At 39.1% G+C, this 72089-nt stretch overlaps 1 protein-coding gene across 1 annotated transcript; it reads left to right on the top strand.

Moving 5' to 3' along the window:
• Positions 1 to 42784: 42784 nt before the first annotated feature.
• FST (follistatin) lies at positions 42785 to 49651 on the top strand. The gene is made up of 6 exons (XM_008932079.3): positions 42785 to 43080; positions 45136 to 45327; positions 45739 to 45957; positions 46327 to 46551; positions 47585 to 47815; positions 48533 to 49651. Exons 1-6 carry the CDS (start codon positions 42999 to 43001, stop codon positions 48613 to 48615), a joined length of 1032 nt encoding a protein of 343 aa, XP_008930327.1. The 5' UTR covers positions 42785 to 42998; the 3' UTR covers positions 48616 to 49651.
• Positions 49652 to 72089: the final 22438 nt, after the last annotated feature.

The following is a 72089-nucleotide window of genomic DNA, read 5'->3' as shown; positions in this document are numbered from 1 at the left end:
AAGTGACTGTCTCTCATCAGTGACATATAGGACTCTTCAGTGAATAGCCCACCTTTGGACTATTTTTCTTCAGCTCACTTTCTCTTTTCCAATTCTGAAAAAAGGTGGATATTTCACAGAAGATAGCAGAAAGAACCCCGGGAATTAATAGGTAATTTGGAAATTTACTTTATAGTGAGGGAGTGTAGGAGCCCTGGTTAACTCTTCAGACTAACCAAAAGAAAATTAAGAAATAATTCTAATCATATTTTATAAATCCATAACATACTAACAACCATAAGATCTTCAGTTTAATAGACATTATTGTAAAATGTTGCATTAGAAGACAGAAGAAAATTGGAATAAAAGTAAGTAACGTAGACTTAACAGTGATCATAATTAAATTGGTAACAGTTGCGCAAAATTAATCAAATATTAACGTCACGTCTTTCTACATCACATAAAACAGAAAAAAATACATGAACTAAGTAAGACCCAAGTACTGGTCAGGAAAAAATTGTGTTGGTAAATACCTCCACGTGGGAAATTCTAAATCAAATCTCAATGAACTCAACTCACAGTTTGGAAGTTTACCTACTGGATTTCTTTCCTAACACAGGAAGAGGAATTTTATTGTTCTGGAAAGAAAAGCCTTGTCTAGAGGTGTTAACCTAGGTCAGTGAGCCTTCTGTTGCCTTGGGCAAGTCACTTAAACCCTAAAGTAAGAACATTAAAATTTAAGAGCTACATTAATGCAAAGTATTTTTATTTTCAAAAGCCTAATATGTCAAAACCCATCAGTACAAGCAGTAAAGAGAAGAAGTCTAACCTTGCAAGACTCATAAGGAATTTTGAGAAGTCACAAGCAATGTCGAAGCCAGAATGAATGAACTGGAAAAGTGGGGTTTGAATCAACCTGAGCAGGTTGGGACTTATACTTTAACTCATTAAGTTTTACTCATCTGATACAAGACCATCTAGATATTTGCTCAGCAAAGTACACAGTGAAGGTTTTTGTAATGAGGGGAAAAATGCTACAGCATGTGGCTGTCATTCCAATTTGATGAAACATAAAAATTATAAACCTGCCATGGGTACACAACAAACTGAACAAAGATCAACTCTTGAAATCTTTAATGTCCTCCCACCAGGAAAGAATTAGAAGTAATTGAGCTAGATTAAACATAACAGTCTAAATTCTGTTCCTGACTACATGCATGCAAATCTAAAATAACATAACTTAAAGACTTATTTTGGGCTTAAATTGGTGCCTCTGTAAGCCTGAATTTTGGCCAGATTTTATTTCAGCTGGGAAGAAGAAAACATGTTTGTAAAATCTGAGCAGCCTACAGTTTATCTGCCTTTAAAAAGACACACACTGTGTGCAAGCCAGTAATAGACTTACAGCTGTACTGAGATATTGAACTGTACTGGTTAACATATATGAACAACAACATATAGTCTGCTAGCTGGAGAACAGCTTATTGTCTGCTAACTCTTTAACAGTGCCAATTCAGAGAGCTCTGGGAAAGTTGGTAAACACACAGATTGTCCTGAGCTTTATAGAAGGGCATATTTCTCTCACAAAACAGCTAGCAGAAGCAGCCTGGTCAGCAATACAGGACTAAGAGGGTGCATGTTTTCATGGTTTACTTCAAGCCATCGTGAGCAAATCTCAGAGACTGACTTTCATTTCACCAACTCGTAGCACTTAGAGCCCTCCTGGAGGGTGATAAAACTCAGGTACATCTCAAGCACCTTCTGGTAATGGCTGGCATTCTCCCGTAAGTACAGGCATTCCTCACAAGGTCTGAGTGTCTGTCTTAGGTGCTGTAACTGGCATAAAAGCAGGGTAAATCCTCCCCGGGTTGCTGGCTGATTTGATTGCTCAGTTGCACAATGGAAATAATAGGATCTGACAAGGGAAATGTGAAGATAACAACAGAGACTGTGAGACACTCAAATGTTATGATAATAGATTTTGTACATGACCTTAAAGTAGATAAATAAGAAATGAATTATTCACATATCTTTCATTAGTCCATCACAGAACCATTCTGATTCCAACACAGCTGCAATGACCTACACTGTTTTCAGCTGTTCCCTCTCTCTTTTTTTTAATATCTTGCTTGTATTTAATGTGTTTTCAGGACTAACCTTTTGCTGAATATGCTTTATAAAAGAGTAATAAATAAAAACTGTAATAACCTTTTGTTTCCAATGAACACCAGGAAATGTTCAGTTTTTCCTCTCCCCATTTTAAAACCTCCACCCTAGGAGTATATGCAGCACATGTGAAGAACGCCTGGATAATGAGCAATTCTGAGTCATGAATAATGCTTCCAGATTTGCAGTTTTGGCAGCTGAGAGTAGGATTCCCTGTTTGTACTATGTCCAGTCCTTTCCTTTAGCTATTCCCTTTCAGAGGCCCTAATTCTGCAGACACATTTAGTAAGAAGGTCCTTTCATTTACATGAAGCTTTACTGTTATCTGAGAATCCCCCCCAGGAAGCCAGGCAACCTGCTCATCACTGCAGGATGAGAAGGTTTTGCCTTCTTTTTCAATATTTCAGCTGCTAACAGATGTCTAAACACCTAATTTCTCCTGAAACCAATGACAGAGAAGTGCTTAGGCAAGTAGGTAGGTGCCCAAATAGTGTTAAAAATGAACCTTTTCTACCCCGGTATGTGGCCAAAAATGAACCTTTTCTACCCCGGTATGTGGCCCTTTGCACCTTTCCATGCCCCACCAAGGCTGCCTCTGTCTTACACAAGCTGTGGGGCACCAGCTGCTATCAAGTGGTTTGCAGAGGCCTGTAAAGTGGTTCAGTCAGCCACAGGGGCTGATTGGAGATTGGCAGCAGCATTTTCATCAACACATTTCACTTAGGCTTCTGTAGACTTTGGATGATGAAGATAAATCATTGCTACTTTTTATGAAATAAATTGGCCATCTCAGCCTACTTTACATATGACCATGCTACAAGACCACCCATAGCATTTGCTGATATGGTGAGGATACAACTTTTTCAGTCACGTTGTTATGATTCATACAGCTAGCTGTGTTTTTATTCACAGTTTCAAGGAAGAGGTCACACCACAGGCTCGTGGAGGGCATAGGGTGAATGAAGTAACCCCTAAGTCTGGCTCCTTCAAGTCAAGGCTCTGGTGAGGAAAGTATGGAAAGATTTGCAGTCCTACAGTTTGTAAGTCTGTGAATACAGAGAAAATGTATTTTCTATCAATAGCAGCAGCCATAAGCCCTTTAGCAGTAAGTCTTTAGCTAAAGACTTCTTAGATGCAAATATTGCCATTGGTTTTGGTGAGTTAGATCTTTACTCAGGGAAAGGTAGCTTCACTGCCTTTCAGGGTAACTGTGTATTTGGTCTGTAAATCCTACAGGTCTGCGGGGGGGAGGGGGGGGTAAAGGGGTCTGTAATCCTACAGGTGTGGGCAGTTCATGCTTCAGGAGATGTTATCACAAAACCACAGAATGGATAAAGTTGGAAATTACCACAGTGGGTCATCTGGTCCAACCTCCCTGCCCAAGTAGGGCCATCCTAGAGCACATTGAACAGAACCATGTCCAGACTGTTCTTGAATATGTCCAGTCAGGGAGGCTCCACAACTTCTCTGGGCAGCCTATTCAAGTGCATGATCACACATAGAGTAAAGAAGCTCTTCCTCATATTCCAGTGGAACTCCTTGTGCATGAGTTTCTGCCCATTGTCTCTTGTCCTATTGCTAGGTATCACTGAGAAGAGCCTGGCTCCACCCTCTTGACACCCCCCCTTCAGATACTCAGTCATCTCTTCTTGAGGCTGAACAGGCCAAATTCCCTCAGCTTTTCCTTGTAAGAGAGATGTTCCAGTTCCTTAATCATCTCCATCACCTTCTGCTGGACCTGCTCCAGGAGCAGCATGTCTCTCTTATACTGAGGAGACCAGAACTGGACTCCAGATGCGGCCTCACCAGGGCAGAGTAGAGGGGCAGAATCACCTCCTCAACCTGCTGGCAGTGCTCCTGCTAATGCACCCCTGGATACCACTGGCCTTCTTGGACACAAGAGCACACTGCTGGATCAAGAACAGCTTGTCGTCCACCAGGACCCCCAGGTCTTTCTCCACAGCAGGTTGGCTGCCAGGCTGTAGGGGTGTTTGGGGTTATTCCTTCCCAGGTGCAGGACCCTGAAATTGCCTTTGTTGAATTTCAGACAGTTCTTCTCTGCCCATCTCTCCAATCTGTTGAGCTCCTTCTGAAGGACTGCACAGCCCTCTGGGGTACCGGTGGCTCCTGCTGCCTTTGTTTCACCAGCAAACTTACTGCAGAGGCATCTGCCCCTTCAACCAAATCATAAGTAAGTTAAACAATACTGGACCCAATATTACACCTTGGGGGACACCACTAGTGACAGGCCTGTGCCCTGTGCCATTGCTTATGACCCTCTGGAATCAGCCATTCAGCCAGTTCTCAACACACCTCACTATCCACTCATCCAGTCCATACTTTACTACATATGAGGATGTTGTGAGAGACAGTGTTAAAAGCCTTGCTGAAGTCAAGGTAGACAATATCCACCTTAACTTCATCAAGGCTTTCAACACTTTACTTGGTCTCCTGGGTCAGAGATCCCTGAGGGCTGGGCTTGTTAGCGAAGACCAGTGCAAAGAAGCTGTTCAGTAACTCTGCCTTCTTTGCATCCAGGGTCCTTCCTCCATTTAGTAGAGTGCCCATATTATCCTTTTTTTTTCCTTTTTTATTGACATATTTGAAGAAGTCCTTGCTGTTCTCCTTGACATCCTTGGATAGATTTATTTCAGATGGGCTTTGGCCTTCCTTGTCTCATTTCTACTTATTCTGACAATGTCTCCATATTCATTCCAAGTGAATTGACCCTGTTTCCATGTCCTCTTTATTTCTTGCTTACACTGGAGTGTAGGAGTAGTGTTTTCAGAAGAATTTGTAATGGGAAAGCTAGAAACTCTTTTTGCTTAGGAAGGCTTTCTGTCTAAAATGTAACTCATTGACAGTTTCAATGCTTTATCCCCCCATGCATAGCAAGAGAAGGCCTCACTTTCTCTCTCTGATACGTGAGAAGAGAGAGATAATGTACAGAAATACTACAGGGCCATGGTGGCCTGGGGAGAATCAGAGGAGAGCCAGCGATGATAAAGCCCAGGAGCAAACAGGTTTGCCTTTTTTTCCCTGGGGCCCAGTGCTTAAACAGCACTTTCAGGTATTTGTAAGTTTCTCATGTTCTGGCCTTCCAAATAAACTTTTGAATTCTTTCCACTGCATTGGCATTTCTGGAGATACCTGTCTATCTTACTTTACATAGAGTAATGACAGGAGTTCTTTATTCATCCATGGGAGATTTCTTGCCTCCTTTGCCCACTTTCTTGCTCTTGAGCCTGGAGAAAGTGCTCCTTGAGTATTGACCAAGTCTCTTGGACTCCTCTTCCCTGCAGGGACCTGTTGCCGTGGGATTCTTCCAAGAAGATCCCTGAAGAGGATAAAATTAGCCCTCCTGAAGTCCATGGTTACAATCCTATTCACTGCCTTCCTTCCTCCTTGCCCAACACAGATCTCCACAATCTCATGTTCACTATGCCAAGGCTGACATCAACCTTCACATCTCCAACAAGGCCTTCCCTTGTTTGTTAGTATAAGGTCAAACAGCACACCATTCCTTGTGCTCCACTACTTGTGACAGGAAGTTGTCATCAATGCTTTCCAGGAGCCTCCTGGATTCTGTGTGCTTCACTCTGTTGCTTCTGCAGATGTCACAGAATCACAGAATATTCTGAGTTAAAAGGGACCCACAAGGATCATAGAAGTCCCGCTCCTGCCAGGATAGTTAAAGTCCCTCACAAGAACAAGTGCCTGTGATTTGGAGGCTGTAGAAGGCCTCATCCACTTCCTTCTCCTGATTAGATGACTTGTAGCAAACACAACAATTTCACCCTTACTAATCTGCCCTATCTCTCCCTTGATATATTCCAAGTGTTGTCTCACAGACAGGGCAACTCCACCATTGCACCTTCCGGGTCTGTCTCTCCTAAACAGCGTATAGGCCTTCCTGACAACATTCCAATCATGTGAGCTATCCCACCATGTCTCCCTAATCACAGTGAGATCAAAGCCCTGTGACCGCACACAGATCTCTAGTTCATCCTGTTTGTTCCCCATAGTGCCTGTGTTGGTGTACAAGTACTTTACAGAGATACTTGATTGTGTCAATATCCCAGCAGGGGTGCAGAGGGGTGCTCTGTAGCCCTGTGTTGTGGTTACACATTTGGCTGCTTGTGCTAGCTTGAGGTATTCCCTCCTAAGTCTCCTTTTACTACCAAGGTGATTACTACAGCTCTCCCCTTCCCACACCCTATCTCTGTTGAGCCTGGCTATATCCCAATTCCCCTTAAATTCTAGTTTGAAGCTCGCTCAATGAGCCCTAATAATTCCTGAGCTAAGATACTTTTTCCCCGTTGAGACAGGCGGGCCCTGTTAGATGCTACTCATTGATACTAAAAGTATATGATTTTCCTCATATAATAATTACCCTCTTGTCTAGTTGTCTGACAAGACCAGTTCCCCCATTCCTATTCATGTGCTGACTGATGATGTGGGATGCTCTTGCCTGCTTCTTTGGTTCCCATGTAACCAAAAGAGCAGGCATCTGATGCCCTTGGTCTCCCCATCCAATGTGCCTGATTTGAACAGGAAGATAAACTACAAAAATTGACAGAAAAACTGCAGCCAAGCAACGACTATTTCTCTGGTCTCAATTTGAGTCAACAGCAGGGAAAATACATGTACAGGTTGTGAAACAAGGATCTCTCACTACTAGTTTTAATAATATAATTGTATACCTCTGTTTAAGTAAAATACTTGATGGCTTTCAAGTACTGTAAATTTAGGCAAAATAATAGTTAGCAAACACACTGCATCTGTGTTTTAGTTATTACTTAACTATTTCTTTCAGACTGAGAGCTCCAGGGTCCATACAAGGTCAACCTATAGCTGAGTCTGTTCATTTGTGTGACATAGCAGCCTATGCATCCACTGAAGAAAGCAGCCAGGAAAAAGGAGTTCTGCCTTTATTCCTGACTGACTGGATACAGGCATTTAAAATATGCAATACCTATCTACGTCAGTGAGTGATGCATCAGACGGGGTGGAAGCAAAGAAATATTTTGTCCTAATTAAGAACTTTACAGATCCAAATCTCGAGGTTGGATGATATATCTGTTTGTTCTCCATAGGGTATTTCATGTTCCAGGGCAGATCAAAGGCAGCAGACAGCATGACAACACAGCACATTGCGTGCTGCACTGCACAGGGAAGGGCTCCTGCCATTAGACAGCTTGTAGTGTTGTGCCCATCGTCCAGTCACCACCTTGATCTCCAAGAGAGGGGTTGGAAAAGCTGTCATTTGAAGCACATACACTGTATATTCTAAGTTTGTCAGCTCATAAAGTCTCACTGCTGAACTCGGCTGAGGGATTTCCACCTCTACTTTCTTCATTAAGAAAATAAAGCAATAAAAAATAAAATAAATAATTTGTAAAATTATCATAAACCTGTACTAAACTGGAAAGCAGGTTTTTGAAAGGCACAATTAAACATTTGCCATTTGTGACTCAATGATAATGATGCAATGTGTCACACTGAAATACCACAAAATCAGTGTTTTCTCCCTATTCTATTAATGTTGTTAGCACTGGTTGGGACTTAGTGATAAATGCCTGGCTTAGGAACTGCCTGCATCTGAGTAACTTAGTTCCAGGAGGGGTGATCCTGTTCTTCTAGAATAACTGCACACATTCCCATAAAATCAGCTGAGAAAAGTTGGGGCCTTGAAGCTATCTCGTAAGAGACTCAGTCCAGCCACATAATCTGCATCTCCACTGATCCTGTAGAGACCATAAGCATGTAGAGCTCTCACATGAGCTGTTTCCAGACAGAGAAAGGACTATAAGGAAGGTTCTGGACCCATGCCAGTCTGAGAGGTCTGCATGACCGCTCCCATGCCTCAGTCAAGTCACTTACCCAGCAGGTTAAAGCATGCACTCCCCACCTTTCAAAAAATGCAAAAGTAAATGGGCTAAAAGAAAAAAGGTCTCTCCCCTCAGAGGGGAGAATAGGTATGCACAAAAAAAAAAAAACCACCAACCAAAAAAACTGCAACAAAACAAAGCTTTCGTCCATTCTTAAATTTGAATTAGAGCCATGTAGGCTGATCTTCTTCAGGTCCCATACGTGTTCATTTTCAACTTTGACAAAAGGGCATCACCCAAATTATTCCGTGTTTTAATGGTTCATATCTTCTCAGGGTCAGGAGAGTATGAGAACAAAGCAAGAGGTCACCTTATAAAGATACTTTTTGAAATCAACCACAAACCCATGAAAAATTACCAGACTTCTTCAATTATTCAGGAAAAGTGTAGGCAGCCTCTCCATTGGAGGCAATACAGCAGTGGAGTTAGAGCAAGCCATAGGCACTTATGTCCTTAGTATATCTGTGAACAGATGTGGACAAATGAAGTCAGGCACCTGGGAAACTTGCAGGCCAGTTAGGAAGTAGTTTATTAAATTAATGCCCCTCAACAGTGATGGAAAAACACACAGACAGCAACATAGACAGATTTTTTTATCTAAGCCCCAGTTACAACAGGGACTGCTTGTTAGTTTTTATACTTATTTAAAAAATTAATTAATTTATATATTGCTATTAATTAATTGCATTTCCAACCATATCAGAGATGAAGACAGTGTCTTGGTAAACTCTCTACGAACCTCAGTGCCTACCTTGGGGTAAGATTTTTGTTTAATTTTAGAGCGAATTATTCTTAAATTCTTTTCAAATTTTAAACATTTTACTTATCTATCTACAGATAATATCTTCAACATGAGCTCCTTAACTGGGACACATTGGAGGTTTATAGTATTTCATAGTTCTTACTCTCTCTTGAATATAATGGCACTCTTTTTCTTCCCAATGGTATCTAGTATTGTGTCCATATATCTCTAGCATTCCATTAATTAGGTCTGTATTACTGTTTTCAATGCTCCGGGTTGATTCTTTTGCCATTTCTGATGTTGAAAATCACCCTCCTCCACGATCAATAGAGATGTTTTAGGAGTGATGTACAACTCAATATGACAAATGAAAAAATTCTACCCTAAAATGTTTAAATTAACATGAAAATTACACAGTTACCATTAAATTACCTGAGGACCCTACAACAGTACTAAGCAAGAATAGATCAGACTATATTCAAAGATCGCGCTTGTTACAAAAGTGGGTAGGGCCCTCCCCAGATCTTCGTTTGCGAAAACTAGCCGTGATATTCAAAGATATTGACACCTCCTGGCGTCATGTAGATTGAAGCTATGTTTAAAATTATCTCACTGAATCAAGTTGTGTGGTTGTAATTTCCTTATTAAAACCTATAAAACCTGTAAAATATTCACAAAACCTGCAGGCTAAGAGGATATGCTTTTCTGTACCACAAGGGCAAAATTCAAATGAGCTCTAATACAAAAATCACAGAGTCTTTTAGATCAGTTCCCCTGATAATTCTTCATAATTTTTACCTAGAAACTGTCTTTAAATGAGCTGCTCATGTGGATTTTAATTAAGAAATATTAATAAAATACAACATTTATTTCACACTAGGATTCTTCTTTAACTCAAAACTTGTACAATGAAAGTAAAAATATTTAATTCAATTCATCACAAAACTGAAAAACTGGCAGATTTATCACTACTCTAACCACAAGTCTTGAGGATGGAAGATACAGCAGCTTACTTATGTCCCATCACTAAAGTTACTTTCTAAGTTGTCTGCCATTGCACGCTATAAAGACTGAACTGTATTTGATCTAGATAGGTGTACTTAACTGGGTAACCAAAATATTGTGGTATCATGGATACCCAGTGAAACTAAATTTCTGAACATTTATTTGACATGTCTCTTAAATTTAGATAAAACTCTCTACTAATGTTGAGAACACAAAAGGTGAGGTGGGGGAAACAGAGTCAAAAAGCAGCCTAGCAGGAAAAAAAATAGATTGCAAACTTGAACTGCTGTGCCATGCCTTACACTGTGTTATACTCTGTAGAAGTTAGAGATTGCTAAGGTAACACAAACATATTTTCAGTGCTATTCTTTCAGCACTTTTCAGAGAGAAGAAATAGGATAAAGTCTGGGTGAAGGGAGAACAAATGTATGACAAGTTCCTTATTATTATAGACTTCTTAAAGCACTTTGTTTATTTTTGTTTTCTTTGTATAGAAAGACTGGCTAGGTATTTTTAAAAGCAGCACTAATTCTTTTAAATCCCTCAGATCTTCAGGAAGTTTTTGTGTTCTGAGACACTGAGATCCATCTCCTGTATGGGAAGAATCAGGATGAAGTTATAATAACAAACAGATTTTTGGAAAGCCTATTACGAGACCATCAGAAACTGAAACAACAACAACAGAAAAAGTACTGAATGGCGTTGATTTGGTTTTGGCCTGGACAAAACTTCCAGAATAGTTAAGGCAAAAGTAAACAGATTTAAATCAAAAAAAATTGCATAGGCCAGTGTCCCAGCTCAACGATAAAGACATTCTCAGAACTATTCCATCTGCAGGGAGAATTCATTTAGGTTCCCAATGAACTTGTGCAATTGAATTCTTCATAGTAATAGCCAAGTTATATTGGGATTGGAGGTAAGCATCACAAATAAATGTGCATGTGTGTCTGTGTCTCTGTGTGTGTGTGTGTGTGTGTGTCTGCATGTGTCCATGTGTGTTTTCAGGAAGAGAAAGCAGGAAAGCAGTTTCAATAAAGCTTCAAGGATGACCAACACAGATTTCTTGAAAAAATGATGTGTGTATTTTCATAATCAACACTTAATAATATTTTTTTTCAAATAATCAATAAAAATGTCATCTTATTGGGAAGAAGTCTTTGTTTCACATGATTGTTTATCAATAAATAACGTGAATTTATTTTTAACATATCTGTTAAATTCAGTCTATTTTGTGTCATACCTAAGCCTTTTGCATCTGACATTCTGAACTCTTTTTTACTGGTTATAACTACAACATAAGCTAGAAGAAGCTAAATAGATCTAAAGATCTATGTTTCCACAGTCTGAAAGCACATAGATCCTGTGTCCTGACCAGGACCCTCCTACAGAAATCATTTGTCTGCACATACAGGAGAAAATGTGTTTTCTGCACCTATGAAAAATTCTGTCTCTGTAATATACATATAGGTAAAATTTAACTATCTTGTCTTTCACCAGTAAAAATCCAAAAGAACTGCAGCAAGTAAACCATGCAGATCTATAACTGGAGACTAAGTTGTTCCGGTTCTGACCAAAAGCCTTTACCTTTTGTTTCCAAGCATGTGATAGTAAGCAGCTCATCTCTCAGCACCCCAGACATACTTTAATATGGAGATGACTTTCTACCCAACTTTCTACTGGGATGTCCCTAGTACAGGAATATAGATGCAATTTGGTCTTATAAATTTAGGTTCCAGAACATGGGGTGTTCCCTCTGCTGTTTCTCACTCTTTTGTCCCCTCCCCCTCTGATCATACATGAGTTTTGTGTTTCCAGAGGTGCCACCAACTTGGCTGGTGGGCTAAGCCATGTCCTACAATGGGTCCACTGGAACCAGCTGGGCACAGGGCAGCCTCTGGTTTCCTGCTACAGAGGACATCCTGAAGCCCCTCACTGTCAAGACCTTGGCACCTACAGCCAGTACAATACTTTACCGACACAGGAAAGGGATGAAATAACACAGTGTTGAAGCTGCATTTAATGGTAATCTCATGTGTCATTAACAGATCAAGGAGCGGACTGAACAAGAATCAATTCAGCATTAACCGATGCATTGCAGAAAAAGTGAAAGGTGAATTTCAGCTCAGTTGATGCCACAGAATTTCTTTTCTGAGGAGTGCTCTTGAGAAAACCAGTAGGTTGAAAATGCATTAAGACATAAACTAAACTGTGTTTGAGTTTTATGGCAGACTACGAAGCTGTGATCTGTTGCAGAATAAACCAGTCCTCCTTAAGCATAAATTTACTGTTACGGTGAAGGTTGAATGAGACATCATTGATGATGTTTCTCTCACATAAGGGAAACAGAAGAAGCCATTGTAGTCATTTTTAGTGTAAGGGTTACACTAAACCAGCTGAAACGTGAGTCACCACCCAAACATTTAGCCATATGCAAGTTAAATAGGAAGCTGAGCTAGATAATTAAGGACTTTTGCTGAAAAATGTCTATATATTCACTACATACTGCTTAGTAAAAGTTTGCATGTTTATGGTCAGCAGTAGCCAGATGCAAGCAAAGAAGCCAAAGAGCCAGCAAGGCAAGTACTTGGAGATTTGAAAGAAAGCCAACTCATGGAATTCATGGCATCGAGCATTGGCTGAAAAAAATGCTTGTGTCTGTGAACACTGAAAATGCCTCGTCTTGCATGACCTTTATTCAGTTCCTGGAATTCGAATCCTACTTTGTACACCTTGTAAATAAACAGCATTGCATCAAAATTATATGGTTATATTACATAACCACTCTTACAACAGAAATAGTCTGCAAAAATATGAATGTAGGCTACCTATTCTATAAAAACAGTAACAGTGGTGTTAGTAGTGAGATCCTTTTTGAAGAGTAAATCAAAGATTTCCACAGAGGAAGAAATTGTGAGCTGAGATTCCTATTGAGTATGCTAAAGTTCAAGATAGCTAAAGATGCTTTCCAGTCAGAGGCTGAAATTTCACAAAAGGAATTAAAACACCATCTGGAAACTTCCCAGGAAGGATTTGGAGAAAAATTGAAAAGAAGGAGGGGGAAACACCTCAGTCTATCAGTAACAAATTGTCTGGATTGATTAGGAAAACCAATAAAAAATGCTCCCATCATTCAGCAGTAAAGAGAAATTAAAAAGGTAATCAGCAATCTGGGTGTTGTGAATCACATCGTTTCCTGGAAAATAAGGGAGGCTGAGAAAGGTGTAGCCAACTTTGAACTTGCAAAAACAGTTGAGTTGTAGCAAGGACTCTAGGGGCAGATGGTTCACAAGGAGAAGAAAATCAAAAGATCAGAGACCTCACTGGCAGACAGCCACCTCACATGATGCTGAGCCAGCCAGAGAACTGTAATAAGACAGAGTAATCACAATATTCCTCTAGTTCATCTGTAACCCTCTGAGAGAAAAATTTGGATTGTCCGATGCTTCTATTTGCCCTAACTTCCCACACTTCATCACAAAGGGTAGGGGTGATCTTTGAGGACATCACAATTGTCCTCCTGAACTCACTTGAAACGTGCCCAATGAGAAATCAAGAAGATATGAAAGCAGGATTCCTAACAAGTGACCAGGTCTAAGTATTACCCAGAAATCCAAAAAGAATTCTTTTTTCTTGATTCCAACTAACCAGGTTTTTCAAGAGTCATGGGATCAATAAAATGCCCCAAGTCCAACTCTGAGTCTGACTGGACAGTGAATAGGCTCAGCAGCTGGCTAGCTTTTAAAAACATGAGGAGTGGGGCAAGCCCTAGCACATCCCATTACTTGGTGTTTTATTAGCACTAGATTACATCAGAGCACAGAACATACCCTAACCCTTCCAAACACTGGTTACAAGCTAAGGAGCAGCTGCAGTGGAAACTGCTGGAGTGGAAAAATGGCATGAGGACCATTTGTATTGTTCAGAAATGTACAATCTCCAGTTTTAAAAAATTTTACAACATTTCCTTATTACAAAGTAGGTACAGACTAAGAAAATTACTGAGAAGAGAGATACAAGGTCATGTAAAGGAACTATAAAACCAGGCCACCTGGCCTGTTCCCCTGGGGCACTGGAAGCAGTGTAAAAACTCAAGCTGAATAAGTATTAGGTTTGTGTAATCTTGCCCAGAAGAGCAGTAGCATGCATATAGCCAGATCTCATTAGTCCTTCAAGTATTGCATATCCAGGAACTCCAATTGTGCAGAAGTCCATAGGCCAAGCAGACATCAGGATCAAGAGGTGATGGGGGAGCTACAGGTGAACAACCAGGAGCAGACACCATTCTAGACCTCAAACCATAGTTTCACAGTTCAGCCCAAGGATAGACTCTAAAATTACCCACAGAAATGTCCAAGAAAGGAGCAAGGAGATAACAACTCACTGAGACCACAATCAAACTCCAGTGATGAATACAAGATGCAAAAGTCAATGTTCTGTTTGCAAAGTCACTGAAAGCAAACAGATCAATTCCCTTCATAGTTGCTCAGGTAAAAGTCTCAAGCAGTGGCTACACAGAAGTAAAATATGCAAGGCTATGGGAGGAGCATTAAGTCCAGAAGGAACAAGACTGACAAAACTTTCATCACAACATTTCCTTATATTTTTATATTGGAAAAAAGACATAGTAAATAAAAAGTAAACTCTCAATTCCTTACCGCCAGTATTTAGAGTGGAGCAGGATTTTGGTTTTCAGACATCTGGTTGGGTTTTTTCAAGGCAAAGTCCTTTCTAGGTCACAAAACTTCTTATAAAATAGACAATCCAGATAACTTCTAATCTGCCTGTAGAAGTCTGCCCTTGAGGGCAATTTCCTGTTGCATTGTTTAGAAATAGTTTTGGAAACAGACTGTTCTTGAAAGTGGCACAGACAAGTTGAACTACAATTGCCTTCCCATAGTATTGTAACACAATAATTTGAAAAATACTGCATTTTCAAACTATTCACAGCATTTTTACATCCAAAAATATAAATTATTACATTTAAAAGTTAAAATATGAAAAAGTAATTTATGGATCACTTAAGTCTTCGTGAATATTTACCTGCTTCATTCAACACAGTCTTAAATGCTGGAGCACATCAAAGGGAAAGGATACATGAAGTAAGAATGTCAGAACAATCTTGTATCCTGTGGGATATGCTTATTTCAGTTTACCTTTGCCCATGTAAACACTGAGAAAGAGAAAAAGAAAAAAATTACCTGAGAAGAGAAAGAGGTTGAAACATATTAATATAAAAAAAACCTGCTAGTAATTTAATTAAGTTGTGATTTATTTTTGTAATTCTTTTTAGATTTTAAAAGTGCAGATAAACAATTTCCTAAAGCATTAAAGCACATAAGCCCAACCAACATTTATATATGAGCACTACATGAGTCCTAGATACTACAGAAAGAATAAAATAGAGCACTGGAGTAAATATAAGTTTCATTTTTAGTACTCACATCCAGTAGTTGCCACCTTATACACTTGCCCAACATTATCACTAAACATTATGTGATTCTACAGTTCTATACAAGACACAGTCAAAGGGGGAAAGTGGCTTACAGGTATTCTAAGCATGGATAAAATAGACATCTAAAGAGTTTAGGAACAAGAAATTATATAACTCTAAATTTGTGAGCAGAAATAGTGCATGTTAAAATGCAAGTGTAGTTCCGGATTGCCATGAACTCCCACTGGTCATTGATCAGGACCATAGTCACTATTAGCAAGAGGAACTTCTTATCTCACAATCATTTCTCAAATTTGTTTTTTAAAAACTACTTAATTCTCCATGCCTGACTCCTCGTAATGAAAGTTGCAGGACAGCACAAAATGAGAATGCTGGCCAGGTTTCTAGATGTGCTGTGTTCAGTTCTTTCAAGTTAGACAGTCTGCAATGTGTACACTTCCTGCACCTTTGAAATCCAGGACCAAAGGCCAAGGTAAACAAAGAAGCTTTTTCTTCTCTTCACTCTTAGTGGATACACTCCTTCAAATGTAGCAAACCAGTCATTCCACCCCCTCGTACTGTTCCCCCACCACCCCCCCCTTCTTTCACCACAGAACCCAAATATGTAGTTAGTGAAAGGCATCAGATGTACCCCAGATAGTTTGTAAACACAGTTCTCCAATATTTATTAACTAATTTATTAAAATTCCCACCCACTTGTCTGCAGAAATAATAAGAACAACAATCATTTGTCCTAGTTAGAACAGCTGAGACCAGTTCGTCACTGGATGGGTGTAACCCAAAACTGTGTATTCTATAGCCTTCCATGCCATTTTCCCAGAAACTGGCATCAATAGACCATTTACACCCTCTGCCCAAAACAGCCTGACTCCTCAGGCTATACACTAGGTACTAAGAGGCCTGTGAGACAGGAGGGTGCTCTTGTCCTTACACCCATTGTGGAACCCCCCGCCCTGAGGGAGGTACTGGGCATTCCTGCCTGAACTGGAGGATATATAATCTTGGGGTCTCGGGACCTTTTTAACCACTCAGGGGATCCAGAGGAAGACTGCAGATCACCACCCTTGACTGCAACCAGCACTCTCGACTGGACTGCAACCACCACTTTTCAACCAGACTGCAACCACCACTCTCAACCGGACTGCAATCACCACTTTTGACCAGACTGCAACAGCACTCTCACCAACAGATTTTCCCCTCTCCTTTTCCTTTGGACTCAGGGGGCCCAACGAACACCACTCTGTTCATGCCCCAGGGTGCTGGGTTATATATCTGGGCTTTGTGGGTTAAAACCAATTGTTTGTCTGTATAATCGTACTTATTGTATTATTTTATTAAATTGTTATTCTGACTTATAATCTCTCTTTTGAGTTGAGTTCATTTCCCCTGCTGGTTTACCTTTAAACCAGCACACTGTTGTAAAAGTCTTCAAATATACAAAGATGTAAACACCAAATATGCAGTAAATAGGCTGAATTATGTACTGACATTTTTGCATATTAGGTTTTGGAATAGTTCCCCTGGGGAAGTGGTTAGGCTTCTTGGAGATTTTCAAAACTGGAGCAAAATAACCCTACCAAACCCCACTTACTTTAAAGTAGGAAACAACTTGGCAAAGGTAAGAAGTTGGATAGTTTGAGGTAAAAGGCCTTTCTCAAACCTAAACTGTAACATTTTGTGAACATACATTTTCAGGTATGCTATTTCTGTGTTGAGGCGGTATACTGAAATGAGTGGAAAAAACTGTAGAATGTGTGACAACAGTATTTCAACCAGCAAATAAGTGTCACTAAAAATTTCAGTTACAGGGTTTGTGGGTTTTGAAGAGGAAACCTGCCTGGTTTTGGAAAAAAAAATCTCCATTCTACACATTGACTTTTAAAATATGTTCTACATCTGTATTAATGAGTGACAAGGAATTTGAGAAATCTGGTGCACATGTGGCTTGGCAGGTGCTTTATATTGAAAGGCATATGAGGTTTTGTCAAATTGTGTAGAGTTGCTCTAATCATAACGTCTGACCATCAGTCATTGTTTACCTTAATTCTATTATAAGCACATCTGGGTAACTCCTTAAAATAATGGTAAAAGTTAATTAGTCATGAATTGAGTTGGAAATCTGATAAAGTACTTATGACATCCATATTGGTACCAAATTAATTCATCATGGTTAACATTGTTACAAAAACACTGAAGGAATTAATAATAATTTTTGCCAGCATTTGAATGTGTTACTAACATAAGGCCAAGTACAATGAATGCTTTTTAAAAAAAAAAGAAAATAAAAAGGGAATACAGAGGTATCTCAGCAACCCTGCAAAATTTTATGTCTACATTTTGTTATTGATAAAGCACACAACTCTTTTTCATGTATTACCATCTCTGGGGGAAAGGACAGCTGAGTTAATTCTGTGCATCTTATCCAATGAGTTTTCAGGATAGCTCTTTTAGGCTGCATTACAAGAACTGAATACTGTCTGTACAGAACCACAACAAGAGCTCCTAGTTGGAGGTAGCGTACACAGTGGCCCACTACAGAAATCCATAAATGGATAGTTATGGCAGACATGATTCTTTCCTGTTTTGACTTGGCATAGCTGTAGCTAAAGTTGTTGAATCAATAGCTCACAGCAGTAAGAAGCTGTCTCTGTGTGGCTGTGGCTGTGCCACTACCAGGGATCGGCTGACACTGTGAAGTGGGCTGTATGTTCTGAACCAAGTCAGAGGTTTTAATCAGGAATAGTCTGGTTTATTCATGCTAAATGGCTACATATTTCTTTGTTGTCTGCATGAAAAGTATTAGCAAATATTTTCATCATTCTGCCCTACTAAAAGTTGCCTAGCACCAAGGTGGAAAATGTCTGCCACAGAGAAAGAAGCCAAGTTTGTAAAACTACTTATGGAAAGGAGGGAAGAAAGAACCCATTCCCTGGCATGTGTATGTGTGTGTAACATGTGTGCAATGTAAATGTACAGTACTGTCCTGTCACTTCTATTTCCAACTGTGTCAATATTCAGCAGATTTTTAACTTGTTAGTTCAGAACTGTTACCCAAGGGAATTGCAGAAATCAGCACAACAGTAAAAGCACAGGGCAGAAAACAGCACAGACATCAGGCTCTATCCACGGGAGAGTGGCTGGATCCACAGCTCCTCTTCCAGATATTCAGGCACCTCCTTCCCTAGTTTTCCAACATTTCTATTTCTCTTCACTGCCACAATGGTATCTCCCTGATTATTTCCTGGTTATCATCTAAATGCAGCCTGTCTTTGTTTTCCATCCACTGCTTCCTCACTTCTCAGTATTTTTCCTCTTTCTTCGATTCCCAGACAGGATTCCAAGCCTTCAGTAAGTTTATAGCTTTGTTGCTCTGTTTGTATCTGGATAAGAGGTTTCATGTTCTCTATGTGTCTACCTGAATCCTCTTCATAATCAAACTCCTGAAAAAATCCTATGGTTTTTCTTTTGTGTTCTTCCAGCATTTATCCTTTGTTTCTCATTTCTGCCAATAAAAGCCTTACTTGTGCCTTAGTCACTCATCACACCAACTTCCACGATGTTTTATCTTAGCCTCTTTCTCTTAGTTCTCATTTGCCCAGACTCGTTTCCTATTCTCACTATTCAAGAATACAGTACTCATCCCTTCGAATTCCTCACTATCCCTTCTGTGCCAGAGTGCAGTCAGCTCTTCAAAATTTGCATAACAGAGCTGTGGTTACACCCCTGCACTAATATCCCCTGAGTCTCCCTCTGTGCTTCCTGCCCTGCCCAGACTCCTCCAACTGCTTTGCTGCATTCTCCAGCTCCCTAGAAGAACACCCCATGGTCCATTTGCTTGCTCATGCTTATGGAGCAGCTCTGTCTTCATAAATATGAACTCACCCTGGTTTTCCTTAGCTTATCTATTCTTGAAGTGAACAGAAGAACTCTAAGTCCAGGGGCTGTCCAAAAGCTCTTTTGTCTATTTTTTGCCAACCCCTTCTTCCAGCACACCTGCAACAACTATCAGTCTCACAACTGGTTCAAGTCTATATCTCTGACAGGTATATTACAAGTCTCCTCTGTAATACCTCTGTCTGCATCAGGTTGGGAGCTCTGTGAAGTTAAAAAAATGCCTCATTCTGTGTCTGTGTAACATCATCCTTTTGCTCAGCACTTAAGAAGAATGATTTATTTCTCCCATTTATATATTCTTGACTTAAAGAGCCTGTTTTCTCACTTGGAATGTATTTTATCATCTGATTTGAAATTGTCATGTAATCATAACAGTATGTTTGTGATAGCACATTAAATTCCATGCAAAAAATGTGATGTCATAATTATAGGATTTATATCTTTACTGGAAAAATCAAGCTGAAGAAGCAAATGGATGGAAAAGCCCTCATTAAAATACCAACATTTTCTATAATTGCAGTATAAATATCAATAGAAACCCAGACACACATTGTTTAATAGGGTTTTTTTATACATTTCTCCTGACTTTTAAAGCCTGCTTCTTTGAATAAGCCCTTCTTTTGGGGGTGGAAATATATTTTAAAATAGCTGCAAAAAATAAGTGTTTGGATTCAAGGCTCTAAAATTCAGAATGATTGCCTCAGACAAATTAAATAGAATGGAAACAAAAAGGGCCACAATTGTGAGAAAATACATATAAAAATTTCTGGGCTACATTTCTCAAAGCTGAACTGCCTCGGCTGCACTCAATTCATTAGAGTGTATATGACGTATTAAGGATGTACTAACACAGAGTATTTACAAGAACTAAGAAGTGATTAATAAGAGGATGGAGCTGAAAACATCCTCCGTGATGTTCTTGCTAACAAGTGGGCCCAGCTTTGTAATCAGACATCGTCGGGAAAAGCAACACATCCCCAAATGGTATGAATCATTTCTGACTTTCTGCCCTCCCTCACTGAAAACACAGATGAGGAAAAACAAAAACTTCTGAAGATAATACAGCAGTTAAAGAAACACGTTGCAGAAAATAATTGAAATTTAAAGACAAAAGGTGTTTCCAAACAGATGTCCCTAAACAACTGGCATATTTCAATCACAGTATTTTCATAATATCATTATTTATGGATTATATTATTTATAATAGAATTTTTTTGCTGCAGTTTTCAGAAGATTTTGCAACTGTAAGTTAAACAAGTAGAAAAGTTAAATATGTAGAAAATAGTTTCCTGTAGAGAAGTTTTTGTCTCCAAGCTGATTTTAGCAACACTGCTGGGTGGAACATAACCTATATCCTCCCAGCTTGCCTCTTCCTCCCACATATTCTGTTCCAATCAGATAAATGAGGAAGTTACCCTTTCCTCACCTTTAAAGTAGGTTGGGAACAGACCACAAAGAAGGTTGTTTAACATTTGTCATTAGATTCATTTGAGTTTTGGGGAAAATAAAGTGTTTGAAGAAGAAAGGAGAAAGATAGAAGGCAGTACTAATATCTGAACTCAGCAAGGTCTCAGAGCTATTTAATATCACTAAGAAGCACTTGTGACAGTCCTTGACCTGGTTTAGATGGCCCTCCCATTCTTTTGCAACTTGTAATGTACCACCATAGTCCTCCTGCACCAAGCCACACTTGGTACAGAGCCTTTCTGATGGTAATCTACCTGAGACTCCAGAATCAGTCAAGGTTGCCGTCAGAATATTCTTTCTATGAAGATTTTTTTTTTAACATCTTTTTCTTCTCATGTACCCAAACACTTCCTTTGGCTTCCTACCTAAAAACATGGGGTTTTCATCTAAAGTTCCTTATATAATGTGATGTTTAACAGTATGGAGAATCATTGGCTACAATCTCAGAACAACACTTCAGGTTTAGATTATTGATTTTTTGTAAGGATAATCTTAATAGTGCCCAGGGAATGGATGACAAGTAGAAAATAGCTTCACTCTTAAATAAAAAGTGCCTATTCCAGCTATTCATTTCATAGGTTCACTGTGTCTGACCAGAAAGTCAGATATGTGATTTAAAATACAAAAATACTGTTTGCGCTCATAGAAGTCCTCTTTCTGAAACATGAAACAATATACTCAGAACTCCAGGCATGGTTTTCAATGTGAGTCCACATGCAGGCTGTGGATTTAGATGTAATTGTGTCACCCACAATAGCTGTAAGACCCAATTCAAACGCTTTATAAGATGATGTATGGGTGATTGCACAGTTTCCACCAACCACCTCTACAGCACTTCCAATTTCCCCTACAAGCAGTATCATGTGTTTCTGTGGAACTACATTCAGTACTAGACAATGTTGTGTGGGGTGAATTAATTAATTTTTTTAAAAAAAAGTTGACCTGTGATTTGAGATGTTCCAAGGACTGGCATTTTGAAGCTTTGCAAAATTGTGTCTAGCATGCCCTTAACTTTTGATGTTCCCCTCAACACAAATCTGTATTTACTTACCCATTCAGATTAGCACTCTCACAATCCTCTGCTAGATTAACAGAGAATCTACACAATCAGCTAAAGGCCAACCTCAGAAAAGGTTGCCTGTGCTTGTGACAACACCATAAATGATTGCAGTGAGCTGATGACAAGCAGTCCAGATGAGATCCAATTGGTCTGACGATAAAATAATCCTCCATGGCTTTCAGGAGATGGTTTTCCGCAACTCTTAGATGACTCTACAAAGAAATTAACAGCACAGTCAGTCAAACTGAGGTACAATGGGTCTAACATAGTGCTGGCTTAAAACCCATTCAGTAATGTAAAAAGTGGCCATACATCTTTATGTTACAAACATTTCCTACCTACATTTATACAGATATAAAACTGTTAGCAAAATGGAAGCTATTTGAGGCTTGTAAAAGAAAGCAGACCATATTATCTGGCTTATTTCCATTTTGGACATATTTTTTTACTTAGTCCAGTATGAATGGTTTATATTAAAGCATTTAAATATCGAAAGAAGTTTTGGGTTACAGACTGATAGTAGTTCCATAAAAACAAATTATTTTTCCATCTCTACAAAATCTAATTAAATATGTGAAAACAAATGTGTCTCTGTAATTTTAGACTTATTCTTCTTTGCCTTCAACAATAATGCAGGATCCTAGTAATCTGCTATAGACAGATTTTGTTTTTGTGGCTGTATAGCTGGCAGTAGATTTCTTACCCCTTTGCGAATTATTTCTCCATATTTTCTCCCTGCTTCTCCCCTCTATTTCCTGCTAATTTCAACTTAAAATATTTTCTAGCCTTTACAATCTTGGGAAGTGACTTATTAGCTTTTGTTCATTTCTAATCAACTATAGATTCAAAATTTGCAATAGCAAAACATGTAACAATTATTATAGCAAAATTACACTACAAGACACATCTAAACATCCAGATCTCCCTTAAAGTAGGACAGGCAGATGCATGATCCCAAATCTTGTCCATAAATGACAGACAGGTGCACAATCTCAAGTTTGGTCCTTGCCCCTTCCATGCAGAACTGAGACTTTGGCCCTAAACCATTGACATTAACTGTAATCTCCATTTAGTTCGACTGAAAAGAAAATGCAAGATCCCTGACTTAAAACCTCTCTTTGGCATTGTCACAGACACTTCCTACCTTAGGCAAGATGAATCTGGACTGCTTGAGACCCAGCAGCTTGAAAGAAGATAAATTTGTACATGGAAGGAAATGGGTGGCCTCACAGTGTTCTTAGACCCCAACTCACACCATAAACATTTACTTCAGTATTTTCTGTTGTAAGGGCAAAGCTTCATAGTAATTTCTCTCTTCACTATTCCTTTAGAAATATTGTCTTCAGCCGTACCTTGGTCTTTTTGAATCTTTATTCACCTTTGCTCTTTCATGGCTGAGTAAGATGTTCGTAATATTACATCACTGACTCTCCTATCATCTGGTTTTTTGAACTATTACATCTTCATCTCCTCTTTCTCCAACTGTTTCCAAACAGCAATTGTTTTTTAAGCTTTGTTTTATCAATAGTTCGCCTGAAGAAAAAAAATCACTCCCGTTATAAAATCACATCATCCGCAGAGTTGCCTCATTCCTGTCTTACTTCATTTCATCCTATTTGGTTACACACCATTGGCAAACACCAGCCAACATCTCCCACCTCGGCCATAATTACAAGGACTCCAGATAATCCAAGCTCTATCGTACACTCAACTCATGGTTCACAGTCTTATTTGAACATTTAACATGCAGCATCAGGATTTTATATGCCTTCCATTCCCCAAACATATCTTTTCTCCTTCTCCCTTTTCTCCTGATTTTGTGTCAATGCTGACAGCATTTCTTCCTAATTGCCTTTTCTGATTCTTTTTTCAATTTTGCCTGCAGCTTTCCTTCCATGATACTCTTTATATGTGAACTCTATCTGCCTCTCTCCCGTTCTATCAAAACATTCATAACATGCTTATCATCTCTGAGGTCAGATTTCTGCTCTCTGGTTTTACTAATGTTCATTGATTGTTCCAGAATATTCCTTGTATGTCAGGTCATACAAGAGGAGACAGAAAGGTCAGACACATCTGCATCTCTTTTAAAAGCCCATGGGCAAATATCTTAGTACTATTGTAGCTGTTTACTAGATTAGAATCTTACAACCTAGATCTCTGAATTGTCACGAACCCCCTAACAGATCAGTTAGCATTGATTCCACTGTCTGATAAGATATTAAGCTCAATTTCAGATTTTTTTCTTCTTTTTTTTCTTTCTCTTTTTTAGGAAGAGATTATTATAAACAAGGTGATATATAACTTTACTGGACCACATGAAATGCTAATTTCACCTGGATGTTAAATACACCAGGGTACTATTATTGAGAAGTGCCCAAAAATATCTGACAATAAAGTTCAACTTCAATTGAACTTAAATAAACGAATATGTCTAGAAGACAGATACAGGATTGAGGAAAATTCAGAGAGAGGAAATAAGTAAATGGAGTAAGTTCATTTTGCAGGACTGATTTTGCTTTAATGCAATACCCTGAAGACAGCTGCAGGACAACAGTACAGTACAGTTAAATGAACAGATGTGTGCACCAACCATAACTTCATAGTTAGAGGTAGCCTTTTTACACACATGTCTGCTAAAGGTATAAGAGTAGAAAATAACATCTTTCCAGTCCAGGAAAGAGTAAAATATTCAACCCATATAGAATGGCTGGTCTTTAACTCTTCCTCTTTATTAGTGTACTAGTAGAAATGGAAAAGTTCAGTTTATCATCTATGTTAAGATTACCAGTCTGCTGTGGTTTTTACAGGCTTAATAAGTGATATGCTATTATTGTTAACTTTCATTAAGTTACTGTAAGTTATGTGTAAGTGGTGTTATAATTTTACTGTGATGATCTTTTACTAGAAAATACAGGAGATTTGATAAAAGGAATGCCTATTAAATAAACACAATATCATTCTTTCTGATTTGAATAACTAAAAAACTCACTACATTTTTAGAAAGAGTCCAATTTTGTATTTGTCAACCTCTAACCACACTGAACCTGGAATGGGATGATTCATCCCACATACATGGGATGAATCACAAGACAGAAATGGAAGATGGATGTTACCTTCTGTGTGCTGTGATAAGATATTATCACCCTTCTCTAAGATTTATGGAGCCATTTAATGAGAAACATTGTTTAAAGGACAGAGAATACTGTGGCAAAAACCAGTCTCTCAGAGTTTCCGCATTTCAGAACTCTCCTTCGGGAAAAAAATTACTATGCAGCCATTCATACCCACAATAACATGATAGAACTCTAGAAACACTGGGATACCATGAATATCTTGTGAAGTGTGATCACTGAAGGCACAATGTAGATACATGACAAGCAGAATGTGTTAGCAGCATGAACCCTTTCCTAGTCAAAAGAACACCAAGAACAGGAATTCTTCCATCATCTGCACTTTGCAAATCTGTGAGAAGGAATAAAATCTCCAAGCACATGATAATCGGTAGGGACTCTGTAAGCAGTAAGAATTTTCAAGGCCTCTGAAACATGGCAATCTAAGGGGAAGAAATTTTTGACATAGTCCATGTGGGTAAGGCTGTAGGTAATATTCATCTTACCCCACATTAGCAATTCAAATACACTGTATCTAGTTTGAGCTATTAGACTAGGCTGCCTACAAAGGTACCTCCAAAGTGCAGTTTGTTCCATCCTGAAATCATCCCTAAAAGGACTGCCCTCTTCCTGTTTCTCTCCTTCAGGAGATTAGCCAACTAATGGATACTAAAAGTCTGACTTTTAATATAAAAGCCATGTGATATTAATCCAACCATTGGATGAAGTCTGTCAAGAATCACTCTAGGAATAATGAAAAGTATGAACAAGTAGTGTGAATGTTAGAATAGGTAAGCTAATGCTCTTCTTTTGCTTGTGTCTGGTACAAATTGGCATCACTCCACCGTAGTTCCTGCAAAAGGCTAGGCTTCCAGAATGATCGTGAATTTTATATTAAAACTATCCAAAATGTACCCTTCCTGTATGTCACACCAGAATCCCTTACCAAGGGATGTTCCATTCATCCGACTGGGTCTGACTGACTGTTCATTTATACCACTGTGAATAAGGCAATGAATGACACTGAAATCATTATGGACTCATCAAGATTAATTAAACAAACAAACAAACCACAGGCATCAGGAAAATCAGATCAAAGTCAAATTTTTGCTTATGTTACAGAATTTCCACTATTCATTTCATCAGCTTTGTTCCTCATTCCCTTTTTATATTTTGGCCTCTTTTTCCAGCAAAATCAGATTTACTAGCCTGGCTATGGTGTATATTACATACACAGCATTCTGTGTAGGTATGTGTCTGTGCATGTGCATATGCATCTGTGCATGTCTCTCTCATCAACTCTGACCATCTTTCAAAGTTTTTGAAGCCATTATCCAGTTAAATTAACTCACATGGCAGAGCAGAGTTACTTTCAGAGATGTCAAGTTTCTATGAACTTCCTGAAAACAGACGGCCAGAGTGAGAAAAAGCTCCTATCAGTGTCCCTGGAAAAGCTACAGCATGAGTCTCCAACTTATTAGACACTTGGGAACCTAACCACAAAATATGGCTCAGTAAGAAAGTGCATTTCAGTAGCTTCACTGTTCGTAGACCTACTAGGAATAAAGTCTACCACCTGCTGTTATATTTCTCTCAAGTTTTGGAAATGCCTAAATGACTACAGATGCACAACCTCATTTAGGATAAATACACTGCAGAATAACCTACTATCTTCCAGGGAAGTCAACTAGGTAGAGGATCAGACTGCCCACTCAGAGAGGTCTTCCTGAGCCAGCACCCAAAGCAGCACCAGTAGACAGAATGCTCAGAGTACAGACTGCATAAATATCTTTTCCAGCATAGACTGGACTCTCCTGTAGGCAAGGACCATATTATCTGTCTGAAATAAACCTGTTACCCTATATAGAAAGGTCAGATAACAGCAATGTTAATGTCACTGCCTGTTTTGAAACTAATTCAGATCACCAGACGCACACAGTACAATCTCAATAGGTTTGAAACAAGTTCTGTGCAACCCAATCACCTTGTAGTTCAAGATTCCTTTTCCTTTAAAAACACAGAAACAAACTGCAAGCCAGGGACCAAAAGAATAACTTATACTGCCATACTTAAGTGCTGTGGGAGAGATTCAAAACCCCACCTTGGTCTATTGCTCTGCATTTCTGCTGTATCCTTCCTAGCTCGGGGAAACCAAGTGGCACATGAACAAGATCCGCAGGGAGAAGCAGAGGTGTAAGAATATATCTGGCCATTCACTACCCCAGTCTCTTTGTCGTGACACAGTTTTTCCTTCTGGATTTTCTATGAGAAGAGATTAAAATTCGTTAAAAAAAAAGAAGGGGAGGGTAAAGAAGGAGGGGTGGGGGGGGAGAAAGAGCACCACCTTGGTTTAACTAATATTTCCTTTCCTACTTGTTTTATATTACACAACGAAGTGTATTAGCATTAAAACACCACATCATCCATGCTGTATGAGTTAGAACAGCTGTAGCCACAGCGTAAGTGCCCTTGAACATGCTGAAATTTTCCAATGTATCACAATTACAGAAACACCTGTGCCAAACAGCTTTCTTCTGATCCTCTATAAAAGTTCACAAAGCCCTCGAACTTTCTCATTTCATGCAGGTCTGTACTGCCTTGAAGCCAGCTCCATGCATCTCAATATTGGACACTGCAGCATTGTTCCTTTTCGTGCCTCAAAACGTAAAATAAAGGGTATATGCAGGTGCAGAAGTTGACTGGTGACTCTGTTACTTGAAAATAAAGCACAAGACACACCACAACAATACTCATTTTCTTGATAAACCCTGTCCACAAACAAAGTTACCCTCAAAAAAATTAAAAGTACAAATATTGTGACAACAAATGCTATCCGAGCTACACTACTTGGGAAACTGTATTCTTGATCTCTGCAGATAAAACTCTCTCACAAGTACATATGAGCTATTGATTTTTTATGCACTGTTGGGGGAGGGGGGCTTAAATCACAGTAGTACGTCGTGGCAAAAGCTTCAAGACTGAATGCACTTGGCTTCATTGTTATTTTGCAAACACAGTGCTATGGTTGCCTTAGCTTTAGGAACTGCTGGCTTGAGTCTATTAAATTATTTATATTTATACTACCCCAAATGTCTGTTTAAAAAGGGTCGGAAGAAAGTCACCCTTAGCAGTCACCACAGAAAGTGTGGTTGACTGTCCTACAGGCAGAGCTCCAGAAAAGGGAAAGGGAAGCAGCAGAAGTCAGTTAACAACCCTAAGTGTTCAGCTCATGCACAATGGCAGTCTGGAGATAAGCTTGTCTTATGAAAGATGAGGAGTATGTAGTAATTACACAACCTCCCAAGTCTTGGCTCCCTACAGCCATTCTCTGCTATTGGAAACTTCTCCATGTCCAAAAATAAAGCAAAGGAAGCTTTAATAATAATTTAATAAAAAGTATTGCATAATAATAACAATATCTATTTAAATAGTAAGATATTCATAAAAAGGTACAGTCTTAGAGAGGGAAGTCTTCCGCCATCCACTTCTACATAGCCCATTGTGAAAAACATGAGGGTTTTTGGCAGACCATGAGCAGATAATAAATAATATTACTACACTAATTCAGGAAGCAATATACAATGGCAAGCATAATTTGAACCACTTCTATATTGCTTATACACTCAAGAAAAACAGCTAGATGTCATTGTGTACAGCTCATGGGAAACATCTGCTCCAACTGCCTTGGTCAGCAACTGAAAAGGAATATTACTGAATATATCTGAATGCTGTTATGCAAATCATACGGTATGCCCTAACATTGAATATAATGTTCTATTCTGATTACTCCACCTAACTAAGCATTTAACAGAAATAGAAAGTGACTGGAGACAGCTAATAAGAATATTACTGCCATGAGAAGGATTCTATAGTCTTAAAATGTTAGGGCACTTTAGCTTGGAAATAAATAAAACAGCACCCACAGTGCAAGGATATACTATAAAATAAAATAATATAAAGGGTGTAAATTGAATACTACTATTTTGCTTGTGTTTTTTGCAACTTTTCTTACCCTTCATGTGTCTGGTCTATTTAGATGTTGCGATATGAGAATTAGGAGATGCCTATTACTCTAAATTTGAACGATGGTTGCCATAATGAGGCCCACAGATGGTCACTAGGCAATTACATAACAAACAAAAATAATCTTATTTACCCTTTATCCCCATAAAACAACAAGGAGACAATTAAATTTAAAAGGCAACCCATTTTTAAAGGAAATACTCCTATAACATAGCCCCAAGTGTGGCATTTCAATGGCTCATGTATGTTTGGGCAGCAACCTCTGCTTGCTCAGGAGGGTAACAGATCTATGAGCAAGCTGCCCTCCTGCAGGTGTGTCACCCAACTCTACTGCAGCCCAGCCTCCTGCCACCCTCAGACACCACCCTGACACAAACACAGGCTGGCAAGGAGGACAACACTCGTGTCTTTGGAAGGGACCTTTATCCCTTGCCACTGGAGCTCTTGGGACACTGCAGTCCCTGACTGCTGGTGCAGAAAGTGGGGCTGAAGATCCCCCAGCTTTCTCACTCCACCACAACCACCCTGCCTTGGCACACAGCTCACAGTGACAAACAAGCATCACCAAAGCACAGAGCACCAAATGTTTCCAACTAATGTTCCAAACATTTTGTTCTATACATCATAGCTTTCTCCACACTCCTTTCTTGAGAATTCAATACTGGAAACGATCAGAGATAAGAATCTAAATGGCTGTGGTCCCAGATTACATGTTTCTCATTCACTTTTCCATCAAAATAGAAGTTATTTTTAGGAGTGATGAAAAGACCTGCTTATTTAAGTGTTAAACTCATTACTACAAGGTAAAAACCCAGGCAAAGAATTTAGGAGGATTCAAAAGGCATAGACTCTGTGACAAGTCAATTATGCTGCAGTTATATATGGCAGAGCCCCTCTCTGTAAGAGTGAGAGAATTGATGCATAATTCAGACACAAAGCTGACCACTGACTGGTTACCTAAATGGAGAATCTTCTCTGTGGTCACATTATTCCATATTTGTCTGCTCTGGGGTTTCTTGACCCTTTTTAGAAGCTTTTGGTGGAGCTGATCTCAGTCAGAGATATTCTACTGCACTCAGGCACCAGCCCACTCAGCATCGTAATTTTTGTGTCCCAGATAAAGAACCAATTTTTTTTCCTGTCTTTTAACCTTTATCTTGTGTATATGAGAGACAGAGAGGAACAAATAAAAGAGAGGGGAAAAAATCACTATTTTTTATGTTTTTACATATTGAAACAGAGTATTAGAAGCAAAACACCTGAGATAGAATCTTAATGGTGGCAGAGATCAAATATAATTTTCCAGGTATAGTATTTATTGTTCAAGTTCTAGTTTCAGTGGATAGAAAATTTATTCCAACATTATAAGCTTGCTTCCATTTGCTGTCTGTTGCAAGCACTGGTACGTCCTTTTAGTGGGGATATTGTGGACACAGTCTGTGAATACATGTTGGCACTAGTTTCCCTGCAGCCACGGAAACACCTGCCTCCAAGTTAATTTATAATCTGCACCTATGGCCACGGGCCACTTACAAGTTTATTGAAAAAGTCTTGTCAAACCATATACGAAAGACTCTGTTCTTTCTCTTCCTGTTCCACATGACATAAGTTTGGCATTAACAAGTCATATTTTTATGTCCAGCTTTATAGATTGTTAATAATACATAAAGATATTTGATATGTAAGATCATGGGTCAAATATTTCTCACTCTACTCAGATGAATACTCCCACAAACTTTATTTATACAACTAGCCTGAAGAAGACAGGCATGTTTTACCTACTCTAAAATTATTCTGCAGTGTTTTGAAGTGGCTCTCACCACTACTTAAGAGTATTCTCATTAACTGAAGCACAACGCCTGTCCCTCTCTTGAGCTCTTCAGACTAAATCCTGTAAGATGAAGCAGAGTTGTTCATACATAAAAAGAAATCTGATAATGTAGTAGGATGCTCTGGTTCTTCTCAAATATTATTCAGTGCAGGAAAATATCCCATCCCCTTCACTATTTCTGGGTTTAATGTATTCCATGTCGTTCTACATAAAAAGGATTATGAAAATCCATTCAGCTCCTATTTCCTTGACAAGTCTTTTTCCTTTAGTTTATAAATGAGTGTGAAGAATAGATCTGTAGATGAGTCATTGCTTTTTGACTCTAGTGCACTCAACTGGCATATACCACATCTTGCCCCTGTACTAGTCCTAGGTGGTTTTGTTTTGGATAATTATCATGTAAGTAATCAGGAAATGGAATTTCCTAGGATGTTTATAAATATCACAAAGAGTCATTATTAAAAGTATCAGGAATGATCCCGTAGATGATATAGGACGGTTTTGAAAGCACAGAGAAGTTCAGGTTGTGGTAGTTTTTCTCCACTAACTTGCACAGGAAATAAAAGCATTCCATAAATTAAAGAGCAATGTAAACAACTCATTTCCATTCAAATCTGCATCTAGGCTGGAAGCTTAACATTTAGCACTGAGCCCATTTCAACACAGAACCAGCAGCAGGAAGTTTCCACAGTATTTCCAGTCTTATTGGGAATCAGCAGATGGTGCTTCCACAAGGCCCTTTACAAATTCTGCTTGATGAAATATATAGGTGGCTAGGTAATGTTGAAATGTTAATTTTAACTGTCATGTCTGGCTGTGCATTGCATCTGTAAAGTCTGTTCATTGACCAAATTTCTTACATTTTTTAAACTGATGACCTACCTGTAAAATGTGCTACTTATGCCAGAATCTTCACTGTTACACTTCTACAGATGACAGCATAGGTACTCCAAGCTGTCATTCTACATCCCTGAATGATAAGATAAATTGCACAGCTACTTTCCAAGGATTCCTTGAAATCTAAAAATACTGACTTAAGTTAGAGTGAGAGGCAAAGCTCTGAATAACCCTGGAATGAGTATCCCAGGGGAGATAGAAAAGAGCTGTGAGCATCAGTGACTTGGGACAGAAAAGAACTGGTGCGAGTACTGACCTTTTCAGGGATAAACGTATCAATAGCAGAGCCGCAGATGCTTGTACAGTCACAGTCTATCTTGACTACAGGGCCAAAATGAAAAACTACTCCATGCCTCCACTTACTTGGTTTGAGCCCTCACCTACACAGCCTCACCTTACTTCTCCCTTTCCCTTCTGTCCCACTGTTAGCAAGTAGCCGAGGAAAACAGTCACAAGGCAAAAGTTGTTTGTGCAGTAATTTCAGCTCACCCAACCAGACCTACATGGCATTAGGATGTGACAGTGGGGACAGTATAATGTCAAGGAGAAGCATGTTCCTCCTTTTCCCAGTGGCAGGCTCCCTTTCCACCAGCAGCACAGTGCACAGATGCATCCTCCCTCATCCAGGTTATCAGACAGACAATCCCAGAGCCAGTGACTGCATTTTCCCTGAAGCTACTTGGTGCACGTTCTGTATTTGACAGCAGTGCTTCAAAATAGCCCAGGACAAAATATTTAATTCATAATTACACTAAGATTACAACATGCAGGTTTATTATCATTACTGTAAATTTACAGTGGCCCAGAACAAAAAAAATTAAATTAGTTTCTTAGAATGACACAAGAAAGACCAGTAGGGATTTTCCAACTGTTATGTTCTATTTTAACCCCAAATCCGTCTTCTTTGCCAAGTAACATTATGAACACAATGTTAGTCCACTTATACCCAACACCTAATTGCTTAGCAGTGGATACCTGAAGATTTCCTTGCAAAATACTTAACTGTCTGAGGCTTGGGAGAAATCAAATCCTTTTCTCTGGTTCCCAACTAATTCTAAATGTGATGAATAATCTCTTTAAATCTGGCACTAGCTAATATACCCAGTCAGTGGTAACAATTATTTTGTGAAAGCAACTACCTGTGTACATCAAATTTCAGCTTCCTTAGAGGGAATCAACGAAGTAGCTACTGGCAATCTGAATTGTCATGAAGACACCCTTCCACCCATCTCCCTAAAAAAACTCCCTCTAGAATTTTCATTTTTCATTCCTCTCGGGATCTCTGCAGGTGGTTATTATTTACTTACTTTACAAGGAATTCAGTTCATAAAAGTTTGCTATTTTCTGTTATCTTTACAAAAGAAAAATGGACACCAAATCTCAGAAACCAACAGTGAAGCAGGTGAGACTTCATGAGGGAAACTAGAGAATCCACCTGTAATCCTCACTGTGACATGAGTTACCTGGGCAGAGGCAGGACATAGGAGAGGGCAGCACATCTCATAAACCTCAGTCTGTAGGATTCCCATGAGCTTGGTGGGAACACTCCTCGAGGAACACAGCAAACATGCCCCTCTGGACTGCTGCATATTAAAAATCTGTCTTTCTGAGCAGCCTTTCAGGGTGTCAGAGCTAGGATGCTCTCAGAGAGGTCAGCATCAGGAGTGCTGCAGTGGGCAGCATCCTGGTGGCACGGCGTTCGGATAACACTGGAGACATTTCCACATGAGACTGAAATCCCATCCAGATCCACTAGAGGGTTATGCCGAAAGGACAAGCCTAAGCGGCGGCAGTAACAGGCGGGGCGGTGTGCTTTGCCTCAGTGCGTGCTAATTGTCCTTGTTCAAATACAGAGATACGGCCTCTACTTCACACCACTAGTTTTTCTTGCAAGAGTAATTTAAGAGCATAAAACCCACTTTCCTCTGTCGGTGTCTCTGAGCTTCCAAAGCTCCCCCTACAAATCTTTCTCAACCTGAATGTGCTGCCTATGGAACAAGGCAACTTGTCCGATTGTAAGATGTTACAACTAAAGAAGGTGCTAAATGATTTCTCTTCTCCACAAACAAAAGAATCATATAAGATAAAGCATATTTACATAATAAAAAAAGAATTACTGTAGAAGTGTGTGACTTAAATATCAGGCAATGCATAATAACCATGTAGCTGAGAAAGTGATGGGTCCTGGTCTCATAACAGGCATCACCTCTACATGTATGTTATGTCTGAACAAGAACGTTCAAGGAAGAGAGATAAGATTTGTAGATAATCTTGTTGCTGCATCTAAAAGAACATTTCTGTAATTGAGTCACAAACATCCTAACACTTTAAGCAAAAGCATTGAAACAATAAAGAATAAAGGTAATTGCAAATAAATCCCTGCTATCTAGCCCCTCTCTCCATATCCAGACATACTTTTATCTGTTAACATTTATCTATGTGTCAAGTTGTTACTTTTTTTAATTTGGGGTTGAAAGTTGTCCAGGATTAGTTCTTCTTTTTCTGTGAAAAAAAATATAATTTTAAATCTGAAAAGTTCCAAGTACATTTTGGATATTTTCTGGTTTTTGGTTTTCTTATTAAGATTAATAGAATCAACATTCTCATACTGCACTTTTATTAGGATATTCCAGGATAAAACAAGAATTACCTGCAACTGTCCTCCTGCACGGTAAAAATGAAGAGCATGTGCTAACAAAGTTTTTAGGAGGCTTAAAGAAGATCTTAAAAATTATGAGCATCTTTAAACAAGACAACTTAAGAATAGTATTTTTATTTCACTTTTAAGTAGTTCCACACACTGCAAGTTGCATTGTTGGTATGCTGTCATTTTCCTCAAAAGAGTCAGTTACTTTACTTGCACTATTGAATTTTGGGATATTGCAGTTTGAGCCAAACAGCATACAGAGTCTGATGCTTAAATTACTCTCTCACTGTCTAGATTTGTTATGTCTTCATCTTTGAGACACTTCAGAATGAATTCTTTTAAGAATTTGTATTTTACTAGTAGCATGTTACTACAGCACGCTTCAAGGTTTTTTGGGTAAAGCACTCACTATGAATGTACTTTGTTTCCACATAATGGATGTGAAATCAGTTTTCATTTAGATCTTTTCAGAAATGCTTTCCTTTACTCTGTTTTCCTTTTATTTTTCCAATAGGTAAGCTACACATACATCAAAGACATATAAGAACAGAGTTATTGGAATTCATCCTTAGTCCTCAAGAGGTCTCTCTTATTTTATGAATTCTTTGTAGTTATAAGTCAGCTTTAGCATTGTTTTAAACGTGGTTTTAAGCATTGTGAACATTGTTTTAAACTAATATGTTTTCAGATTTTCAATCATTCCTCAAAAACTCCCTCACTATCTGTTTGTTGCTAAGAACCCTTTAAAAAAATTTATTTTCTCTGCCAAAATACCATGAACACCAATGGAAATCTAATAGCAATAGTTTGGTTTGATTCTCTACGGTATAGTCTTCTCTGGAGGTTCTAATTATTCCATTATATGCACCTATGCTATCCTTTCCCTTCCCTCTGCCCTGCTCCTCCACTAAAAGCTCTTGAGTTTCTGCAAATTAATATAAAAAAAGTGTCTTTCTTGACAATCACATTTCCATAAAGTAGGTTACTTTTACTATTGTGCTTTCACATCTTTTAGGGACAGCATGGCCCCTTGCAGGCCTAAATTTCCTAGTTGGAAAATCTAGTGTTTCTATCAAGGACACAGATGTTCTTAAAATGCTAGATACTGGAATCCAGAAAACAGAAAGTATGAAAGAAAGATAACTGAAGAAAAACCCACTTATTTAGGCTGGTTTGTTTGAGTCAAGCCTCATAATATGCATACATTCAGAACACCTGACCTTGGGCAACGCTGCAGCTCCCAGAGGCGAGCAACCTTTAAAAGCAAAGACTCATGAGAACCTCTGGTGAGAGGAATGAGGCCTAAGTGACTCTCTAGTTAACCATTACTGTCATCACTACAGAGAAGCATGGACCTGCCAAGGCTCACAGATTTGCTGGGTTTGAACCTACATAGTGAATAGCACTGTTGCAGCATTCAGATTAAAAAGCATTTAGGTGCTCTGACGGATCAATTTTGTAACTTTTCCCATTTGCAGATATGGTCTTCTTTATATACAAAGCTGGAAAGGATATTGCACTACCTTCTCACCGTCACCACCACAGAATTTCTTCTTCCTCATGGATTGTGTAAAGGATGATCAAAAAGTTCAATGAGCTCTGCAGGATACAGTCAATGAGTGTGATGAGGGACTAGAAACAGACTGAATTTAGTCTTGGAAATAAGAACTTTTAAGATTGTGCAATTAGGGTGGAACAGTGATGCTAGAAACAAGGAATACTTGGACTCTGGGCCAAACCACTGTCACCTTCCACTGCATGTAAAGAAAGAAAGTGGTACAAACTTCATAAGCAAACCTTATAATTCTTTCATCTTCAAAAGAAAAAATTCAATCAACAGTAAATGCAATAGACAAAAATAAAAGGCAGCAACTTAATATAGACAAAATCTTGAATGTCTGGATTTTGTGAGGCATTAATGAAACAATTTTTCTTTTAATAATCAACTTTTCTTTATAATTTCTCATTTTAAAACATGGGGCCAATTCAAGGATTTTTGCATGCATAAATGAGATAAAGTAGCACAGCAGTAAGAAAGGATGGCCAGTGGAGACAGACCTAGTTAAGATTTGGTGTTTCTCCCTGCTGTTCCACGGGCTATCCGTATGCCTTTGAGCACATTGTTCTGTGCTCGATTCAGTTGCCTAAATAAAGACAGTTAATGTTATTTGCAAAGTCCAAGCATACTCCCATTATCCATACAAGGCTAGCAGATGTAATGCCAGACACTTCTGGAGCAGCAGCCAGTCACACAGGATAGGTACACAGGCTGGGAAAACGGCTAAAGCCTTTTTCCTGCCTGTACCTTTAAAACCTTCTCATCTGAGAGATGTAGGTGATCTCCATGCTTACTCTTCCTGCTCCCACAACAGTCTTGTACAATGACTTTGTTAAAGATGAGTAAGTTCTCAGAGTCAGAGGTCCTGCAGACATCACTCCCACTCCGATGACCAGTGGAAACCAGAGTGGATTAGGCTGATCATGAGAAGCAGTAAGGGTCAGGGCAGAGACAAGAAAGCAGAAGCTCAAACCCATGCCCTGCAAACCTGTGAGTGAAGTTGCTATCTGCTGTACAGAAGGCGCACTATCACCTCTTTTTCCAGACATCCAGGGAGGAAGGGTACTGTAATGTAAGGACTGGCAGTCTGGATATGAGCAAAAATGTGCTTTTTAATGGACTGAATATTTTGATGACCTGTGATGAGATGCAATACATGTGTGATTCTGTACCAGATCCTAAAATACACTCCTTTTCTGCTCATAAAAATAAAGCAGCTCATCACAATTGGGAAAAAAACTTTTCTTTGCTTCCGTAATAGGCATGACCTAAACTTCTCTAAAATTCTTTGTCACAGTTAGTCTCATTTGAATCATTATTTTCACTGAGGGCTCTGTCCAGTTCATTTCCTTCCTCACCAACTTGCGTAACACAGTACTAGAAGGTGACATTTGAAGCATTTGGGATTTACCAATATGTGTACCATGTAAGGAGATTTTGATAATGTCCCAATAAGCTTGCAGTGGCTAAACAGCAGTCTACTATTCATTTGGTTCCATTAATGTCTGAAAGTAAACCGTTAAAGCTGATCCTCTTCCTTGGTGGGCAATAAAGACAATAAGGCGTTAATGATCTGTTCCTAACAAGGCTGTAATTTTGATGCACTCAAGCACCAACTTTGTCAGTCTAGAAACAAGACCCAGTACATCACCAAATACATGCATTGAGCTGGAAATTGTACATTTGCTACCCTTTTTGCCTTGTTGTACTCAGCTTGTTACAGCTGGCTAAGAGTATCATGCTTGACAGTGATTTTTATTCCATTTAAGCTCCAATCCAGGACCTACACTCAAACATAGCCTTTTTTGGATTAGAAAGTTATGTGACTCCACACTTCCAATGAATCAGATATGCTTTCCACATTAACTTTAATAGAATTAAACTAACAAGAAGAAAAATAAAGTAATGGCAAAAATTAAGTGAATTTTTGCAGTAGTTATCAACATACTACATCTGTCCTCACTTTATCTTTGGTTCAGTCTCCAGTCCTGGTTCAGCTTGAACTGATTGCCAACTGACATGTCTCTTGAAGTCTGCCACACAAAATGTTCCAGACCTTAAAAGTGCAAAACCCACACATAATCCCTCAATTCCTAAAACACTATGCTCCTTGTCTATAATTACAACTTAAAAAATTGAAGTTTTGTCACCAAGAATGACATAGCTTCACTTGGCAGAGTTGCGGAAGTAGAAAAGGCAATTTGCCCATCAGGAAGCTGGACAAGAGCCATTCTGCACTTAGCACATGACTTAAGACAGCCAAAGGTTGAAATAGCCTTCCAGGGGCAGTTCTATCTGAGAGCTTTGCACTCTCCATGCTCCCTCTCACTATGCCACTTCTTAAGCCTTTATGAGGAAATGCGTTGTTTGGATCTGGTGGTGCTGTCTTTCTGGCATATAGGCATTTCTTTACAACAGTAGCATCCTAAGTGCTATTTAGAGCAGGTTTCTCACAATACATACATTTTCTCACAATAATTACATTTTCTTTTTCCTTTTATAAGTTTTCAAAAATTCATTTAGAATCTATCTCAGAATTCCTGTTGCTGCTGAAAACACTGTCCCAACAAAGCAAAAGGACTTTTTCTGACATAGAAATTCCATGTTCTGTTGCACATTTCTAGTTGTTTTGTATTCTCTGAAATTATACAGAGGAGCATCTAAACAACAAGTCAGTAAAGCAGTAGATCAGTAGGCTCCTTTATAAATTTTCATTTCACGTCCTAAGATAGTTAAGGTCTTTAATAGTTTCCTTACAGTTTTTTCCAATCCCATTTTCTACTAAAATTTTGTACTTTTGTCCAAGTTTTCAATAACCTGGAAAGCTTTCGCAACTTGTTTAACAACCTGTTTTCATTCCACTCATTAAACCTCTTCTTGCCACATCACATCCTGTTTGCAATGGGTAGTGAATAATAAGACTTGCTCAGAGCTAGTTCATGGTACTGCCAAACACAAGAGAAGAAAATGTCGTTGGAGTGTCTAAGACAGTTTGTCCTGTTTGGACCTACAGAAAGAGGAAAATATCTACCAAACTGTAGAGAGATACACAATTCTGTTATTACACCCTGAATCACCAATAAAAGATAAGAAAGGGATCAGTGTGGCTAATATCACATATATGTCAATTTTATCTGACCTAAAACATAAATGCCACCCGTCTACATGACCCTTCTGCAGTATGAACCAGAAAGAACAGTTTTACCAGAGATAGTGACTAGGCAAGAGCCCTACTGGCTCTTTATTCAATCCATTGCCCATTATGTGAAAAAAGACATCACCTTTTAGGTCAATTTAAAGAAAAAAACAACTATACAACATACGTGTGCTCATCTAATAAGTGCAACACTCACCAATAGCATACAATTCAAGTTCTGTGTTTAATAGTCTCATAGATGTGTACAAATAATTTCACGTAATAGCACACATACCCACTGCTTAATATTAGAATTTTGTTAATATATTTTAGAGCTTAGTTTTATCGGGAATCAGTTTGCTTGTTTTTCATGGAAAAGTCTTGGTCAAATTAAGAAGTGAACTTTTGTAATACAATTTTTTTATGTTTTATGCTGAGAAACAGCACATGAAATTTCTACAGAAAAGGTTGTTGAAGAATTGTATTGCCCTACATTTAAAAAAAAAAAAAAAGGCAGGGGGAGAGGGAAGGAAAGTTTTCCAAGTGGAACAATGCAATTGTACTCAGAGAAGTCCTTAAATCTGATATCTGAGAGGAAAATGAGGGAAATCTTTGTAAAAGCACAGTTTTCCAGTAACAGGCTGGGGTTTTTTTGTGATAATTAGATGGCAACAAAGGAAGGTAACAAGTCTTCTCTTCTACCAGAAGAGGACGTTCTACCTTTATTTGAGTACTTGCTCTGTGGTAGAGGTCAGTTTTGTGACAAACGGCATGGGATGATGCATACATACACCCAGGACCACAGGATGGTGTTCGAGGCTTTTTCTGCTCCCTTGAATGTTAGATTGGGGATTGCCAGGATAGGCCTTTACATTTTCCTTTGTTCAAAATCCAGATCCCTTCCAAAGAATCAGTTTTGGAATCAGCCAAATCAGGTTTGGAATCAGCCAGGAGTCCTATCCACATCCTTGAAAAACTTTATTGCAAAGTATTCTCTCTATCAAAGAGAGGGTTCTGAGCTGGTCCATTCTTGATAAAAGAAACCTCTCTTCTGTTGAGAGGTAGTACAGTGAAGGGAAAGGAATAAACGGAAATAAATTATACTAGTAGAGTGAATACTGACATCACAAAATAAATATTCCCCATAGGTATATGTATGTATGTATGTGTGTATATATGTGTGTGTGTGTGTGTGTGTGTGTGTGTTAATAGCATATGTTAACATAAGGTTACACTTGCAGATTATTTTCCTTCCTTCTCATTATTTTGCTGCAATTTTCTTCAGAAGCCAGCCACTTAATATTTTGGATTATGGAGTCTGCTGTAGCTATAGCTATATTAGAAGTAGGACATAGAACACAGAAATATATTTTGTGTAAATTGAGAGCCAAAGTTGAATTTTATGAAAGTTTGAGATGTTAGTATAAGCAGGGTTTTTAAAAATGTTTTATTATTCTAAGATCAAGGCCATCTCCAAAGATTAGATTCACATCCAAAACCCTGTATTAAAATGCATACACTTCTCAGTAGTAAGAAGTTTTAAAACCTGTCAGACTAAAAACAACACTCTTATTGTGTGCTGCCTGACAGTTCAGTTACAGATCGACCCTATTGGTTTTTTAGTAATTTAAATATGATTTTTGACAAAGCAGATAGGGATGGAGGCATTCATAAAGGGAGACACACAGTGAGAAAGTAGAAAGCATTTCTGATTATACAATATATGCCTGACATGTTCTTACTCACACAACCAATATTCAGCATATTAAAAAACAAACAAACAAAAAAAAAGGAAAACAACAAAAGAAACAGCAGCTGTTTCTATGTGATGTCAGAGAACAGGTGTGATACAAATCTCCACACCAGCGCAATCGTATTGATCTCCTGATGATGCACGCATGAAGCACATGTGCAAACCTTATCGACCCGTCCAGCATTTCATTTCCAGGAACATGGCCTGAAAACGCCTCTCTATAATTGAAAACACTAGCAGGATAAACCGTAATTGGCCGTGTTGGCCAGTTACTAAAAACATACACAAACTGAGCACGGGAAGGTGAGCCTGACCCCTCAGCACTCCTGGCACCGCAGGGGAACAGCCACCTGCGCGCCCCGTTCTGCCAACGGGATCCCCCCGGGTGCCTCCCAGGACATCCCCTGGACACCCCTGGGCTCCGACGCTGCCCCGGGCTGTGCAGCGGCGGTGGACGGAGCTCCGCGGGGCCGGTCGTGGCGGGACCACGAGAGGGGCGCCCGGGAGGGGGCGGCGAAGGCAGACGGCCCCCGCGCCCCCTGCCTCGGCGAGCCCCGGCCGCCGCTGACCCCCGCACTCGCCGAGCGTGCCCGCGGTGAGGGTCGGGGGCCACATAGCCCTGGTGTTATCCTTGCTGCCGGATCGCGTCCCCTGCGTGGGCAGAGGCGGTCGGGGTCCAGGGCGCCTCCCGCGTGCGCGCGCCGCCGTTAGAGGGCACTACGCGCTCCCGCATGAGCGCGGCCCCGCAGCCGTCAGGGAGAGGCGGGGGGGGCAGGGGAGAGTGGCACCAATTTGGGAAGAGATTAAAAAGGATGTGGAGTCCTGGAGCTTCAGAAGTGCTCAAAATGCCCGGGATGCTCAGGACCAGGATCATAATAATAATAACAAAAAAAAAAAATATGCAGCGAGATCAATCATTTACCAGTCTGCTCCTTAATGCGTGTGACCGCAGGTGGTACCGAGGGACATTGTGATTCATGCCCACTTTCAAAGCGGGACCAGGGCCCGGCCTGAGGCACCCAAACAACTGTCTTCTAATATTAGCACGGCTGTATTTCTGGATCTATTATAGTCTGTCCAGACAGATCCCATTGTAATGGGATCTTTTATTAAAAGATTAGCACTATCTCCTGCAGTTGGTGGAAAAAAATCTGTTATCACTGAGTTATTTGCAGTTGTGGGGAGAGGGCGGTCGGGAGGGGGTGGCGGGGGGCGGGAGCGGGAGGAGGGGTGTGAGGAGGGCCGGGCGGAGGACGCGGGCGGCCGCGGCGCACCGGCCCCTGACCCGGCACTGTCCGGGCATTCCTGTCTGCATACTTCGCAGTCTGTTGTGCTTTGGTGGCTCAGAAAAGCGAAAGAATCGAAATTTAAAAGGCAGCTTTTGAATAAACAATACCATTTTCCGTTAAGTAATCGTTTTGTATAAAAGGAAATATCGCCTACTCAGTTTCATTCAGCGGTGCCAAAAAATGTTATAAATGAGAGACCGCCAACTTTTCTAAGGAGAGAATAATGCCAGACTGTGCTTAATAAACTAGTGCCCCAGAAGTTCATTATCGATGTTGCAATCTTTTCTGATTCTGAAAGGAGACCGCCTACGTCGCCCCCGTTCTCGTCTCGTCCTCCTGGGCTCTCCCAGTGCAAAGCCTGTCAGTCGGGCACGGCCCTAGGTATTAAAGTTTTAGTCGGTTCTGTCTTTTGGTTTTGTTGGGGGTTTTTTGTTGGGTTTTTTTTTTTTTTTTTTTCAGGTTTGGAGTTGGTCGGTCGGAGTTTAGGGTTTCTTTGGGCCGAGCGAGCAGTCCGCCTGCCAACCGCCTTCCTCCCGCCGGACGCGCGGGGAGCGGGATGGATCCTCCACGGCCACTCCGCGCCCGCGGAGCCCACTCCGGGAGAGCAGGAGCAGCTCCGCGCTCCGGTAACACCCCGGACCCGTCGAGGGGGAACCAGGGGCCTCCCTCGGGCGGCCGCGACCCCCGCGGGGTCTCCAGCCCGCCCCCCCACCCGGCGCTGGCGCGGCCGTGCGCGGCGCCGCCTCTCGCCGCTGTCCCCGCCGGTGACTCTGCGGCGCGGGGCTCCGCGGGTGCGCGCCTGTGTGTTCGTGCACCTAGAGCGGATAATTGGAGAGGGTTTCCAGAAGGTGGAAAATGTCACCTGATTCACACTGAACTTTTTAAATCTCCCCACCCCCGAGGAGACACACACACACATTAGGAGACCGCCCACCGCAGACAGCTAGGACCCCCGTATAGATTTAAAGAGAGACTGCATTCAGAGCCTGACGTTCATTCAATAGAGCGATCATAAGCAGGCTGGCTAGTGCTCGCTCCCTCTATACTCCCCCTCACGCTCTCTCTGCGTCTCGCTCACTCGCTGCTATACTGAGGATGTTAAATCAGAGAATCCACCCCGGCATGCTCTTACTTCTGATGTTTCTGTGCCACTTCATGGAAGATCACACAGTGCAGGGTAAGACCAGATTGTTTATTCGCAGATATGTTTCTTTATTATTACTATTGTTCTCTCTCTTTCGGGCACGGTTTAGTTTGCTTGCGGTGTTAAACGCCTCTCTCCAAGGTCCAACAGAACAGAAGTTAACTGTGGGCATGTGATTGCTTTATACTGAGGTGCAGAGGTGTCATTTAGATCCCTTTTTAATCGGATCTTCGCACTGCTCTGCACAGGCACAGAGGACAGATAGGACGTTTCTTGGTATTTATTGTTATTATGCAGCATTAATGAAGAGCAGCATCGATAGGGAACTTTCTTTCCTAGTCTCGGCTCCCGAATGACTGCTCAAAGTTTGCTGGTAATTTAGCTCAGATTTTTATCTCGTCTGACTGACTGACTGACTGACTGACTGAAGGAAAGGTGGTGATGGAGAACCCCACGATTACAGCTGACATTTTTAGAAACCAATAAGTGGTCATTTTACTGACATTCCTTTAATACTGGGATTTCCTCCTCCTCCCTACTTCGTGTGTGTGTGTGTGAATAAATATTAGCGTTGTAAATTCTCCTGCACTGAAGAGAGTGCTTTAATAAGTTGTTGGTTTATTTTTTTCTTCACCGTACGAACAAAACAAACTCGAACCTGATATTGACAACTCTTAAGAGCCCTCTTTCGACACAAGGGAATATTGATTTTCAGTTTTGGGGCTTTTTCCCTTATCTTGACCATGTTCCAACCACAACCTGGATGCCTTACCGTTGTTTGTTTTATATTGTTTTCCTTTTATTTTTTATCTCCTCCTCTACCGATATAGAGCATAAATTAATCTAATGTAGGCAACTCTGAGACACGAAATATTTTTTTTAAGGGCGTTGTTTGTTCGATGATTTTTAGCGAGGGGGGAGTCTTTCACCGCGCCCAGAGACATCTCGGCTGGTCGATCCTGACCCCTCTCTGCGGTACATTCCTATTGGAGTAAGGAGACAGGATCGAGCCCTGGCTAGATTAGCAGCAGAATCAATTGGTATTGAGTTGCTGGAGAAGTCACATTGGCTATTCACGAGAGACTCATCCCAACCAAAATGCTCCAGCTAAAAAAAAGGGAGTTACTTGGACTAATATTCTTGGCTTGACTCCACAAATAACAAGGATACTGGGGGGGGGGGGGGAGGGGGGGGAGGGAGAAAAAGAAAAAGGAAAAAAATAACCGCAACAAAAGCCACTCTATCCCGTGTAAAGATAGTGTACTTTCCTCTAAAATGTTTGCAGGAGAGGTGGTATTTATAACTTTTCCAGCTTGATCGATTTTTAAAACTCTGTAGGGACCTCCTACTCAAAGTGACCTTGTATTTTATGTACTTTGCTCACCTTTTTTTTTTTTTTTGGAACTCTGATGACTTATTTTAGTGAAGGGAAGACATTTGTTAATAGAAGCAGCAAAATGTGGGGATTTCGAAAGACTTCTCTAACAGCAAATGTTCCCAGTTCGTGCAGATTGCAAAATGGGCTGGGACTTGAAACTGTGCGGCAGTAAAACAATGCTGCTGTGCAGCCGCGGTGAGGAGGAGAGGGCAGGGGGAGGAGGAAGGAATTTGCAAGCGCGATTTTCTTTTTATTCCCTTTTAAATGCACATCCTTTTCAAGCCTCTGTCACGTGTCGACAGTGCTCCTTCTGCTCTACATATGGAATAAATATCTCGGAAAACTGTCTCGTCCTGTCTTGGTTGGGTCTTTTCTTTCTTTTAGTTTGTTTTGTTTAGGGTTCGGGGGAGGGGGGGTTGTGTGTGTGTTGGGGGTATTTTTTTTGTTTGTTTGTTTGTTCTCTTGTGGGTTTGGGGTAATTTTTTTGTTTGGTTGTTTGAGGTTTTTTGGGGGGAAGGGGAGAGGGAGCATCTGTTTATTTGTTTTTTAAACTGCTCTTCCAAATGGGCCGTAGTAGCTGCGGGTTATGAACCGGACAAATAAAAGGAAACAGTCTAGTAAAAGTCACGGCAAGGCGCACGTGCTATGTCTGGGTCACTGGTGACCGCCACTGATCCGTCTGGGTGTCCCTCCTGCCCCCCGCCCTGCAGCTGGGAACTGCTGGCTCCGGCAGGCGCGGAACGGGCGCTGCCAGGTCCTCTACAAAACCGACCTCAGCAAAGAGGAGTGCTGCAAGAGCGGCCGCCTGACCACGTCCTGGACGGCGGAGGACGTCAACGACAACACGCTTTTTAAGTGGATGATTTTTAATGGGGGAGCCCCAAACTGCATCCCGTGCAAAGGTAAGGGGGTGCTGGCGAGCTGCTCCGAGCTGAGGAGCGGCTCACGCAGGGGCTGGGCTGGGGGGAGGAGGAGCGGGGAGAGAACTGGGAGGGAGGGCAGCGCGGTCCTCCCGCTTTCTTCCTCAGTAGGGCTTTGAGGGGCGTCTCGTACCAGCCTCGGAATCGGGAAGGGGACTCCCATTTCTGCCCGTCCGCCCTGCATATCGTGAGGAGGAGAGAGCGACTTCTTCTTCCCCCTGCCCTCACTGGAGAGGGGATTTAGCTCGAGTAGTGTTTTCTGGATGGGGGTGGGGAAAGGTGTTCTCCCTCTGTGCTCTGGGTTCACGCTGTCTTTTTTTTCTTTAAGCAGTTTTGACACCAGGTCTGTTCTGCACACTAGGTACTAAAGTGGTGCCTCTTTCCTTCCATCAGAAACATGCGAAAATGTGGACTGTGGACCCGGGAAGAAATGTAAAATGAATAAGAAGAACAAACCTCGGTGTGTTTGTGCTCCGGATTGCTCTAATATCACTTGGAAGGGCCCCGTGTGTGGCTTAGATGGGAAAACCTACAGGAACGAGTGTGCCCTTCTCAAAGCCAGATGTAAAGAACAGCCCGAACTTGAAGTCCAGTATCAGGGCAAATGCAAAAGTAGGTTTGCAAATCTAATCCAATCTCCCTCAAATGCCAAAGGGTGTGTATCTGAGTGTAGGATGGAGGACTTGTTGGATGTATTTCCCCACAGGAACCAGAGTGATGTTCCGAAGGTTAGGAGACGGTAACTAGACCGTGCTCAACATGGTCTAGACAAGGATGTAATGAATTGAGAGTTCCTCATAGTCTGCCAGCATTTGTGTCCCACCAGCTACCCAGAGATGGGAAGGCTTCCTCCAGCGGCCCTTAAATGAGAGCTGCTAAAGGCTTTTATCTGATCATTTGTTTTGTTGCATCACCTGTTTACTCCTCATTGGGACTATGGTATCTTTTACTAATCATTGCGTGTTTCTGTCTGCATTTCAGAGACCTGCAGGGATGTCTTGTGCCCAGGCAGCTCCACGTGTGTGGTTGACCAAACCAACAACGCCTACTGTGTGACATGTAATCGAATTTGTCCAGAGCCTACCTCCCCTGAACAGTATCTCTGTGGGAATGATGGCATAACTTACGCCAGTGCCTGCCACCTGAGAAAAGCCACCTGCTTGCTGGGCAGATCCATCGGATTAGCCTACGAAGGAAAATGCATCAGTACGTATCTTAGTAGGAGGGTAAGGATGGGGGAAACTTCCTCAGTCACCTATTTCAGAGCATTCAGTGTGTGCAACTGGATGGATGTAGTTATTGTTGGTGAGGAAGAGAGACTTCCAGCAACCTGGGTTAGTACTACCCTCTAGAAAGAAGAGAGACAGGGTGAACTTTTTCCTGGAAAAGATAGCAAAAAAGATGAGGGAGAAGAGGGCCTGATCCTGCTCTGGCTATGGGTGCTGACATTAGTATCCAAGGGAGAAGCAGCTGCCATGAAATAGATGATGACATGGTTATATAACAAGGTCTCGGTATCCAGTGGGTCTGGATTCCTGGAAACAATTGTCTTCAAGTGGTCTTGGCAAAGATTATGTTAATTTAATTGGAAACATCTGATCACTTTTTCCTCTTTAGAAATAATTGTGGAGTTCAGAGGCGGTTGGTGGGTGAAGATAGGAAAATAATCTCTGTGCAGCCTGCCATTCTGTGTTGTGATTTCCAGAAATGACTGATATTCAGCATGTTACAATGAAGCACCTGCAGGGCAGCCTCTGCTCCCCAAAACTGCTGGGGTAATTCACGGGAGCCTCAGGTTGCTTTTAGTTGGCATAGGTTGAGGTGAATTCCCTTTCAAATCTTGTAGACAACTATTCTCTGTGGGTTAGTTTAAAAGTAATAGATTTAGAAATGCTGGACCTGTTGACAAATCCTGAATTTACTGTTAATTTGGGGAGCTGAATTTCCACTGACATCAAATGGAGGAGGAAAGTCATGTACAATAGGCAAATGTAATTCTGTATTCCCAGGGCAAAACTTTGCTGGCACAGCTGTCTTCCTCCCCCATACATAGACAGGTAATGTCGTCCAAGGGAATACTTGCTTGAGCAAAATCAGCAAGTATCATCACATGTACTACATCTGAGCTTTGTTTCTTCACAGTTCACAGGGGAAAGGGGGTTTTTGGGGTTGCTGGTCATTGTTTTTCTTTTTGCTTTGTCTTTTCACTTACCCCTAGTATCCTGTGTGTATTTTTTAGAAGCCAAATCCTGTGAAGACATTCAGTGCACTGCTGGGAAGAAATGCCTGTGGGATTTTAAGGTTGGTAGAGGTCGGTGCGCTCTCTGCGATGAGCTCTGCCCTGAAAGCAAGTCAGAAGAGGCAGTCTGTGCCAGTGATAACACAACTTACCCAAGCGAGTGTGCCATGAAAGAGGCAGCCTGCTCAATGGGTGTGCTTCTAGAAGTAAAGCACTCTGGATCTTGCAACTGTAAGTGAGATTTTTAACTCTGCAGACACTTAAAGCTTCTGAAGGCGATACCTAGGTAATGAAGACTTACACCTTTAAACATAAGAAAGCTTGATTTATTGATTCAAGGTACAGTAGAGTATAAGTATCTATCTATCACGCACACATTTTTGTTGCTGATAAAATGCAATAGATCTCCAACAACGAGCTGGCCTTCAAGTTGGAGTTTTGGGGATGTTCCAAGGACAAGCCATTCTATCAGAAAGGTGTTGCCCGAGGATTGTAATTCTAGTGACTTTTTCGTACTTTGTCTGCTCTCGTGTGCTTTGCTGATTGCTTTATTAACATCTGGATAAACTCTTAACTCGGTCCAAAAGAACAAGCTTAAAGGTAGCACAGGGGCATCTGGTTTAGCACGGTTGCCTCTACTAACTCTGAATGAAGGACACAAAGCAATTAAACCTAGAACACCTGAGCGCTCTGTATTTGATTTCAGGAATCTGCCAATAAAACCTGAGCCATTGATTCTTCAGAACTTTCTGCAGTTATGACTTCATAGATTACATATAAAAAACCTTATTTCATAACAGCAGATGCCAAAGAGCATCTCACTACAAGTCGCATAAAATGCAACGCTGTATTATGGCTGTTCAGAGGGCTTTGAAAACATGCACTGAGCTGCTTCTGCGCTGTTGTTGTCCTTATTTAAACAACAGCTCCCCTATATTCCCCATCTAGCCATTAATGAAGACCCAGAAGATGAAGAGGAAGATGAAGACCAGGACTACAGCTTTCCTATATCTTCCATTCTAGAGTGGTAAAACCTCCATCACTATTGAAACAGCCATTGGGCACAAAAATCAATGTCCATACTGTAAATAAGTGTATGCTTATTTATTTTGGGGAGAAAAAAAAAAGTATACATATAGTTGAGTCTCGTAGACATTTATTTATACTGTGTCATGTTTTATAATTTATACATAAAATGTCTGGTTGACTGTACACCTTGTTTTTTGAAGAAATTTATTCGTTATGGGAAGAGCAGTGTTATTTATTGTGAGGTCTCTTGCTTGTAAATTAAAGCTTTTCTTTTTTCTTGTAAACTATAACTATTCCTTAGAGTCTACCCACATAATCTCATCTCTTTGTTTCACTGATGTTAACTTCCACTTTAACAAACTTGCATGTCAGTTTCTGTTATGTTTATTTATTGGATTTTCTTCTTGCCGGTTCTGTACATTAAAGATCCCTGTGTTCTTGTTTACAAGGAATCTTGACTGACCAAAAGGCATTGTAACTGACTTAAGTATACTTTTCAGGGTGCGGTGGGGTGATTTTTAAGGAAACTTCTTCCCCTTAATTTTTCTCTACTTCTGATCACATATACTGAAGTGATCTCAATGTATTGAGAGTTTATACTGTGCTATACAAATTCTATATCTGAAGATCTTGGATTATGAAAGTCGATAACAGCTACAGGAATAACTGTAATAAGAATAAGGGGGTTATTTTATTTTTACTGGTTGTTTTGGGGGAGGGGTTTGTAACATGCATAAGTGTTTTATCAGGTGTTTCCTTTAAGATGGTCTTGCAGTACCACTTTCAAAGTTTTCTTTTCCCAATCGGTGTGTTGCTAAAAGTTATATCAAAGCTTTATCAGTTCAAGTTTCTTGCTTTTCATAATACTTTTTTTCTGATGCAATTTTATATTTTCAAACATGGTGAGTTAAATATAAATTCATTTAAATATATAGTTTTGTACTTTTCTACCATGTAAATGTGCAATGTATATAAAAGTTATAATGTGTATTTGTAAATAAATGATGAGTGAAAAAATAAAAAGTGGAATTTTCCCTATGTGCAGTCCTCAGTCTTTCACTCTAAAGGGTTCTGTCCTCCAGAGTCTTGTGCACCATGCAACAAGTGTTAAGGTGACAGCTCTTGGCTCACACTGATATAAGAAACCCTTTTTTCAGATAGGAACAATGTCTCCAGTTCATTACTATTTAAAGTCTAAGTACAATGATAGAGTAGAAGAGATTTGTCATTTTTGTTCTCTCAATCCTCCACATAAAAAGTCTGTCATTTCATAGAATCACAGAATGGTTTGGATTAGAAGGGACCTTACAGACCATCTAGTTCCAACCCTCCTGCCACGGACAGTCTACATTCCAGTAGACCAGTTTGCTCAAAGCTCCATCCAGCCTGTCCTTGAGCACTTCCAAGGATGGGTCATCCACAACCTCTTCAGGCACTTTCATAGAATCATAGAACGGTTTGGGTTAGAAGGAACCATAAAGATTATCTTGTTCAATCCCCCTGCCATGGGCAGGAGCACGTTTCACTAGACCAGGTTGCTCAGAGCCTCATCCAGCTTGGCCTTGAACAGTTCCAGAGGTAGGGCTTGCACAACTTGTCCAGGCAACACCTTACCATGCCTTACCACCCTTACAGTAAAGAGTCTCTTCTATACATTTAATATAAATTTCCCCTCTTTCAGTTTGTACCCATTACTCCTTGTCCAATCAATACAGTTCCTGATTTAGAGTCCCTCTCTGGCTTTCCTGTAGGCCCCCTTCAGATTGCACTGGAAGGTGCAATGAGGTCTCCACATAACCTCTTCTCCAGGCTGAACAGCCCCAACTTTCTTGGCCTGTCTTCATAGGGGAGGGGTTCCAGTCCTCTTATCAATGACATTGGCCCTCCTCTGGACTTGTTCCAGCAGTTCCATGTCCTTCTCATGTTGGAGTCACCAGAGCTGGATGCAGCAATCCAGGTGGGGTCTCAGAAGAGCAGAAAAGAGGGGTAAAATCACCTCCCTTGACCTGCTGGCCATGCTGCTTTTGATGCAGCCCAGGATTTCGTTGGCTTTCTGGGCTGTGAGCACACATTGCCAGCTCATGTTGAGTTCCACATCAACCATCACCCCCAAGTCCTTCTCCACAGGGCTGCTCTCAATCATTTCTCCCCCTAACCTGTAGATGTGTCTGGGATTACCCTGACCTAGGTGCAGGACCTTGCACTGTGCTTTGTAGAACTTCATGAGGTTTGCATTGGCCCACCTCTCAAGTCCACCTCTTAAGCCACCTTTCAAGTCATGGTCCCTCTGGATGGCATCCTCTCCCTCCAGTGTGTTGATGACACACGTTTCTTGGTCCTTTTTTACTTTCACACTTCTAGGAGGTTTTGAATATGCATTTGAATTTTTGCTATACTTCAGGTCAATTTAGATGACCAATAGAAAAAGCAAAACAAGGTCTACTTGCCCAAATTCAAGATGCAGAAAAGACAAACCTAACCAAAAAAAAAAACCCCAAAAACCCAAACCAACAAACCATCTAAGAGCACACTATCACTTGGAAATTATTTGTCTCCCAAAAGGAAGTTTAATTCAGAAGTTCTTTTTGGTCAACCTATATTTAGACTGGACACACCTTAAAGACTGCCTACTAATACAATGAATTGATGAGAGGAAACCAGCATAAGTACAGCAGGAATCAAAATCCTGTTTTATGCTACCTGAGTCATGCTGTTCTCACAAATAAGGCCCCACTAAAACAACCTCTCTATCGTACTCCATAAAACTTAAAAAATACTTAAGCACTTTATTCAATGATATTTTAAGTACCTTGCTGAGCTGAGGTCTGAGAATAGTTGATTCATCCTTTAGTTTATATAAAAATCATATTTAAAGAATCTTCCTGCTGTAGTCTTCTGTATATTTCCCACTATATAGGAAACTCTAATTTGTTATGGGTTGTTTAGATTATTCAAAGTAAGCATAATTTATTCATCTCTGAATATATAAAAAATACAAGCATGCATTTATAATATTGTATTCAAAATAATAGCAAAACAATTTTGCCCTTCATCCTCCTGTTATGTCATTTAGACAAGTAGTCTCTTTGGAAGGGAGATCATGATGAGAGCAGCAGAGGGAGCAGGATTTTGATCTCCTGGGGGAAAAGAACCCAGAATAAAAGAGAACGGGGGCCAGGAGAACAAAGGTATGGAAAAAGAATCTATTGGAAAGTCTCTCAAGGAACTAATACATGACAATGACATAGAAACAACATGTTTAATAGATATGGCAAATATCAGAGAAGATTTTTCTTCAGTTTAGTGCCAGCTACTGCATTTCCAACAAAACAAAAACATTAAAATACTAGTTTTAATTGTAAATATATTTACATGTCTTACAGAGAGACTGTAGCATAGCAGGATTGCTGAGTTCTAATTTCATGCCTTGCTACTAGTTGACAAAATAACTTGAGGAAATAAATTCAAAAAAGGAACAAAAATGCCAGGAAGGTATATTTACATGAGCACACACATGTACGCTAAATGGTCACAAAAATCTACATCACGTTTTTGCTGATAAAATTATCTACCTTCTGATACTGCATCTCTCATTGCTCCTGCTATTTCTATATAGATGAAAATCTTGAAACCTACCTTGCACCAAAGCCTGCTTGTGATGTGCAGGTGTGGCATCGCCTGAGAGGCTGCTTGAAGTATCTTCTGAGCATGCCTAACATACATCATGAAGCCTCATCATGAAGCACAACAGCCCCAGAGACTTTCTCCCAGAAACATGTCCAGAGGTTGTGGATGCATAACTGCCAACATTTTACATAACATCATACTTGTAGATAAGGCACTTGCCCTTGAAGTGGGAGATATAGGTTTACTGCCAGTCTCTTTCTGAGGAGATCTTTCCCACATCTCCCAAGAATGCATCCAGCACCAACTCAAGGTGAATCTCAGGCTGGAGAACTGTCTGTCATGCCTGCTGAAACCATACTTCTGTATTGGAAGCAAGATTCATTGAGAGAGGATAATTTGCAACCCTAATAGGTGCTGCTTTTGAAGAGGAAGTCCTGGGTTATTGCCCCAGGGGCTGCCTACACATTTTGCATTTGTAATTGAGTAACATACATAAATAGTGCTTGAAGCAGGGGCCAGAATCCAGGTTGCTTCTCCTCCTCCTTCCCTCAGTAGGTAAGTGCCTCCGTCCTTGAGCTATGAAATCATGTTTAACACTCTGCTTAAATCAAGATTACAAATCGCACATATTTTTCTACATTGAGTCATAGTTACAACAGGAGTGAGAAGCTTTACTTTTTTCATCCTCTCTTCTAGTCTTGTACATGGGAAACTTCTTGGGAAGTGGAAATACAAATTTAATTCTCTCAGTCTAAAATAGGTGCTGAATCAATTTTTTCTACCTCTTGGTTTTTATTTTTTTTCTTTTGTTTTGTTTTGGGGTTTGGGTTTGTGTGTGTGTGTGTGTATTTCTTTTGTTATGTTTTGTTCTGTCTCCTCTTTTAATGCACAGACTACCCTGGATGTTGTTTAAATGAAGAAACAAAGACATATGGATGTCTAAGTACAAGAAGGTACAAGAAGCTCTGAAACCATGTGCCCAAGCTCCTAAAAGCAGAAAAGAATTACATTTCCAGAAACATCTTTATCTTCAGTGTTTTCTATTGCCTAGCATACATATTCCCCTTGCTGTAAATCACATTTCTGAAACTCCTAGCTCACCATGGAGTAGACTTTGTTACAGAATCCCAGGTCTGTGAACATTCTCAAATACAGGCTAAGTAACGTGCAGTGTGTATGTTTGAAAACAGAAACCATATTCTGGCACTAAAGTAAAATCAGCATAATTCTAAGACACTCAGCTTGAGGCATATGAACAGTAAGAATATTTCCTCTAAAGCCCTGGTTCCCAAATGTATTTGTCTCCACAACACAAGCAAATGAGTATACACAATTTTGATCACACTCAAATGCATTCCTGAGAGCTGTGTTCTTATGACAGATTTAAATACAGTATCATGGACCGCGTTTGCAAGTTTTACCTTTTTGCTTACCTTCTGCTTGCTAACACACCTCAACTAAAGCTACATTCCGAGCCTCTCAGCAAATTTCAAACAGCTGTCATTTCTTTCTTTTTCTCTTTTCCTTCTTTTTTTTTTTTTACATTAAAATATTTCTTTCTTTCTTTCCCTCCAAATGGGAATCAGGTGAAATTAAATTTCAGTATGCACTGCTGTTCTCTGGATAGTGACATCTTACTATACAATGAATCACCAGCACAGAAACATCTGTATCTTATCCCTTTGAAGAACTAGTATTGCATGCTTTCTGGTGATGCATAGCATTTGTACATAAACCAAGGCATTCACAAGGTATCAGATTTTAAATTCATAACTCTCTGAAGATAAGGCAATTACATTTTTTGTTCGATATTCCTGTAGTTCCAAGGCCTGCCTGACCCATTATGGCAGCATGAATCTGGCAGGTAGTATATGAAAAATAGTTTGCACAGTTAACTATTTTTATTTTTTTGTTCCCAATAGATATAATTATATAATAGGTCCTAGTGGCTGGATTTTGCTCACAATCATTTGGGATCATCTGTATAATTCACATTCTTTCATTACTTCTTAACAGTGTGGCCAATTAAATTATCACATAGTGAAGAAATACAACATGAAAGCAATGTGCAAGCCATAATGTTTAGTTCAGAAGAGTTAAATCCACGTTTGGCTCATTTGCCTGTAATTTACAGGTATGTTCTTTTAATTTCTTAATTTTTGAATGGATTTGTTCAAAGATTCACCATGGGATTGAAAAATCCTAATGTGTCAGAAAACTGAGAAGGAACTATGGACTTTGATAACAGATAGTCAGGTGTCCCAGATGCTACAGAATACTGAGTTTACCAAGGTGCTGAAGAGTAGATTTGAATGTGTAAAGGCCCCTTAATTTCTACCGCTGCCACTCAGTAACAGCATCTGAAACTACCAGTGCTTCAGTGAGATCACCAGATACCCAGAACTTCTCAAAATAAAATCACAGCACTCACATTCCAGAACTAAATTTTATTCACCTTTTTAAAATATTTTTTAAATATTAAAAAATAAAAAATTAAATATTTCAAAATTTCAAAATATGTAAAAATTAATTAGCAATTAACTGCTAATTTTCATAGCATGTTAAAGGTCTACAGGAAAAGCAGTATTTTTTTAAAAAATCATTCTTACTCAATATAGCATGGTTATATGCAAAAATAGTTTTACACAAGAAGAACAGTTTTAATAAATTTTCCAAGATCATTTAGCAATTTTAAATGCTCTTACTCAGATAAGTGTTCCTACCATCTTCTGCTGAGCTTCATGTAATGTACTTGTCATTTTAATTTTCAATAACATTTATATTCTAGAACTATTTTATGGAACTACAAGGATGATGTTGGTGAATGTACACTGAAGATGGTAAAATGTGCTTCTGTCTGATTTCTGAATTAGAAGCATTGCTAAAAGAGGTCACAGGGCAAAATACGTAGATAAGCCAGATAGGAAGTTATGCAATTCATTGGTAAATGGAGACAAAGGTGGCACAGATGACAAGTGAGCCCAGCAGAGTCTCAGGGGCTGCAAGGGGCATTTAAGGGATGGGGCTGCTACTGCCTGGAGAAGAGGCAGCTTTGGAAACACCTCAGATCAGCCTTTGCCACCTGCAAGCAGGTCTTTGTGTAGACAGAGCCAGGCTCTCCGTAGCAGCACTTGGTAGCAGGACAAGAGACCACATGCATAAGCTGAAACAAGAGAAGTTCACACTGGGTTTAAGGGAAACCTTTTTTTCCACAGGAGAATAATCCAACAGATGATTTCCTGACAACACTTAAAAGCTGAATTATCCTATGATAGTATCAAAAGGTACACCCGCCTACTTTTAAGTCTTACAGACTCCAAAATCAGAAATGAACGTCCAGTTAAGAAGAAAAAATTCCCTCAAGAAATATTGAAGGAACAACCGTATCACCACAGCTGCTGGATGTAACTGTCAGTAGGAATACAGAATGTTCCTTCTTTATTATGTTTTTCCCTTATATGATCCTTCAGTGATCCTAAAATTTACCATAAATGCTATTTTCCCATTGAGTTTAGTGAAATCTTTTGCTGTTCAAGGAATGCAGCACCTATTCACTAGAATATTCATTCTGTGCCAAGCAGAATGTATTGTAGATAAAATGCAAGAAAATTAACAACAGTTTCTGTCTGTATTTTTAAGTGAGAACAAGTAAATAAAATGGAAGAATGAAGCAGTTAAAATTCAGTTTAAAACAATTGTATTGTTCAGATTTGAAATTTACTTTTTTTTTTTTAAGGACTGACAATAATTCTCAAAGAGACAATAACTAGTACCAGCTAGATTGGTCAAAACAGCAAGGAAAGCAAAAAAAAAAAAAAAGATAATGCCCACTGGAGCAACTAATAATCTTTTCCCATATACATAATCTTCCCATAATCTTTTCCCATATACAGATGGTTTACTCAGAGCACTTCAAATCCTTGTTTCAAATGGTGACTCCACCAAAACTGCAAAACACCAAAAATGTTTAACATTAAAGATATGCAAATATTAGTATTTCCACAGTTGGACTTCAAGCTTAAAGTAATTAATTATCATTCATTTTACGAGAAACCAGAAAGACACTGAATCTATCTCTATAAAGTTACAGACCTGGAGCTCCAAATTTACACAGCCCACAAACCCGAGGGTTGCACTTCTCAACCCAGCATGCCTGGAAGCTGTGACAATTCGTTTATTAATCTCCCCAGCATTCTCCATTTATGGGCTCTGGTGGAACCTCAGCCTTAACTGAAAGGCACTTGATGCTGTCAGCAACGTAATAAGAAGCACCACACGAGCTGACAGGGTGAAATCCAGCCAGGGCCCACAACAGAAACTCGAGCAAAGCCGTCGCTTCCTATAAGGAAGAAAGGACAGAAGCTGAAGTGCTTAGCTTCAGCCTGTGTACAGCAAAGGTGGTCTAACATACAGAGATAAGGGCATAGGACACACAGTTTCACAAATACACTGCAAGTTAGTAAACAGCTATTAACCTCACACTGAAAAAAAAATACACAGTGAGGCTTAAGAACATTTGGGAGTAAATTTTACTGCTCCTGCTCACCAACGCTCCAGTTCTCCACAGTAATGAACTAGTCAGGACATAAATAACTCCCTTCTTAAAAAAAAAAAAAAAATCAGTGAGAGATTTTCCCTTTATTAGATTTATTTTTCTTTTATTTTTTTCTCTTTTTTCCTTTCTTTTCCAAATAAGACATAGCAAATGGAAAATTGAGAGAAATGAAGAAGCAACAGAAAAGTGTCACAGCAAGGCAAATGAAAAAAAAAGGAGGGCAGAGTAAATTCAATAGGAAAAAGAGCACAAGACCAAAAAGAAATAAAATTATGCTAAAAGTCATATGTGAAGAACTACACACTAGAAGACCATTTGGATCACACCCTCAGATGTATGAGCAATGCTATGAACGCTGAAGTGCCATCTACTGGTATATTTTGTGCTAACCCTGTTGCTTGGAGTCCACCATGAGGCACGTGAAATGGGAGATTCACGTTTTTCTCTGCCACTGACTTTTTGGTGACTGTGAGTAACAGAAATTGTGTTTTAATCTCTCCACGGTAAAATGCAGATATTAAGATTTCATAACCTGTATGCTTTCACAGCCTGTGCAAAGCTGTTTGAAATCTAGTGGTAGAACATTCTGCAAGAGAAGTAGAAACTTTTGTGGCAGCATCTCCACATCCAAACTCAGCACTTCCAGAGAAGATGTTAAAAAAATGAAGTGAGAGACTCATAAGAAAAGGAGAACAGAAGACAGCAGAGGAAGAAGAAAGGAGAAGAAGGTAAAGACCAGTAGAAGTTAAGGAGGGGGAGAATCAATAGAATACAGTGTAAGTAATTAATTGCTAAGGACATTACAATTTACACTGCAGTTTTAGCAGATGTGTATGTATTGCTCCAGCTGTGGGAACAGTAGGCTTTCCAGATCTTGTTTCTGACACACAGTAACTGTGAACTCTATTATATGCAAATAATAAATCTAACCAGCACCTCCAACATATGAATGATCAAGAAGAAGAGGGCCATATTTTCAGAAGTGTTAGCACATATTTGTCAACACCAAACTTAGCTAGAAAGCACAAAAGACTACAAGACAATGGTTACAAATACACAAAGCAGTATGTGAGCTTGCAAGTAGATACATGGTATCTACTTTTTTAACCCATGTTTAATAGGTAAGGCCCCTAGGGATGGCAGACAGCACAGGGTCTTGTGCAGACTGGATGGGCTTGTTTTGCTGATGTATTTACTGGCTGGTATGTTAATTTTTTCAATGTGTTATAGAGCAGTTCCCAAGTTAGGGTCATGACCCCACTTGGGGCCCAAAAGCCTGGAAGTAAAAATGAAAGTGGGGTTGTGACCCTGGAAGTAGGATTGCCAAGGGAAAACTTTGGGAAGCACTGATGTTGTGCTATGAGGTGAGACTCCTACATGGATGGTATGTTTAATCACTGCTGAGGGAAAAAGTTTTTAACACTGTCTATATTTCTCAGAGACTTAAGTCTCATTTCTGACTGATTTACTGCCAGATTCAAGTAAAGGTCTCAGGTACATTTGAGAATTAAATTCAGAATTTTGAGTACTACATCTTGAAAAGATCAGGTCCTTAATGTAATAAAGAAATACCCACCATTTTCTGTAAAATATCCATTGATAGCTACAGTCCACAGATTAGAGCACTTTCCTCACAATCCTTGGCCAGAAGAAATCACACACACTTCTGCCATTTTTCAGGAGTATGATCACACCACCAGGTCATCTTTGGGCGATGGAGCCAAGTTTTTGGGTTTTGTCGAATTCTGCAGTGTTACCAGGGCAGGTGGGGTTTGTACCTCACCACCTGCATGATCTTTGGTCAAGGAGCAAGTATGTTTGGCTAAGAAAGAGTTACTATGTTGAGAACGCATACTGAATAGAAAGGGAGAGCTACTCTGAAGTCTGAGACCATTCTTTAGAAGCAGTGGTACAGATATGTTCTTCAGGAACAGATCCTAAGCTTGAATCCAGCCTGTACTGTGAGGGTTGAAGGTTTAGTTACTAGTAGACATTCATCTAGTGCCATTTCAGGCACCATAGAATATCCTTGTTGGTCTCCAGCTGCTGTACTCAAATGAGACAGTATTTCCATAGCTCCAGTGTAATTTCTTACACCTCAAAAGGAAGCTTGTGATACACTAATAAGTTTTAAATAGAACGAGATCCCTATGAGTAGACAAGTGAATTGAGCCCTTAGGCTCCTAGGTCATGTAAGTATTTCTGAAAAATCATGAAATGTAGACGTAAAGAGTTGCATCTCCTTATTTCTCATGCTCTGTGAACATTTATTCCAATCTAAAATTATTCTGTACCGTGACTGCAGCTTTCACAGTAGAGCTGGAGAATATTCCCGACTTTCACCTAGAGAAATATTTTGTAGTTTTTAATAGAACATTTGTGATATGCAGCATACTATTTCAGTAAGTAAAGAGGCATTAACAGCTGATTTTTGGCAGCAACATGTCTCTGTTTCTCATTTATTAGTAATTTGTATTGATTTATACCAGGATTAATTATTGATACAAATATTTCATCCATATTTTTTATGTCACAAGCAGGCAAAAATGCATGGCTGTGAATAATCCACAGAATGGTTTATGAAGCCCAGGTTCCTCAGAGAGTATCAGATATCCATGTGGTGTCCCTGAGTGCTGGATTTCACATTTAGATCTCTGAATTAACAGATGTGTACAGTCACAAACAGGCAGAAAACCCCTTCTTGATACTACATCTGAGGAGGCTCACGGACACTGTTTATTTTAACAAAATTGTGGGGTATCTTCTGGGGTATCATGAAATTTGTTCCAAATATACTTGTTAATGTTAATAACTGGTACTCAGCACAGAGTTCAACTCCCAAGTTTTAGTTCACAAAACACATCTAAAAAAGACAAATGTTCCTACTGTAACCAGTTTCCAAAGAGAAAACAACTACAGTTTTAAGCAGAAGTCCCTGAATCTGAAAAACATGCTCTTCTAATGTACACAACCCTATTAAAAATCACATTTTTTAAATTTTTGCCCAAACATTTTGGTACATGAGATACAAACATTTCAAATCAACTGAGACAAATAAAATTTACAGAAGTAATTATTAAAAAAATTAAAAGAGGAGGTCTCAGAAAGAAGGAAATTTATTTAAAGCTTACCATATTTTAAAATACTACACATTTCAGATCCTTCCATTTGCTGTATTAGAACTGTGGACTGTGAGACCACTTGCAAGCTTTTTCTCTACAAGTATGAATACTAGAAATATAGGCTACTATGAAGCACAGACTTCTAAGTGATAATTTCATGAAAAAACCTGAGGATTGTAACAAACAAAACAAAAACGAGTATTGAAAACTATGGTAAAATCAAAAGGGTTGGCAAGGCTGCTGCCAAGCAGAGAGGACTTTATTTATTCAGAAGCATTCTGTGTCTATGAAACTCAAGTCTTATCCGCATTTAAGAACACCTCCTTTTATTAGTCCCACATAGGCCAATCATTCTCCTCATCTAGAAATGGTAATTTTGGCTTAAACTTGTTTTAAAGGTATATCTTCCTTCTGGCAGTGATGCAAGAGGCACATCTTCAGCAAGAATGTCATCATATCTACATCTATGGAAAGGTAGTGTGAGGAAGATTTATATCGAAAAAAATTTTAAAAATCATGCTGCTAGCAAACATAATCGTGTCACTAAAATGTATTAAGGTGGTAAGTATAGACCAGACTTAAATACACTATCTTCTGAAGAACAACAGAAACCAAGTTGTCATTTAGAATTTGATTTTTCTCAGGAACAAGTAGCCACAGCTGCTTATAAAGTTTTAACGGCTGTTTTTCACTGCAGTTGCAAATCATACAAGAGCATATCAAATAATCTTTTATTATAGTCTTGTAAAATATTCAAGAGCATGTATCAAGCCCAGACCCTATGTTCTCACTCTATGTTCTGATGATGATAAATAAAAGAAAAAAAAACCCATAATATTTTGACATATGCGATCCCCAGAAGAAGAAGAGTTGAATTTGTCTGTCACTGTGAAATTTTAATCTTTTCTAATGAAAAGCAAACTATTTAAAGTCAGTTTTTCAACAACTTAGGGAAAAATGTTTGCACAAACTATTTGGATATTGAAACCAAATGAATATCATTACTTGCACATACAATTACTTTATCTGCTGTCTGTCTAAGGCAGATTGGCTACACTGTAATGTGCTCTGAATCCTCAAAGCTTCCTTGAGTTTCATAAAACCTGCAGATTACAGATGATATCTTTGTTTAAAGCCTCCAATGGGGGAACAAGTGGCTCAACAAAGTAGAGGGTGTGTAACTGTTGCTCATGAGGAAGGTTTCACAGATTCACCATTACAGTAATTTTTTCCTCTCCCCAGGTTATAAAGCAGCACTGCTGCCAAAAAGTAAATCTAGGCTGGGGAAGGAGGTGATTTTTGCCCTTCCAGCCCTTCTGTGAAGGCAAGTATCCCTAAGCTACTGAGTGCAGTACAGAGAGCTGAGCTGGGGCTTAAGCTACAGAGCTAGAAAGGGATCCTGGATAGTAACCTAAGATAGGTAGGGATACAATAAATTTTTCTGATAACACTGTACTTGATAAGCTCAGCAGAGTCACAGTATGGGTGTGTGAGAGTAGCATGAAATGGTTATCAAGGTTCCTGGCATAGTTTTGGCTCAGGGCAGCTACCTCTCTTTCACAATTCAAAGTTGTATTTCAAGGATTCACACAGGCCAAGATCATACCCAACAAGAATACAGTCAGGAGGGCAAAAGAGCTAGCCATATGGACACAGGGCTTGCCATCCCAGTTAGCTTCAGGAACAAAGAATAATCCTTAGTCCATTTTATTCATTAATACAGACACAACCTTCAAGTCAGGTTTACACAGTGTCTGTGTGAAAGACCTTATTTATATGGTTCTAGAAATTACTTGTATAACTTGCAAGTGATGGAATGACATAAGACAAAGCCACAAATGAGCTGTGCACGATACTCATCTTAATTCTCCTGTGAAGGCATGCATGTATCAACCTGTCTATGTTCCTTATTCCTTTAAATATTTCACTGAGATTTTTCTTGGAGAATCAGGAAAGAATTTAAGTGAATATACTCAATTAATATCTTAATATGCAAATAGTGTACAAGCCAGACACTAGTAACAGAAAATGGGCATATTATTAAAATACTCGGGGAAAAAATGGATTGATTTCAGTAACTTGAGTGAACTTCACAATCTGTTTTTCTGAATAGGAGAAATGCCAGATTTGGAATAAGTAGTTGCCTTATGGAATCTTGGCGTTTTCTCCTGCTCAGAAATGCAAACTCTGAAGTTCAACTTAGCTATGCAAATCATCTTGTCTTATGCTCCTCTTATTAGGCAATTCTGTCTGAGTAATGAACTACATAATACAGTGTCAATGGTGCATGGAATCAACACATTACTCCAAGAGCAAAGACACTCTCAGTAAAAAATTGCATAGAATAATTTCATTCTTAAAGAGCTACTGTCTATACAAACATAGCTAGGCAGATTAAAGTAAGGAATAAGAAGGAATTAAGTGCTATTGGACACACCTCATGGGTTCTTGGTATTACTAGGAATATCCCAGGTGCACAGCTCAGTCTGAGATGTTATCTAAACTATGGGACGTGGGCAGATAATTCACATTTCCTTTCTTCTATGTCACTAATCTGTCTGCATGAGAACAAGTTATCTAACCTACTGAAAAAAAACAAATCATGAAGTTCTGCTTTAGAAAGGATCACAGAATTTTTTCAAGGTTAAAGCAAATATCAAAATACATTAGCAAAAAGACAGAAAAAAAAAAGAAAAAAGAATGCATGACAATAAGTCATATTAAAATAGCCAGATGGACTGCTAGTCCTAGGAAGTAAATAAGAGGAGTTAAATCACAGATGCTTATGTGCCTTTTTTATTCTTTTTAGTTCCAGAAAGGTGATTTTACAGGGAATTAATTAAAAGATATCTGCTTGTAGCATCCTCATGGAGAAAAACTGTTCTAGTTTTCTGGAGGTGCCTAAGCAGAGTCAAGGCTATTACCTTCATATTTCAGAGCAGTATGATAACTGCATTGCCTCCATTACGATTTTACAGGCTTAGTTAGCCAGTACTAGTTGATTCACTAAGGTGAAAAAAAACCAGAGCAGAAAGTAGTGACACTACAGCTTCTGAGCCTCCACGTCAATGCCAGCTGGAGAAATCTGCACCTGATTTGAGCATCCAGGTTAGCCCAGGAGCTCAGTGCAGTAATACTCCTACAATTGTAAGAGCTGTACTACTTTTGTGTGTGCGAAGTCTGGTGTTCTTCTGAAGATCCATTTTTTTCCCCTTACAATAAGATGAGCTCTCTAATTTTTTTATTGGAAGAGCATTCTGTCTTGGGCAGAACAGTTCGAGAGTCTCAGATAGCCACCAGTACTTTTATGATTTTAACACAGACTTCTAGTGCAAAGGATGTGGACTATCAGTCTTGGTAAAAGTGAAATCCAGACTTTAGCAACTTAAAGGTAAGCAGTGAGAAAGGCACAAGAAAACTACAAAATAGTGACTGTTGCACTTCTAAGGCTAATTTTAGCAGGGCGATCTGCTAAGATTCAGTAATTAATCCATCAGACCTAACTGCAACTAAAGACATCTGTCAAGAAATGATCTTGTTATCATCTGAAAGTTAAATTTTTATCTCACTTACTTGGTCTATGCATAGAGAAAGAAAACACTGTTCTGTTTTCCTGCTGACATGCAAATTTGTGGCCCAGTTGCCTTTTTTTACATCATCTCTACTTCCATCAAGATATCTAGACTGCTTGTACACACTTACAAGATACAGTCAATTAGTGCTTTACTAGGGAAATCACATACATCCCTAGAAATTATGCCCTTTAAAAAAGATAAAATGTAACACATATGCAAAAAAAATACATAAAAATTAAGACTAAATAGATGGAAGTTCTGAATGATTACTACAACTATCCTGCTATTTACCAGGGACCATTTTTTGTACTATTTTGCAGTCATAATCCATAAACTTATAGGATTTTAGTTGCTGTAGAAGCTTGCAAGAGGTCTTCAAGTAATCTTTGGACAGGTTACATGGTAATTGTATTCTAATTCTGGAAACCTATCATTAGGATCTGGTGATAAGGACATCAGCTGCCCAGGATGCTGAAAATATTTAGGTAGGATAATATGGAAATATAAAGAACCTTTTGTGATTACTTTCTACTGACTCCTCTCCACCTACTTTTGCTATAAAAAGGAAGATGACCTATGCCAGAAAATAGCATGACTTGGTGAGTTGTCAAAAAGCGAATGAATAATACAAAAACAAGAAGAAAATTGGACTAGGCTAGAATCAATTTCCAATAAAAACATTTCCTAGGAAGTCTGAGTTTGGAGCTTATTCTTGCATGAAAGTATTTAAACTTTCACTGATACTTACAGTTTTAGACATTCCAATGCTGTATTTTTCCATTAGTAAGCAAACTTTAATTTCTGACATACATATTTCAGCTGGTTGACATAGCAAACAGCAGAAACAAATGCCATTCTGGGAAAACTCTAGCTTGTAATTCTTGGTCTTAAAGACCTGGAAGGAAAAGCTTCAGGTTCCATAAGGCTGCCCTATAGATAAGATTAATATCTGCAATGACAACCTCTGATCAGACATAGCATTGCATCTATTTTAAAAACCCCAATATAGTTTCACATAAAAAAATGAAACGGAGATAATCCACTTGCGCATCAGCAAAAATTATGTTATGACACCATAAAGGAAAGTTTTAGTTATGCTAGAAGAAAGTGGTGGGGATTACTAGAAGAATGATAAGACAGGCAAAAAGAAAAAAAAAAAAAAGGCTAAGAAGAGGAAAAATTAGATAATCACAAGTAGTCCTGAGAAATGAAGTATCCCACCAGAGTGTTTCTTAAACATATTGTTTAATATATTTGTCAACTTTAGCTTGAAACAAAATCCAAGTATACACATGTTGATAGCAAGCATTAGGATACATGGGGGGATCAAGACGCAGATACAACCTAGAAATAACTGTATGACAATGATTAATTCCCTAGTTACAAGAGAAAGAAGAATAAGATTCCAGACTGAGGAACAACTAAAAATGATACAAGACAACAGTGTGATATGAACGAATGTCAAGTCAAACACAAATCTACAACAGGATAGAAAGAGCACTGAAGCTCTCAAACAGATTTCTATAAGGAGCAATGGGGCAAAATTAGCCCAGATCATCTTAAGACGGAAGGTTATATGTTGCCTAAAATAGGAGGAGATAGAGTGTGCTGAAAGATCCCTTTCAGATCCTATATATTCTTGGTTAAAAAGAACAACACACCTTGCCACTATTTCTAGAAATATGATTTAGAAGCACAATAACCTGCATTCAACAACTTCCTATTAAAATTTATTTTCTTGTTCCAGTTATTCATGTTGAGAAGCTATCATTGCAAAACCTTTAAAGCATTCATGAAAAGAGTTTGAATACAGAAATCCAGGTTGTGATAGAAAGTTTTTAACCTGAAGAGACAACAGTCAAACCAGAATGAATATAGGAAAGAAACATGGGCTTTGCCTTTGTAAGGAGACCATAAAGACTGAAGGATTTAGTAAAGCAGAAGGTCATAAAGATAATTATTCTATGCAAAATTCAAAGTAATTTATATAGGCTTACCTGAGAGTCCCTGTAGCAAACCAGTAATGTTTAAACAAATTTTAATATCAGTGTTGAAAATACTGGAGTTTTGCTGGATATATAATTTTTCTGTTGGCAAATCAAACATTGCTCATTATAAAACTACAGAAATTGTGAATGTTGTGTATGGACTTCATAACTTGGACATTTTTCAAGAAATATGCCTAGAAACTGAAATTCAAAAACAAGTAAAAACAAGTTTCAACACTGTCACTTGTGCTCTTAAAGACAGAAAACTAGTAAAAGGGAAAATTCCTTCTCTATGTTTACTGTACTTCAGGATTCTAGTTGTCTTCTGAAGTGCAAATTTCAAGTTTTTCAATTAAGGGGATATTTCAAGTCACTCCATAAGTTTGCATTTGTTTTTATCCAAGAAGAAAAATATAACAAGCTTTATTTAAAGCTTCCTCAGGAAGTTATACTTTTCTTTTTTTTTAATTCTTTGCTAGTTGTTTGAAGGTGGTTTTTAGAGGTCATTGGAATTGAAGGCCTCAATTCAGTGAAGCGTATTACAAATTCCATATTTCTTTAGGGCCATGAATATCTCAATTGAATGCATGAAGGACTCTACATAACATCAATATTAAAATTAGACCTGGGTTTTAAACACATATGAGTCAATATTATAAAGTTTTTTGCCTTAAAATCTGCTCAAAATGCATTTGGTTTTGAATATGGTATTATCAATTAGCAATACATCAAGTATCTAAACATGGACCTAAAGAATTCCCTTTAAATTGTCTGAATCTGTCAGATACTACTTATACAGTTGTTACAAACCTTAACAAAAAATACTCTTTGCGAATAAATTCTTTGGCCATTTCTAAGATTCATCAGAGATATGAGACATAAGATGAAATTTATCCTCCTAGAAAATGTTGCTAATGTCCTAATTTTTTTTGTGAGACCCTTTGTTCTCAATGAGAATGCCAGTGATCCTCTCTAGACCACAAAGATTCATTGGCAAACCTCTATTATTATGTCCATTTTGTCCATAAATGTACTCTTTTATTTCATCTTGTGCTCTCTTTTCAGAACAACTATCCTCTTCCGCAAGAGGAAAACCCTAATAGCACTTTCCTCCAGTGAATTCCAGTAAAAGGGGGCAAGCAATAATAGAAGTATGGATTCACAGGCATTAAAATGAAACCATATGGAAACATGGGCAGAGGATTTGAGCAGGAAACTGTTTAAAAATTAGTTTTTATGTCTTAATGTGGATTGTTAGGAACACTGCAAAAGTTCTGAAAACTCTAAATTCAATGCTGCTACAAATCCAATATTCTGAAAAAGCTAATACAACATTTATGTTATCAGACTAGCTCCTCTTAGAATGACAGCCTGGAAAATACACTTTGTGACCTAAATCTGAACTAACAAAAGACTCTGAAGAAGACTTATTGTATCTGTCATTTTAGTCACAATTTCTGTGATCACTGGCATGTACATGTGTACAAGGAATTTATTACCCTCTTGTAATATTACTACCCTTCACTTCTTATGAAGAAAATAGAAAATGAGAAAGAGGATGGGTCTCCACTATCTCACATGGCAAGTACAAAGAAAGAAATATGAGAACATAGTAGTATTTAGCCTGTTGTTTATGAGATGGGGGGGGGGGAATTAACTTAAATCGCAGTATTAGTTTTCTGTCTGTTTTTCCACTGCACCTCAATGGTGTAAAATGGAAAATATATGAGAAAAGTAGCCTAAAAGAAGGGGTTTTTTCAATTACACTTTAAAAATTGACATGAAAAATACACAGAAAACAGGGATCACAAGTATTTTTGATGAAATCTCTCTCATTTAAACTTGTTTCCACTTTCTTCATGGAATGAGATAATTTTTCTGAAATGAATTTTTAAAAAAAAACACTCAAGAAAGGTAATTGCTATTGTAAGGCTTAGAGGCCAGAAAAAAAATGTGGGAAGAAAGGCAAGGAAAGGAATAATAAATAAATACATAAAATTAGAAAAGGACCCAGATGAGGTAATTTCACAAGCCAGTTAATCTACCGAACACTTAGCTGGTTCACTTTAGATCAGGAAGAGAAAAAGTAATGATCCTACAGCCGTTTTTATGAAAGAGCCTTGCTTTCACAACACAAGGATGAGTTAGATCCTCTTCAATTTAATCAAGGCAAAAGTATGAATGACTTTTCTATTTTTATTGGTTAAAATTAAACTCACCAGGAACAATGAACTGTGGGGCGGAAAAGACTCATTTGTGTAAAAGATTTGTTTCAGATGAAATACGAATTTATTTCTGTGGTTTTTCCTTGTGTTGCAATACAACTATCTTCAGTGAAAACCAAATCTGATATTAAATTAAAACCACAACAATTTAGTCAAGAAAATGTCACAGAAAATGGAATAAAAAGTGACCCCAAATTAAAAAAGGACTACATAAACAATTATATGCTTAGGGGATTGTTTGAATTTAAATTATTTATTGCAAAATAATAGTTCATTTTCATTTGACAGGCAATTAATGTCACTTTTGCTTTGCCACTTTCCTGTTGGATGTAAGTCATCTGTACCTCAGTATGACAGTAGCCTGTCCTGCAGCTGAGTGGCTGATAGCGGCAAACGTACTAATATGCTAAGCCTTTTAGTGGCAAAATCTCGTTTTCACCAGATGTTTAAACAGGCCTACAAAAATTTTATCATTTCACTTTAAGACGCTAGTGTTTGACTAGGTAACACATCAAGCTATACTCTTCAAAACCAAGACCATAACTATTTCTTCTAAGTAGAAATTTTGTGGCATTTGTAGTCCTAATATTATTTAATTAGGTGATGCAAATTAGTGAAATTACTAATTTATAGCACTGTTCAGACTTGTCAAGACAAAATGTGGTATGCAATAGAAATCGCATGACTACCAGAATGATAAACTTGTAATTAACTGTATACACTACTAGCGACAAAACAGAGCTCAGGTCTTTAGAACAAATCTATGCAAGCAGGCAATCTTTTTCAGAACTTCATTTTTTTGTGATTAGTTTTACACAGGGTATAGTATCATAGCAAGCAGAAAAATTATTTGCATCACTGGTGTCACTGTGATTTAAGCAGTCAAAAAGAGTTTACACAAAGCCACTTAGACAAGAAAAGAGAGAAATATTGTCATAAGCAATCAGGTGCCTTAATTCATAAAAATAATAGCACATTTGGTCAAATTGTGGTGGGCAAGGTAAAGCTACCATTGCCAAACAGCTGTATCAAAAAAAAAAAAAATTCCTACAGTACATCACCTGACTGGGGATTATTTTAGGGAGGGTATACTGTTCCTTCTCCAGTGTACTGAGTAAAATCAGCACTTTCTTTAGCATATTCTCTGGAATATTTTTCTGGACATTTTCTAAATATTCTTTCTAGAAAATATTCTGCCAATATATATTTCGCTAACTTACTTCCATGGAAACAGAATCATTAATCCTTAAGGAATTCCACCAACTGCTTTACAGAAATCATATTCTTTTCCTGGCGTCACAATGCTTTTTGCAGAAACTAATTGTATCACCAAAATCAACATTCCTGGTGCAGTTAACATAGTGATGGTCACAATCAAAATTTAAAGTTCTCATTTCTGAACAGACTGATTTTCAATGTTAGGTATGTGACAAATGCATCTACCCTCACACAAGGTATAGATAGCATGCTCAGTCTTTTGACCTGGGGATTTCCATGGCAGGGGGATCCCAAAGCTGCACAGCACTGAATATATAATGCCCTTTCCCAGATGATGTTAGACAGGGGAGCTGGTTGGGATATGGTATTAGCATGAAAGCCTACACACCAGCATGCTTGGAGCCACATGTGAACTCCTGAGAACAGCACAAAGACAGTTAGCAGTAGTGCTTTTTTCAGTCTGGTCAAGAAAACAGGCGCACAAGAGCAAATCATATACAGATTGCTGCACCCAGAAGAAAAAGAAAGAGCACTCTTTAAAATATCTTGCAAACTTTATGGCACAGCAGCTTGATCCCCAATCTTGTCTGTGGTTCTGAACTGCAGACCTCTGGGGTCCAATCCTTGCTTCAGTTTGTATGGTGTGGAAACAAGCATTTGGCCTTAAAAGTCTTGTCTATAGAAAAGAGAGGTGGGGCTTATTCAAGACTTAGGACAATAGTTTAAAAAATCCCACACGACATCTAACCAGCTTGTGGTTTTCACTACTACAGAGTATTATCAAGCTCATTCAAATGTTGAAAGTACTCTTTTGAGTAGGAGAAACTTTAATGTTCAAGAATATTACTTCAGATAAGAACTTCGGTGTGGAAGACTGAATGTCATCCTTGCCTCCAGTGTCCTCAGAAGCATCTTGTAGTAGAACTATGCTTTCATGCTAACATGAAAGGACCTCAGCCTGATCTAGCATTGCACTGTTAATATATTTCTGTTCTATATTTCAGTTTTCATAAGGCTAAAGCAAATTCTTTTCAAATATATTTTACGGGATTACACTGTTGCTTCATTAACATACATTTTTATTACATACTTTCAATAATTTCCTGCTAATCTCTCTCAAAAAATTAAGAAGCCTCTTCCTTCAATGAAACTGGAGTCATTCAGTATGTACCTGTAGCTGATGCCATTCAAAAAATGGACGGATAAGAGAAGTGATAAAATTTGAAGTGATAAAATTTCTCGTAAAGAGCAGTGGTACTCTGCACACTGCCTCTTATGAAAACTGACTACAGAATGAGTTTATGAATCCAAATGAAATTCAGATCAGTGAGAGAAGAGCTTCAAATTGCACAGAGCAAAGAAAAGAAAATAAAGTCACAAATCACACAAAAAATGTTGGTTTCAAGACAATTCTATACGTTTAAATAAATTAATAATTAACCAAGCAACGTTTCTCGGAATTTATTTTCATAAATTTTTAAATGTGTATGTTTATTTTAACTTACAGATGATTCCTGTTTTATAAGGAATTAGGATTCTTTACCTATAAATGTAAATCTTATAGATATATGGGATATATAGAGTATAAACAGATACAAAACTAGATAGAATACAGAACTACAGTATGCATATAGAGAATACCTATTCCATAGATATAAATAAATCACTACTTTTTAGTGATATATCAAGAAAAATTTCTTAATTTTGAATGAAAGGGAAATAGAGTTCAGAGAACTGGTACTTCTACTGCACTACATCCTATTATATAATATAGTGTTTTCAGCAATATTACAGAATGGTGATTTTAAATTCTTTTATTCCATTTTAACTAGTTTAGGTGTTTGTTTTTTTTATCCTAACTACCATGCATTATTTCACAAAGCTCCTAAAATCTCATCATTTGAATTTAGGATTCAAAAACTACGCAAAATGTCTGTTATAGACTTCTATAATGGTTGGTGACAGAGAAGTCTTTTACTTTTTGCAGCACAAACTGTAAGGCCAAGGACCAGCTGAAGTCTTACTCTGTCAACACTGGAGGGAAACATTTCCTGAAATCTTAATTTTCCAGGAACCTCAGGAAAAGCTAAGAAAGAAGAATGTCTATCATTATCAATCAAGGAGTGTCTGACCTGGACAGCTTAAAGGACTAGAATCTCTAAGAACTGTTGTCCTTTTATTATTCTAAGACTCTTCCACTAAGAACAACCTAGGATCTTTCAAAAATCGTATGAGAAAGCAGATGGCTGTAAAAATTCAAAGACTACAATCTGCTTTACCTCCAGATTTGGTTTGTGTTTTTTTTTTTTCCAAAAAAGAGAGAAAGAAGACATAGAAATTACCCTACAGATGTTAATAATTGTCTGGGGTGGGAGTCGGGGAACAGGGAGGCTGGCTTCTAAGTAAACAATGCTAAAAAAGAAAAAGAGGTCCCTGCTGATGTACAACAATAAAAGCAGTTTTCTCAGCAGTGTCAGCTTAGCAAGCCTGAGGGTCTGTATTTTAAATCCCAGTGGCCTGACGTCACTCACCCTGATGGTGTATGTGGAGGAAGCTCTCTCTCCACAGTGACCGACCTGAAAAGTGTTTTCAAAGCCCAGTGGGCTAATGTCACTCACACCAACGGTAGACGGTGGGATCTCTCAGGGTGGCAGCCTGGGGGAAGTGAGCTGCAACACCAGCAGCCGACCATCACTCACTCTGATGGCAGGGGGTCAGCTGGGATTCTTTGGTGGCCTCCCGGGCAATAGTTAAAAAGAAGATTTTGGTTCACATGTCAATGTCTAACTTGAAAGCAGTGAGTATAAAAAGTGATTTTTTTTTTTTTAAATTGTGTTTCACCAGTGGCAGTAATGCAGCCAGGAAGGGGAGTTTCCCTGTGAGGGCGTTTGATTGCATGTGAAGCTTACAATGGGGCTGACTATGCCTGGTTTTAATTTTTTTCTCCTGTATGAGCTGAGATATTTTCTTCCCCCGTACCAAAGGGGGGGCGAGGGGTGGAAATTAAATCCAGACAGCTCCAACTGCACTTTACATCTCATACGCAATCAAACAGACTTTGAGAATACCTTCAGCTACCTTACCAACCTGCCTGCCATTTAGAGAATGTAAATAAATACTAAAATCCCAAAACATTATGTTCTTATGCTAACTCATCTTTTAATGC

This window comes from Manacus vitellinus, unplaced genomic scaffold (assembly GCF_001715985.3).
Source record: "Manacus vitellinus isolate BGI_N305 unplaced genomic scaffold, ASM171598v3 scaffold_36_pilon, whole genome shotgun sequence".
NCBI lineage: Eukaryota > Metazoa > Chordata > Aves > Passeriformes > Pipridae > Manacus > Manacus vitellinus.
The sequence above is the reverse complement of the archived record's forward strand: the minus strand, read 5'-3'. Positions and strand labels throughout refer to the sequence as shown.

What these genes read in the sequence shown, in the direction of transcription:
- FST (XM_008932079.3), top strand. Translation starts at nt 42,999, where the DNA reads ATGTTAAATCAGAGAATCCACCCCGGCATGCTCTTACTTCTGATGTTT. An exon ending in GTATCAGGGCAAATGCAAAA is followed by an intron (nt 45,958 to 46,326) that starts GTAGGTTTGCAA and finishes TCTGCATTTCAG; the next exon opens with AGACCTGCAGGGATGTCTTG. An exon ending in CTACGAAGGAAAATGCATCA is followed by an intron (nt 46,552 to 47,584) that starts GTACGTATCTTA and finishes TGTATTTTTTAG; the next exon opens with AAGCCAAATCCTGTGAAGAC.